The 72,089-nt window shown below is 38.6% G+C and overlaps 3 protein-coding genes and 1 long non-coding RNA gene across 4 annotated transcripts in view; 2 read left to right on the top strand and 2 right to left on the bottom strand.

The window, feature by feature from the left end:
• Positions 1 to 49,466: 49,466 nt before the first annotated feature.
• LOC113463070 lies at positions 49,467 to 52,311 on the bottom strand. The gene is made up of 2 exons (XR_003386728.2): positions 50,519 to 52,311; positions 49,467 to 49,989 (listed from the first exon to the last, which is right to left on the bottom strand). It is a non-coding gene; the product is annotated as an uncharacterized LOC113463070 (long non-coding RNA).
• A 2,614-nt stretch (positions 52,312 to 54,925) lies between these two features.
• Positions 54,926 to 55,465, top strand: LOC120108721. The gene has a single exon (XM_039122408.1). It carries the CDS (start codon positions 54,926 to 54,928, stop codon positions 55,463 to 55,465), a length of 540 nt encoding a protein of 179 aa, XP_038978336.1.
• A 6,473-nt stretch (positions 55,466 to 61,938) lies between these two features.
• On the bottom strand, positions 61,939 to 65,116 carry LOC120108720. The gene is made up of 4 exons (XM_039122406.1): positions 64,859 to 65,116; positions 64,490 to 64,582; positions 64,099 to 64,248; positions 61,939 to 62,321 (listed from the first exon to the last, which is right to left on the bottom strand). Exons 1-4 carry the CDS (start codon positions 65,114 to 65,116, stop codon positions 62,223 to 62,225), a joined length of 600 nt encoding a protein of 199 aa, XP_038978334.1. The 3' UTR covers positions 61,939 to 62,222.
• Positions 65,117 to 69,527: 4,411 nt separating this feature from the next.
• LOC103712766 (uncharacterized protein At1g32220, chloroplastic-like) overlaps positions 69,528 to 72,089 on the top strand; it is a 9,409-nt gene continuing 6,847 nt past the window's right edge. The window contains exons 1-3 of the mRNA XM_039122407.1: positions 69,528 to 69,774; positions 70,804 to 70,921; positions 70,993 to 71,081. Coding sequence (XP_038978335.1) covers positions 69,719 to 69,774; positions 70,804 to 70,921; positions 70,993 to 71,081 — 263 coding nt within the window. The 5' untranslated portion in view covers positions 69,528 to 69,718. The remainder of the gene's footprint in view (positions 69,775 to 70,803; positions 70,922 to 70,992; positions 71,082 to 72,089) is intronic.

Raw genomic sequence — 72,089 nt, 5'->3', positions numbered from 1 at the left:
TTGAATTCAAAATTCAAAACCCCACAAAATTCTCCACAAATATGGGATGGTTGGCATGAAGTTAGGTAGGAGAGCAACATTAAAAGGACCTCCATCAGATGGTGGTCGAATTCAAGGAAAAAGGAGAGAAAAAGAAGAAGAAAAAAGGGAAAAGAAAAGAGAGGAACCCTAGTTCATGCATGGAAAAATTCTGCATTCAATCTAGCTGACTTCTTCCTCCTCTAAGTCCATCGCGCCATTAGTGTTAGGGGTCCCTGATAAGAGTCTTTAGATCAGATCTAAGTCCTCTTCAATCCCTTTAAACCTTTCCTCCAAGTTCTTCCAAGAAGGCGGATCAAAAGTTGATAGCGTTGGGAAGATCAAATTTCAGCCTCAAGAAATTCTGCGCAAGCTAGCACTTCCGCAGGATTGGATCTCTTCAGGAACTTTGCGTGGACTTCTCGTAGAGGCCATTCGTGTGCGTGGCAGTGAAGTCGAGGATCAGATCCACAAGTTTCATCCATCATAAAAGGTATTAATCCTACATTAATCTTTTATTTGGTGTCAAGATCTAGATCCGATTTTCCGAGATTTTACCCTCTTTTGGGACTCCTCACGGAGATATCTCCAAAATTCATTCGATGGATATTCGGAGATTAATTGAAATAGAGTTCTTAAGTTTCAGATCTGATAGTTAATCATGCATAAAAGTTTTAGCATAATTGTTTAAACGATTCCGGCATAATCCTATGTGTTCTTAATGTGCTGATTTCTAGATTTGATCTTGTAAGCATGCATGAATTAAATTGTTTGATTCATTTTTCCGCTGCATTTTTGAAACTTAAAAAGAACTACGTATGGCTTGATCCCCCTTATGAAGGGGTACGTAGGCAACCCGATCAGGTTCAGCCATGATTTCAAAAAAAAAAAAATCAACATGCTTAACACCGAAGAACCTAGGATTCACTTTTAGTGGTATCAGAGCAAAGGTCCAAGAGTTGTGACCGATCTCCGGGAACTCTTACGTGTGATCGTGTGATGAAGCGTGGCTCTCCGTCCGGGGGCGTATAGAGATGCGTGCTCTGACAGGTATACATGGGTGTCACCCTATTTTTAATAGGACCGAACCCATGTAGGAGTGGAGACTCCCCCTCCTATCAGTGGTATCAGAGCCAGGTTTATGTTTAAACTTTTATGTTTTAATTTTTGCAATTAAATCTGAAATCATGAGCATGCTTAGATTAGATCTAAAGTAATTTTTTATGATTGATTTAATTGCTGATTATACATGATTAACTAGATCTGAAATTTTGAATGCATATGATGCATGTTTGTGTTAAGATTTGTAACATAAATAAATCTGAAATCATAATATTGTTTAGATTAGATCTAAATAAAATTTATGATTCATATGATCTCTGATTTTAATGAACAAATCAGATCTGAAAATAAAAGTGAAAAAACAAATACATAAGATGTATGTTGTTTGTATTAATTCATGTTGTTATGTATATGTGATGCATGAACATTAAATATAATGACTTAAAACATGAATTAAATCTGATTACATGTGATTAATTACAAAAACTCAGATCTGAAAATATGTTTTAAGAACTGAAAGATTGTAATTAATATGTAATTAAAAAGAAATATGCAATGATCAAAACTTTCATAAGTCTAAACTTAATTGAGAATTAAGTGTTATGAAATAGAATTGTAACTCAAATAATTGACATTGCATAATTATTTGGGTATATGGGTTAGCTTGAATCAAGTTTCTAGGATTGGGTTAGACCTAAGGTTAGAATCATACATGGACAAATAGAATTAATTGATCAAATCTAATTAAGTAGTAATTAGATTAAGTCAAGGAAATTCTAGGTTAATTTACAATAGTTGTAGATGGATCAAGTCCATGTCTTTGATTAGACCAAGATGGAACTTGATTTAGGCTCAGAGGTGTAGCCCGAGGCCCCGAGTCATTTGAGTAATCAAATCGAAATTGATTAACCAGTCGGTGTCTAAGGTAAGTTTGGCAGTTTTGACCGGTGGTTTTTAATTGGGAGCTACTCGCACTAATTCGTCTTTGTCGAGTTAATGGCATATCCCTTCCACCGATCTCACTTACCTGGCCGACATGGTCAATCACATTTTGATTGGATCACTTAATGATTCGAGTTAGCCCATGCCTATAAGAAAAATAGGTTTGACTGATTTAGGTGCTTCCTTAACCGGTTTGAGTCTAATCTGATTTGATGAAGTGAGTGGGAGAAATTAGACTAACCGGATCTTCTTATCTATCCTAATTAAGAAATTCTCTAAAATTATTAGGTCCTTAAAATGAAATGGTTATGGGGATAACTGGGTCATAGCCTCTCATTAAGTTGGATGATAATGGGTCCAATGTTTTGATAATTATTGGAGGCGCGACACGCCTGATACTTATCAAGCATTGGAATTGTCATTCAATATATGATGAGTTAAGTGTACCTTCAATAGGCGGTCAGGTGAGCCGAGCCACACTCGGGCTTGGTCGTCTATTAGTTAATTAGACTTAACCCTATCATTTAATGGTTGGACCTGACTAGGGTATTCGGTGGAGGCGCCACACGCCTGCCGAAGAACCTAGGGCAAAATTATCACAAAAAGTTGCTTGGTGAAGCAACTGGTTTAGAACCTACCAATAGGTGCATATGGGTTAGCCGAGCCACACTCGGGCCTATATGCGGTCTATTGGGTTATAGTGCCTACTAAAGAATTAGGAGTAATTTTTCGAATTGGAGGTAGAGGCTACCAATTTGTATAAAATAGTGGGAGTATCTTTAGACTAAAGTCCAAGTCTACTGTGTTTAGTCAATTCATATACTAATAGCCAAATTTTCTTTTATGTAGAAATGGCCACAAGTTTGTCACTTCGCTCATTATGGGATAATGACAAGTTGACTGGTCCCAACTTCAATAATTGGTATAGAAAGCTGAAAACTCAGCATAGTCAGACCAAAAGGATTAAGGATGACCAAAGTCAGGTAGAATGCTTCTATTGTAAGAAACAGGGGCATTGGAAGAGGAATTGTCCTCAGTACCTTACCTCACTTGATCCAAACAGGCTAAGCAAGAGAAAAGGGCAATCAGTTGCTGATCAAGGTATTTATATGATAACACCTTGTAATTTCTCTATATTTGATAATTCGACCTGGGTATTAGATACTGAAAGTCCGTTTAATATATACAATTCGTTGCAAGGACTTCAGGTCAACGAGAGATTTGAAAACAACGAGAGATTCCTGAATGTTGGAGATGGAAGATCTGTTCTAGATCTAGCTTTAGGAAATCTCAAACTTGTTTTCAATTCTCATGTAGTTGTCTTGAGTGATTGTCACTATTGTCCTACGTTCTTATTGAATGTAATTTCCGTAGGCCTTTTGGCCATGAACGGTTATGAAATTTCAATAAAGAAATGTTCTTGTGATATCATTATGAATGGTGTTACTGTAATGAATGGACGATTGAGCAATGGCATCTACTTGTTATCACAACATGTTAATGTAATGTACACGTCAAGTAAGCGTCCTAGAATAGATAATGTCACGGATGTCTACCTTTGGCATCATAGGCTAGGTCATATTAACAAGAACAGGATGAACAGGTTAAGTAAAGAGGGAATCCTCAATGTTAATGATTGTGAATCATTGACAACCTGTGAATCATGTCTTCTTGGTAAAATGACCAAATCATTTTTTATCGGAAAAGGTGAACGAGCCAGTGATTTATTGATCCTTGTACATTCTGATGTATGTGGGCCAATGAGCACAGATGCTAGAGGTGGGTATTCATATTTCGTTACGTTTACAGACGACCTTTCTAGGTATGGTTATGTCTATTTAATGAGACATAAGTCTGAATCATTTGAAATGTTCAAATTATATCTAATGAAGTAGAAAAACAAACTGGAAAGAGTATTAAAACTCTTCGATCAGATCGAGGAGGTGAATACCTCTCCAGTAAGTTTTTGACATATCTAGGAGAGAATGGGATTCTTTCCCAATGGACTCCTCCTGGTACACCATAGTATAACGGTGTATCAGAAAGAAGAAATCGAACTCTGTTAGACATGGTTCGATCCATGATGGGGTTTGCGAGTCTGCCCATATCCTTTTGGGGATATGCACTTGAGTCAGCCTGCTACATTCTAAATAAGGTTCCAAGTAAGTCTGTAAATAAAACACCACATGAGATGTGGACTGGACGTAAGCTAATGCTCTCTCACCTTAGGGTTTGGGGGTATCCGGCATATGTCAAACGTTTGAAAACAGACAAACTTGAACCCAAGTCTGACAGATGTTTCTTTGTTGGTTATCCTAAAGAAACTAAAGGATATTACTTCTACTTTGCTGAAGAACAAAAGTTGTTCGTAAGCAATAGAGCTGTTTTCTTAGAGAAAGAATTCCTTAGTGAAGGAACTAAAAGATCTAATGTTGAGCTTAGGAAAGTTCAACATGTGGAAGATCCGACACCATCCACTGAACCAATTGAGTCGGATTTGATTAGATCAGATCCAGAACCCATCTTAGATGCACCATTAAGGCGATCAGGTAGAGTACCACATCAGCCGGACAGATACCACGGTTTCTTGGTCCGGAACGGGGATCCTGTCGAACTTGATGAAAATGATGAGGATCCGATCACCTATATGGATGCTATGCAGAGGCATGACTCTGATGCATGACTTGGAGCCATGCAATCCGAAATGGAATCCATGAAGGTCAATGATGTATGGACATTAGTTGACCCACCCGAAGGGATTAAATCCATAGGGTGTAAGTAGATTTTCAAAAGGAAACGGGGTGCAGACGGAAAAGTAGAGACCTATAAAGCCCGTCTGGTTGCCAAGGGATATCGTCAACGTTATGGTATTGACTATGACGAGACGTTTTCTCCTGTGGCAATGCTCAAATCCATTCGGATTATGCTTGCGATAGCAGCACACTTAGATTATGAGATCTGGCAGATGGATGTTAAAATCACTTTTCTAAATGGAGATTTAGAAGAGAAGGTGTATATGATGCAACCTGAAGTTTTTATATCTGCAGATGAGTTTAAGGTGTGCAAGCTTCAAAAATCCATTTATGGATTGAAGCAAGCTTCACGGAGTTGGAACATACGATTTGATAAGGTGATCAAATCATATGGCTTCATTAAGAATGAAGAGGAACCTTGCATTTATAAATAGGCAAATGGTTCAGTTATCATATTTCTTGTTTTGTATGTGGATGACATTCTTTTAATCAGGAATGACATTCCTGCATTACAAGGAATAAAGGTTTGGCTATCATCTCAATTTGCCATGAAGGATTTGGGAGAAGCATCTTACATCCTAGGGATGAAGATCTATAGAGATAGATCTAGAAGATTGCTTGGATTATCCCAATCCATATACATTGATACTATACTGAAGAGGTTCAGTATGATTAATTCCAAGAAAGGCTATCTTCCGATGGGCCATGGAATTAACCTCTCTAAGAGGGATTGTTCGACAACCCCTCAAGAAAGAGAGAGTATGGATAGAATTTCATATGCTTCGGCAGTGGGATCTATAATGTATGCCATGACATGTACTAGACCAGACGTGGCATACTCACTAGGAGTAGTGAGCAGATACCAGTCTGATCCAGGTAGCAACCACTGGAAGGTTGTAAAAACCATCCTTAAGTATTTGAGAAATACTAAAGATCAGTGGCTGGTCTACGATGATTCTGACTTAAAACTTGAAGGATATACCGATTCAAATTTTCAGTCAGATCAAGATGATAGCAAGAGTGTGTCGGAATATATCTTTACTCTTAAGGGTGGGGCCATCTGCTGGAAGAGTTCCAAGCAGCATACAGTGGCAGATTCTACATGTGAAGCAGAATACATCGCAGCATCTGATGCAGCCAAGGAAGCCGTATGGTTGCGCAAGTTCATCACCGAGCTGGGAGTGACACCTTCCATTGATGGTCCAGTTCCTATATTTTGTGATAACACTGGAGCCATAGCTCAGGCAAAGGAACCTAAAGCACATCAGCGGACCAAGCATATTCTGCGACGCTATCACCTAGTTCGAGAGATTATAGAACGAGATGATATTGATCTTCAGAAGATTGACACAAAAGAAAATCTGGCTGATCCATTTATCAAAGTCCTCGGCATCAAAGAGTTCAACGAACACAAGTCGAAGATGGGTATTAGATACTGTGCCGATTGGCTTTAGGCTAAGTGGGAGTTGTTGGAAATTGTATCCTAAATGTCAATCGTCAGCATATTGATGATTGAATTTTGTACATGAATTGACAAGTCAATAAAGTATTTTTTGGCATTATTCATCATTTTACATCTTCAAATGAACTCTTATATAATGAAGTCCTTAGGACTTATTAATGATAAAGGAGGATTTATCTTCGAGTCCTTAAACTAGTTCGCGACCAAATGATATGTTGTTACAAGGACGACAGTATTATCGAGATTAGGTCGTTGTGTGACATATACGTTGGTTGTCCTCTTAACCAAGGAGTGTGGAGACACTGGTATGCCACACACGTGAAGTGTAGGAGTACATTTCACTGAACGTGACCAATTCAGGAATGCTCTACTGTCAAGAGATGTTCCGAGTGGATATGGGTATAAGTTTGGCCCTCTGACCTGAGACCGCAATCTGTGACTAGCAAGCAACTCATTGTACTTTGGTACCGAACTATCTGGATTTCTAATTCAGTGACGGAAGGTCACTGGGTGCAGTCAAGTACTTGCGTAGTCAGTTGTGAGTCGAGATGGAATTGACCCCTTCTGGAAATAGGAGATAATGTCTTGTGATTAATTTAGCAAAACCTTGGCCAGGGTAATCCCAGTGAGGAGTCACGGGATATCTAAAGTTAATCACATAATGGATGTACTAATTATAGGGTTGACAGTGAGCTCTAAGTCATCCTGGCATTAGGAGTCAAAGGGATTGAATTATACAGTAACCATAGTTCAGGGTTCCAGAATATTTGCTTCGCATATATTCGGCCTATCCGGACGTCGGGTACCATTGCTAGATGGTCACATCGATTAGTGTAGGAAGTCGTTCCTATACTACCGGCTTAGGTTCGAACCTACGAGGTCACACGTATAGAAGATTCCTGATTGATCAAGAAGGCTGATGAATGATTAAGAATCATTCAGGGATAATTTGGTCAATTCGATTGGCAAATTATCTTTTAAAATAATTAAAATAATTATCGGAGGATTAATTAGTAATTAGATTGCTAATGAACTCAATTGGATTGAGTAATTAGACTAAGGATGAGCCAAATTGAATTAGATTCAATTCTGGGCTCAATCAGAGTTTTTGACCTGATTGGATTAGGTCTGAATCAAGAGGACTTAGGTTGACCAAATTAAATTAGATTAAATTTGTGTTTAATTAGGGATTGACCTAATTGGATTAGGTTCAACCCATGGTAATTTAATCATTCTAATTGTTAGGATTTAATTAAATTAAATGGGTTTGATCTGAATCTGTTCGGATCTTGAAATCCACTTGTCATATATCCATGCATGGCGCCATAAATTAATTTTTAATATGATTAAAAATTAATTTAATTTATTTAATGGTGCCATGGGACACTTGGCAACATCAGGAACCTCTTTCATCATTAGATGGGTCGAAATGGAGAGATAAATTCATGAAAAGAATTGGATAAGATCAAATTCTCTCTCTTCATGGCATATGTCATCCTTATCTTTATCTCACTTCTAATTAAGGTTGAATTTCGAATTTAATCACCACAAAATCACCACGTGACCCTCTAATCTGATTGGGGGCATGGGAATTTCGAAATTAAAAGAGGGAAGTGGCAACATGATGAATGGTTTAGATTAGATCAAGCTTCATCATGTAATGGCACATGAACTTGAATTTTGAATTCAAAATTCAAAATCCCACAAAATCCTCCACAAATATGGGATGGTTGGCATGAAGTTAGGTAGGAGAGCAACATTAAAGGGACCTCCATTAGCTGGTGGTCGAATTCAAGGAAAAAGAGAGAAAAAAGAAGAAGAAAAAAGGGAAAAGAAAAGAGAGGAACCCTAGTTCATGCATGGAAAAATTCTGCATTCAATCTAGCTGACTTCTTCCTTCTCTAAGTCCATCGCGCCATTAGTGTTAGGGGTCCCTGATAAGAGTCTTTAGATCAGATCTAAGTCCTCTTCAATCCCTTTAAAGTTAGGGGTCAGGCGGATAGAGTTCTTTCAGGCAGCATATGTGTTTCAGAAGACAAACAGAACTGCAGATTAGATTGTGTCTTTCATTGCTCGGCACTCGGGAGAATTTTTTTGGACTGGGGCTGCTGATATTTTTTTTTCTTATATTTTTTTTTTCTTTTAACTTGGCTGGCTGTATGAAATCCTGGCTTTACCGCAAATAAAAAAAAAAAAATATCCTCTTCTCCAAAAGAGCGAGACATCTCTCTCCCTCTCCCTCTCCCTCTCCCTCCCCCTCTCCCTCTCGACCATGGAGGAGCCAACGGACAGCGGCCACGGTAGCCCCTCCTGGTGGCTACGACGGCGATAACCCCGACCATGAGCCATCACCGGTGGTGGTCGGCAAACCAAGGAAAAAGAAGAGGAAACCGGAACAGCCCTGTTTCACTCTTTTCTAGTTGCTCGCCGACCAGCAGCCTTGGCAGCAGCAGCCATTGAACCGAGAGACCAAAAGGTGGAAGAAGTCCGACTCCCTTACCTCACTCCGGCGAAGTTTCGACGACCTTTTCCCACTGAAATCGAAGGACAAATCTGGCGAAAAGGCTGTAAAATTGGCGGTGATTCTCGTGATTTCCGATGGTGGAGTTCATAGGAGGGGATGCATGCTTATTCATTGATGGAAATCCTATCTCTTGGCGGCCTTTGGAACACCCTAAAACCCCCCCGTTTCCGGCACGATCAGGGAGGAAGAAGACTCGCGGTCGGAGTCTTCCTCCCCGCGTCCCTCACGTGCGAAGCACGCTCGCTGACCCCAAGGGCTGAGGCCTCTTCAGGCCAGCCCGCTAGCCCAAGTAATTCTGGGTTATCACACATAGTAAAAGTATAACTAATTTTTTTAACTAAACCCTTTTATTATAACCCTTATTGGGTTGTTATAAAAGACCATGTGCTAAGCCATTGCTGTCACGTCCTTTTGGAACAAAATAAAGAAACATTTGGTGTTGAGCGAGTACAAGTTTAAGGTAATTAAACACCCCTTTTGTACCAATCAAATCACATGCAAATACCTTTACTGAAAATCTCTCTTTTGAGAGGATATTGACTCATCCACGTAATATAGGACTCGATCATTGGCACTTCCTGTTCTACTAGTCGCAAGGTGACAACTTGTCCAGATTCCGTACTTGTGCTGCAGGGCATCTCACAGCCCACAAAGATAAACCTCACCTAACCATGATGATCAATATTCTACCTGTATAAATTTAGTAAGCAACGTGATTACAGCAATCAACAATTAGAATAGTTACTAAAGGCTAAAGTGGGAGATTTTATAGAATTAGGTTAAAATTAGGTTAAAATTCTTATAATATTCGTAGATTGGGCTAGCCTAACTAAAAAGATCACAAACTATTTGCTAGGCTAGGTATGTGTTCATAAAATATTTAAAAATAACTTTGGAGTGGCTCGATTCAAATCTCAAAAGGAGAACAAAAAAATCTGCTGAGATAGTTTTTTTCTCCCAATGGTATTGAGGCCGGCCCAGTCCAAAGCTATTCTTTAATATTATATATAGCACAGTTTGTAGTATGTGATTTTACTGGTTGTACAAGCCTAATTCACAAATCATATAAAATTTTTAGCCCAATCATATAGAAAATTTCAAATGGGTCCTAAGTGGGTGTGCCAAACCATGGCAAAAAGATAAATGAAAGGGGATAGCGTATATTGTATTCAAGGGAAAGTGGACCTTGCAGCTACTCTAACGCTAACCATTTTGCTACTAACCAGTGATCAAAAGCACAAATCCAAAGTAGACAAGAATTATCTTCTTTTGACCAATCCTACTTATTCGCTAAAGTTCTAACACCGAGATAATAAATTTTACGGTGGAAGTCCAACATTTTATTAATTCCCACCATCTTGACTGAACACGAGGTATGCTACGAGCAGCATTACATTAATAGGATTCCCTAGCTTTATGGAGGCTTCTCAGTCAATGTAATTGATTGCTAGCGAAGCAATCTTGTAACTCTTCTAATCCACCAACTTGGTGGCCAGCAAATGTTGCGTAAGGTATTTGTTCTAGCCTGCATGATGAATATCAGTGCTGAATGAAAAGGCGTTGTAAGGCTAGACTTCCGGAGGTTTTCAGTGCTCAATGAAAACATAATAAGCTTTGTTAGACACAGTTCCTAGCTGAAGTTTTCGGTTCACTCTTGCTTTTCTGCACCGACATAAGATATTATAGCACTATTACATTCCTCACATTGCTGTCGAACATAATCGATCAAAGCATCGGATGCATTTGTATATGCCATCCCTGCAATTTAGCTGAAATTATCGAACTTGTATCCTTTACACCGGAGAGAGCTGTGCATGCTCAAATTGCTGCTACATTGCTCATCTCGGAAACGAAGGGCTCTCACTCATCTAAAAAATAAAGAGCATGAATTGGCATGCCGAGATGGGTGGTACGGCGGTGATCCGAGCACGCAATATGGCGCAAGAGTTTGCACCACAGGAATCCTGAACCGAAATGATTGGTCTAATCCATAATGTGCGCAGCTAATTAGTTCTAAGGGTATCGGTCCTTGTGTTCTTTGAAAGGAGAGGTGTGGGCCATCGTAGCGTTTTAACTCTCACCAGTCCTCTAGAAAAGAGTTTATGATTGCAAAGCTTGTCGAAAAGATAAATGTACCGTGCGGAGAAATTATTCCAACTTCCCGGTCAAGTTCAAAAGCAGTGGACTGAAAAGCATTTTGAATGATTTCACTCGGGTGTATCTGGACCACCCGTTATCTGCGATTCGAATGGCTTGCTCTTCACCCCCACCCGTCATCGGGACCACCAGGGTGTACAGAATCTTGTTAGGTTCCTCCACGCCCATTAGCTCAAGGAAAAGCTAATTTCTATAAATTGGGGAGGCTAAGCTCTTCTTAGAAGCAGCGAGGCTTCCCTGACTCAAACCAAAGAGTGAGCTTAGGAGAGAGGCGGTAGGGAGCAATGGGAGGGTCCTCTTCCAAATCCCCGTTTTGCAACTGCTTTTCAGCTCAGTATGAAGAAGCTGACTCTGAGCCGAGGTGCACCTCAAGTAAAGTCAGGCCCAGTGATGAGGACCGAGAGGGATATGTTGGCGAGCCGGACGTCGACAACAGAGCCTCTGCCTTCATAGCTAAATTCCATGAGAGCCGCTTCATGGACCCTGATAAGCTAGTAGTGGCTTAGCTTCTGATTTCATATCCCTAGTTTATATGTTTATTACCACTTATGAGAGCCGCAGTTTATTACCACTTATGTTTATATGTTTCCTCCTTCGATCTGTAGTAGGTTGATGTGCTTCTTGTATTCTCGTATCACCATCGAGGGAAATAATATGGATATCATGAGATTTAATCGTGAGATATCGTTCTGTTGGTATATTGTGCGTTTGCTTTTAGATTCTGCAATAAGGAACGTTTGGAATCAAAGTTAGCTCTTTACTCAAGACTGTTAATCCGTTCAAGATACAAGTTGTTAATTGATAGGAATTGTATTGCGATGCGAAGCGCCATGGTTACAGTTTACCAGAGCGATGCCATTTTCAGTGCTCTCTTTGTCGAGTAGCATCCAGATGGTGATCGCCTGTTGGAGTTTTTTGGTTGTTGATAGCTTGATATAATTTTTTTCATTATGTTGCTATCATAAAAGATGCAGTTTTTTTTTCCATTAAGTTTGAACCATTTTGGCGAAGGAAGAAAAGGCAACTCAGCTTACCATCATGCACGGATGTTTCCACTAAATAAATCAGGTGCGGTTGTTAAATAAACAATAAAATGATGGTATCATAACAAGGACATGGAGAGGCCTTATTTTCCATTTCGAATTTCCTTCAATACGGGTATTGACAAAACTAAAGTTAATCGTTGAGTTCAAGAAGATGATAGTGGTATGAATCAAGGATATAGAAATGACTGCATTCTTAGTTGAAAAATCCAACATGTCAACTTCAAACAAAATTCTGATAACTCGGTCTTCGCTGGATTTGTGTTCTCAACATGAAAACAAAGCAGAAGATCTCTTAGTTCGCGACCGAGTCCAAGGTTCCATCAACTCGATGTCCGAGATGAAAGATTTGGTGAATCTTTTCTGGCGTAAAACAAATGATAGTTTCATTATGGGTTTTCTTCATGCTTATTTATTCCAAAAATATCTTTAGTCTTAAGTTATCAAGGCTCAAGTGAAGCTCGTCTAGTGTTTATGCTGGCTCAGCCAATTGCGGGACTCTAATCAAGTTTACATAAAATTAATTGTGATAGGATATATTACAGGCTGTATAGCTGTGAGGGTGATCTTCATATCAAAAGAAATGGATTATTTGTCTCTAAGCTTCAGATGCTTTCCTGATTATCATTTTAAATTCTTCTATTCAACCGGTTTGGGCATTTTATTCTTTCTACCAACTTCTGTCATCTTCTGTCGCTTTTCATCATTGCTCGACAACCTTTAATGGCTGAGAAAGAACCAATGACTTAAAGCTACTCCGAAAGAATCAAATAAAAGATTGAACTTTACGTTTGCAGTATGGCTTTGATCTTAAAATTTAACTGCTTGTGCTGATTACGAGAACGCATGTCACGGCAACTTTTTTTATTTATTTGAAGTACTGGATGATACTAAAAGAATTTCTGGAATAACTGGTTGAAAACTTGGAGTGGTGGGGATGAAATCCCCACTTCTAATCCATGGAATTTTGAAAACCAGAGGCTAGCGTATCTCAGATGTTCTTAAAGAGCCGGCCGGGTTGTATTTTTTCGACTCTTTACCGCAACACCAGATGCAACATTGTTGAATGATAAAATATTTTTAATAACAGACACATTTACATTTATTTCAAATTCGTTGGAGCTTATATTTTTATGAAGATATGATGCATCATCCAACATTGCGACCTGGATTGGTTTAACGGAATCCAAACTTGACCAAACTAGTTGTCCGGTTCAGCTTCAGCCTTTATATTCCTAAGCTGAGTTGGTTTTGGAAGAACGTTACGTTCTAATCCACACCCCAATCCAATCAAACCTAACTTGAATTTTGCCAGCATATCTCCCAAACCAGCACAATCTAAGGCCGTAATGAATCATAATTTAGATCTACAAGACTTATGAGCAAATACTTCTCAAGAAAAAACCCTACACAGATTAACCTATGTGACCTATGCCAACCAAACTTCAATATTGTTCCAATTAAGAACATTGAAGCCAGGCTATGTCAGATTAGGCCGGTATTGGATGGTTTATTTATTTGATGCGAACTATTAAAAATAGAAGAATGAGAAAAGAGAATTGTATTTATGTGTATGTATTACAATGTACAGGAACAATCTTTATATAGTACTAGAAGGCTGACTAAGTTTGGTAATACAATCAGCCTTTATAGAGGCCGACTAAATTTGGCACAATCAGCCTTTAGGAGTCCGACTAAATTTGGTAATACAATCAGCCTTTATATAGCACTAGGAGGTCGACAACTATGTTTGGCACAATCAACCTTTAGGAGACTGACTAAGTTTGGTAATACAATCAGCCTTTATGGAGGCCGGCTAAGTTTGGCACAATTAGCCTTTAGGAGGCTGACTAAGTTTAACACAATCAATCACAAATCAATTAAGATCCTAACCAAGGATATACATGAAATGATCTAGAATGATTCTGACATCCTCCCTCAAACTCAAGGTGGTAAAATGGACACCAACTTGAGTTTGGAAACAAGAGATCGAAAGATACCAGGAGCATGCGCTTTGGTGAAGACGTTCGCAAGTTGATCAGCCAAAGTCATCGGACAAAGATGAAGAGTGCCCTCCTGTAAATGTTGACACACAAAATGGCAATCGATATCAATATATTTGGTGCGCTAATGGAAGACATTATTATGAGTAATCTGAATAGCACTATGACTGTCGCAATAAATAGGAGTGCTCGATTGCTGAGGAGCACCCATATCTTGTAGAAGCCAACAAAGCCAAAGAAGTTTGAAAGTAGTATCAGTAAGGGCTCGATACTTAGCCTCAGTGCTAGAGCGAGCAACAACCGTCTGTTTGTTGCTTTTCCATCCTATCAAGATGTCATCTGAATAACCAACAAAAGCAAGATGGGCCCACTCATCAATCTTGTTGCCACCTAATGCTCTGAGGAATGCTTGTGACAGCAAAGACATTTTCGTCTCCTAAAGCATAAAGATATCACAATTTGAGAACACAATGAGGTCCCTGATCGCACTATGTTTTTCAGCAGCCGCAACTCCTCTGATATTCCAAGATACGACAATCATTGTGAATAAGCAATCCTCAACTCACTAAGGAAGTGAGAGTTCCTACCCCCATCACAATTTACGAACAATATAGAGAGATGAAATAGAGACCACTGATTTTAGCAGCAAGTAAAAAAGCAATCCACTCGAAGCAACAACCAAGTGTGATCATCAGAAGCAAGAGACAATCGCAGTCATTTGAGCGATCAGTAGATTCATGAAGCTCCCAAAGAGAAGGCCAGCAATCAGCGGGGATAGCATTGGCAGAGCTACAATATCTAAGAAAGAGATAGCCTGAGTAACTACAACTACAAAGCAGCAGTCCAACATCAAATTGCCACAACAACAGAAAGGAAGAACAAAGAACAAAAGGAAGAGGAATCAATGGATTTTGAGTATCATCGTTACCTTTCAGTCAATAGCTTCAGCAACTCCTTTTAAGTAGCGGCAATTGCAACCTTCTCTTTCTCCAGTTTAATCGATGTGTTCACCACCTCCTTAGCTACTTCTTCAGAGAAAGTAAATCTCCAAGCCTTCCCCTATTCTAAAAGAAGATGGTGAGGAACAAAGCTCAATGGGCGTGTAGCATGGAGAAACTTGGGTTCAGCGTCACGAGTGAAGACTTTCTTTTTTTACCTTGTTGAGATGAGTTTGGAGGTGGCTGCCTTCACAGTCCTCGCAGCCTTCAGCCAGGAGGATTTATGGATTGTGGGTGCTTCAGAGATTTGAGCCTAGTATGAGACTTTAGATCTCAATTTAATGGTATAGAGAACTAAATAACACACAGCGAGCGAGCGAGCGAGCGAGAGAGAGAGAGAGAGAGAGAGAGAGAGAGAGAGAGAGTATTTGATCCCAAATGCGTTTTTTCCCTTTCTGAGAAGAAAGGTGTTTGGTCCTGAATGTTTATCATAAATCAATGATAGCCCTCTTAAAATTAAAATCATATTTTTTTAATTATATTCTACAGTCTAAAATACCTATAAATTACGAATTACTTGTTTGAAGATCTTTTACCTCAATCTCAATTTTATCATCAGTCAATATGTATTTCAAGATGTACAAATCCACATTAATAGTTTGGATTGCCAATACTTTATTATTTATTTATTTATTTCGGGAGAAGAGAGGGAATCCTATTTATAATTTAGTTACCCAAGTTTTAATTCTTGAGACTGCACCACCCATGACTCAGAAGTTAAATCTTTGATTATTTTTTTTTGTTTTCAAAGTTTATGATTTACAATATAGTTTTGCTCAGTATCTATGATTCACTAATCATTATATATCCATTTGATTTGTCAGCAACATTGCAGACTTTTACTTTCAGAGGGCACCGATTATTTTTAGTGTAAGATGTTTAAGATTAAATATTCTTACAAACATTTTAGCTTCATTCTCAAGAAAATGTGTTCAGGAAGGCGCAGATAGAGACAAACTCACACACATAGAAAGAGAGAGAGAGAGAGAGATGAACACAAGGCAGGTCAGGCGTAGCTTGTGATTGGCTTGTCCATATTTTCAGTGTCTTAAGTTCAACTAATTTATCGCATAACCAAGCCTCCATATATTATGATCCTATATAGAGGGATTCTCTTTATTCATTCGGCTACAAATTGGCGATGCATATGTCTTGAGTGTTAGACTTAGGGCTTGCTTGATCCACACAAAAAATGTTCTCTAATTGAAATATTTTTCTGAAAAAGTTGATGCTTAGATATGTGATATCTGAAAAAATAATTTTTGCATTTTGGTTGACTATGAAAAAATGACAGATTTTAGATAGCTTATTTTGGTCGAGCCTCTACATTTCTATGAAGTCGTATAAAATATATGCTATATTCTTAAAATAAAAAAAAAATTATCTCATTCTATCTGAATGCTCGAAGAATTTTGTGTTTTTTGAAAGGAAAGGTATGGGTATGCCTTTTTAGCTCTCGCCAGTTCTTACAAAACAGAGTTTATGATACCGAATGAAAAGCAAAGGATGTCGAAAAGATAAATGTACCGTGTGCGGAGATATTATTCCAACATCCCGGTCAAGTTCGAAAGCAGAGGACTGAAAAGCATTTTGAATAATTTCGCTTGGGTGTATCTGGACCACCCGATATCTGCGATTCGAATGGCCTGCATTTGTACAGAATCTTGTTAGGTTCCCTCCACCCCCATTAGCTCAAAGAAAATCTAATTTCTATAAATTGGGGAGGCTAAGCTCTTCTTTGAAGCTGCGAGGCATCCCTGACTCAAACCAAAGAGTGAAATTGGGAGAGAGACGGTAGGGAGCAATGGGAGGGTCCTCTTCCAAATCCTCGTTTTGCAACTGCTTTTCAGCTCAGTATGAAGAAGCTGACTCTGAGCCGAGGTGCACCACAACTAAAGTCAGGCCCAGTGATGAGGACAGAGAGGGATTTGTTGGCGAGCCGGACGTCGACCACAAAGCCTCTGCCTTCATAGCTAAATTCCATGAGAGCCGCTTCATGGACCCTGATAAGATAGTAGTGGCTTAGCTTCTGAAATCATATCCCTAGTTATCCTTGACGCAGTTTGTTACCATTTATATTTATATGTTTCCTCCTTCGATCTGTAGTAGGTTGATGAGCTCCTTGTATTCTGTTATCACCATCGAGGGAAATAAGAAGGATATCATGAGATTTAATTGTGAGATACTGTTCTGTTGGCATATTGTGCGTTTGCTTATAGATTCTGCAATGAGGAAGGTTTGGGAATAAAGTTAGCTCTTTGCTCAAGACTGTTAATCCGTTCAAGATACGAGTTGTTAATTGATAGAAATTGTAGTGCGATGCGAAGCGCCATGGTTACAGTTTAGCAGAGCGATGCCATTTTCAGTGTTCTCTGTCGAGTAGCATCCAGATGGTAATCGCCTGTTGGAGTTTTTTTGTTGTTGATAACTTGATATAATTTTTTTTGTTATGTTGCTATCATAGAAGATGCATTTTTTTTTCATCAAGTTTGAACCATTTTGGCGAAGGAAGAAAAGGCAACTCAGCTTACCATCTTGCATGGTTGTTTCCCCAAAAAAAATCAGGTACGGTTGTTAAATAAACAATAAAATGATGGTATCTTAACGATGACATGGAGATGCCATATTTTCCATTTCGAATTTCCTTCTATTCGGGTATCGGCAAAACCAAAGTTAATCGTTGCGTTCAAGAAGATGATAGTGGTATTAATCAAGGATATAGAAATGACTGCATTCATGGTTGAAAATCCAACATGCCAACTTCAAACAAAATTCTGATAACTCGATCTTCGCTGGATTTGTGGGTTCAACATGAAAACAAAGCAGAAGATCTCTTAGTTCGCGACCGAGTCCAAGGATGTCCGAGCTGAATAATTTGGTGAATCTTTTCTGGTGTGAAACAAATGATAGTTTCATTATGGGTTTTCTTCATGCTTATTTATTCCAAAAATATCTTTAGTCTTAAGTTATCAAGACTCGGGTGAAGCTCGTCTAGTGTTTATGCTGGCTCAGCCTATTGTTAGACTCTAATCAAGTTTACATAAAATTAATTGTGATAGGATATTTTATAGGCTGTATGGCTGTGAGGGAGATCTTCATATCAAAAGAAATGGATTATTTGTCTCTAAGCTTCAGATGCTTTCCTGCTTTGTCATTTTAAATTCTTCGATTGAGCCTGTTTGGGCATTTTATTCTTTTTATCAACGTCTGTCCCCTTTTGTCGCTTTTCATCATGCTTGACAACATTTATGGCTGAGAAAGAGCGAATGACTTACAGCTACTCAGGAAGAATCAATTAAAAGATTGAACTTCGCACTGCTTGCGCTGATTACACGAGTGCATGTCATATCAACTTTTTTTAATTTGTAGTACTGGATGATACTAAAAAGCCTTTTGGAATAACTGGTTGAAGACTTGGAGTGGTGGGGATGAAATCCCCACTTCTAGTCCATGGTATTTTGAAAACCAGAGGCTAGTGCATCCCAGGTGTTCCTGAAGAACGAGGTTGTATTTTTTTTTTCTTTACTGCACCACCAGTCACCAGATGCAACACTAATGAACGATAAAATATTTTTAATAACAGACATTTATATATATTTCAAATTGGTTGGAGCTTATATTTTCACAAAGATACGATGCATCATCCAACGTTGTGACTTGGATTGGTTTAATCCAATCCAAACTTAGGCCAAACTAGTTGTCTGGTTCAGCTTTGGCCTTTATATTTCAAAGCTGAGTTGGAATTGGAAGACCGTTACGTTCTAATCCCGAGAGTAAGCAACCCAATCCAATCCAAACCTAACTTGAATTTTGCTGGCAGATCTCCCAAACCAGCACTATCTATGGCGGACCTACATGACCAATGGCACAAATACTTCTCAAGAAAAATCCCTACCGAGATTAACCTATTCGACCTATGCCAACGAAACTTCAATATTGTTGGAGTTGAGAACTTGGAAGCCAGGTTGGGTCAGATTAGGTCGATATTGGATTGTTTATTTATTAGATGTGGGTCCATGTGGTCTAGGTTGATATTGCACCTGTACGTTTCCACAATTCAAGCAAGTAATCTTTTGTACATTAGAAAATAGTAGATTCAAGGAACCGGGTTTTTGTTCTAATTGGTGGTCATATACCTATACTAATAGTGAAAGTTTAGCAGTAATTTTTTTATTGCTCCAAAAATAGCAGAAGTCGCTCTCAGAACAAGGAATCAAGTCTATGATACCAAGGTGCATGCATGTACCTGACACATATGACTATGCATGTATATTATAATATTTTAATGATCACAAAATTATTTAGTTCAAATATTGCATATTATGTATGTAATATATTTAACTCGGTCTTATAAAAAAATGTTTAAGTTTCTTGAGCTTAATGATCTTATAATTTTGGACTAATCCATAATATTAGTCAGCCTACCCACTAATGAGATTTAGCCAGCCCATTAAGGTAAAGTAAGCTCCAACATGCTATGCCACTATGTTATAATGTGTTTGCCAAAAAGTGTACTTGCATTTGATTGATTTGATATATGCGCTTAGATTCAAGAGATTAATCAAAAGATCAATGGTTGTGATTAAAGTAGGATTGTCTCTACTAATTTTCGTCCAACATGAAATATGGCAACAAATTATGTAAATATTTGAGCATATATGAGACACATGTGCAATTTTATTTTTGGTAAGTTTCTTAAAAATTAATCTCTATATTTTAGACATTTGACCAATTAAATAATTTCAAAAAATTACAAACTTTTTATATCACTGGAGAGCTCTTGAAATAACCTTTCTAAAGGTACCAATATTGATAGGGTTTAAATAAAATTCAAATATGAAATAATATGATCTCTGCACACTACCAAATTTTAAATATGATTTTTGTAAACTTTAAAATTATGCTGTCATATCTTATTTTTATGTCATTATATTATAATAAAAAATGTTAATTAATGTTTATTGGTCAAGGGTGTATGTGTTCTCCCATTTACAGACCCACTTATAGGTAATTTGGGATTAATATCCCAAATAGTCTACTAGTTAAACCCAATTTTATCATATGTGCAAAATCTAAGTGATTTTGATTTTATTTGTCAAACCTCTCTAAATGGAGTGGAAGAGAATTTTAAGAAAGTGTATTTACTAATTGAAGAGAAAGAAATTTTGTCCATTCCATCAAGAGCAAGAATAACACAACAAATCAACCAAATCAAGCTCGAATAGTCTAGATGATGCCATGTGTTATCCTAGTCATGTTGAGAAATCATCTTGCCATAAGAAAGAGATGTCTAATCCACATGCTGAAGCATGTTAACCACAATTAGACATGTGCAAAATTTAAATCATGTCAACTTATGAAAAACAAGATCGATTTGAGCTTATGTTGATTGAAGAATTCAAGCCAATCAATCCAATCATGCCTTATCGTTGAAGATTGATGGAAATCAAGCCTTATATACCCTCCAACATTTCATGCCCTCTCAAGCCTATAAATAGAGACATTTGGTGAAGTCTCAAAGAAGACCACTCGGCTAAAGCATCCCTCTCTCAGTCGAGTTCTTATCTCCTCTCATAGTGCTCTCATATTGTTCCTATTATGCACTTATTTCACTATTGTAAGAGAATTGTATAGTGAGCTTATTTGTATATTAAATTTGTGAGAATTAAAGTTTGTAATTGTGAGAACAAGCTTGTAAGATATCGAGTTTGTGAGCTTTGTATTTAATCTAGTAGAGTACTAGATTGGGGAGTGCAACTTGGTGGTTTTCAAGTTGTGGTGTTGTTGCAAGTTGGGGATCTCCATGATTTGGATGTTGTAAAGAGTTTTACAACTAGTAGAACCTCAAGGCGGGGCTGTCTTCAGGAGAAAATGGATGTAGGTAAGCGTTTGGTCGAACCACTGCACCTCATAATATTGGCTTCGTCTCTCTATCCCTATCTCTCTTTACTTGTGTTCACTATAGCAACAACTATAATTGCTGACTATATATTATCGATGCTAGATAGAAGTGCCGGCAAATTTTTTTTAGCAACAAAGAACGTTGACACTTTTAAAAAGAGTCGAAAAAAAATAGGTTCCGCCGACGTTTTGCTTAGCGTCGTCGGAAGTCACCCATTACCAATGCTAGTAAGCGTCGGCGGAAGCCAAAATCCGACGATGCTTATAAGCATCGTCGGACTCCATTCCTTCCTCAAACAAAATCCGACCTCCTCCATCAGCACCAAATTCGTAACCCATGCCGACCAACCCCCTCCTCAGCCCCTTTCACCGATCTCAGCCCTTCTCCTCCGCCGACCGACCCTTAATTGGCCTCCTCTCCTCGGCCAACTTCCTCCTCCCATTCTCCTTCTCCTCCTCCTAAACTTCTTATTCTACACTCACATGGCGTTTGAATTTTGGAGCTGGCAAGGATAAGGACAAGACTACGTTTGGGATCTTCTTCTCTTGCTTCGATCTTTAAATTCTAGATTTTTTGAATTTTCTTTTGATTTTATAATCGGATTGTTTAGGGATTTGTTCTAGTTTCTCTTGTTTCATGTTTTAGCATTTTTATCATTTTTATCTGATTATGCAATCAAATTTTGTTTGTTTTCACTCATTATTGGAACTCTTCCCTTTATAAAGCACTGATATGATTATTGTTCTAGTTAAATTACTACTGTGCAAATCTAATAGATATATTTGGTCAAAATCTTCTCAGAAAACCTAATGTTGAGCTTGACATCAATGTACATTTGCTTCAAGTAGGGACACATCGATATGTTACCACTCCACAAAGATGTATTTCTAGGAGAGTCTGTGTTCTTGAAAGCTTGTACACTCTTGGTCAGCAACCTCTTTCATGACATGCTACTGATACAATTTTAATAATGTTCAAGGCATCATGACATCGTGATCTTAATTGTATCAACAATAGTTATTGACCTAAGGCAAAATTATTCTGTTAATCTATATTATCTTCAATTGTATCAGTCATATTTATGTACTCAAAAGGTAAGTTATTTTGTTAACTTGCGAAGCTTTCTTGCCCTAACAATTTGATTGCATCTTCCCATCTGCACCGTGTGCATGTATTCAAATTTAGGAGGTGCACATCTCTTTTTTTCTCCTACCCCAAAAGTGGCAAACACAACATCTGCTTAATATTAATAATATTGGGCCGGGCCTAAGCATGTCCGATGAGAACCAAATATATGATTATTGGAGCTCTGCCCTTTATAAATCCAAGATCAGTCTAGTTTCTTTTGCTAAATTTAAGTGTTGGAGGTAAAGAAAACTCCTTTCTTTGCTAAATTTTAGTGTTGGCCATTAATACTCAAACAGATCATGAATCATATCATTGTAGTGTAGATACAACCAAAGATATCCATAAGGGTCACAATGATGGAGTTTCAGATACCACTATAAGAATGATGGGTGATATGAGAAGTAACCCAATTAACTGAACTGTCAACCTCCCTGTATATGTGAGCTGGTTCGAAAGCCGAAAATGTTGTATTCATCATGTAATAACCGGCCCAAAATGGGCCAATCGGGCCGAAGCCGGCGGGCCCAACCGGTTTCAGCTCATGGCTGAAGAAGAGACCGAGACAAGGGATCGCGACGCGATCCTCTAGTCTTCTTCCTCGGGGAAACGGTGGCAAGACTGGAGCGGAAATGTCGTGGCCTCTTGAATGGCCTCCGATTCTGCTCAACCACCGCGAGCATCACGGTGGTGAACGAGCGACAGCCATTTTCTTTCTTCCCCGGAGAGGGCTATAAAAGCCCCCGATAGCTCACCCGATCCAAGACCCCCCTCGTCCCTATTTTCTCCTTGGCCTCGGACCAGGATGTTGCTAAATCTGGGCACTCCGGTGGCCTGATGTTCCCCACCATCCTCGCTCATGCTGGGTTCTACCTCCGGTATCCTCCACCGGTGCCTCTTCTTGTCGGACTTCACCACCTGCGCCCCTACTCTCATTAGTGAGGTAAGATCCGTCCATTCCTCATTTTCTTTACTGCCTTTCCTCCTCTCGATCCACTCGGGAGGATAGATCAAATAGAAGAAGAAAGGAAGAAAGAAAGGGAAGGGGGGACTCACCGTGGGCGCCGGCTGCAGGCGCCGGCCCACCGGCCGCATGTCATGGCCACGGGCCGCGAGCACGGCCCCAGGAGCGGCTGCGACCACGGGCGCCGCAGGCACTGCGGGTGCCGTTGGCCTGCTGGGGGCACCGCCGGCCGCTGCCCGTTCCTCCCGAGCATTATGACGAGCTCGCCCTCCTCCCTTCACGAGCGAAGAAAGAACAAGAAAGGGGGGGAGGAGAAGAAGTCGGAAGAAGAGAAGAGGAGGAGAAGAAAAGGAAAGAAGAAAGAAGGAGAAGAAGTTTCGGGAAGGAAAAAAAAAAGAAGAAGAGAAGAAAAGAAAAAAAAGAAGAAGAGAAGGAAAAAAAAGAAGGAAAAAGAAAAGAAAAGGAAAGAAAAAAAAAGAAAATACGTAAATAAATAGTGAATAAGTAGAATTTTAGTCCAAATTATCCCGTTGGGACTTGAGATTTATTCAGGTTCATATTAGAGTTTTAATTTAATAATGCATCTGGAACTGTTTGATAGGTACAGAGAATTTGACGGACGAGATTAGGGTTGTGTCGGCGCATTGAGGTAAGTAACCCTAGTACTAATCTTATTAATTAAAAAAATATTGTTTAATTGTAAGAATAAAATAATAAAAAATATATTTGTTATGATGTATTTTCTTAAAAGTAAGATCAAGCATATGATTGCATGTGATTCATGAGTTTAATTAAATTGCATCCTTCATGAATATTTGAGTATAATTTATGGTTATGATAAATTGCATGAAAATGAGACTTGTAGCATGATCATGAATTTTATACATTACGATGAATTATGGTTATAATAAATTGCATGAAAATGAGATTTGTGGCATGATCATGAATTTTATATATTATGATGCCATTTGTTATTTTCCAACCTATGTATGAAAGTATGATTTATGAAAAAGAATAATGATTTATGAACTCTCAGATAGATATGCCCACCTCTAGAAATAGAGGTCAGTCGCCCCCCTGGAGCTAGCATCGAACGAATATGGCCCTTTGCCAACAGGTTAAAGTTGGTAACAAATATGAATGAGTTATAAAACTCGTCGACTACGAATACGAGCCCTGTCACGGGATTATAGTGACCATAGCAGCACATTCGTCTGAGAGAAAGATTTATAAAGTATGGATGAATGGCAGCATTTTTATATGACTTGCATTATCATATTTATGAACTTGCATGGTTGGAGCATACATTGCTTTATGACCCGATTTGAATATATCATCTCTGAAATGCTTTATTTTGCTATAATTGTTATATTCTTCAAATGATGCATTAGCATGAGAAAGATTATGCTTGATCTAATAAGATAGTACATGGTTACTTACTGAGTCGCAAGCTCATACCCCTCCTATTGTTTTTTTTATATCAGATAATTAAGGCGATTAGGAGTGGGAAAGAGTAAATGAAAATTGGAGTTGAAGCATAGTTATAGAGATTCTTAGAAGTATCTATGTTAATAAGTTTGGGTTGTAATATTGCAAACTCAAGTATTTGATTTAGATTCTCCGTACTTGCTTCTTTATGATTAGTAAATAAATTTGATCAGATTTGGTCTTATTTCATGAAATAAAATTGTTATCATAGGCTTCATGCTATTGTGGGCCAACCTACAATAGCACGACCGTGTCATGAATCAAATCTGGAGTGCGAAAAATCATATCCGGATCTGGGGCGTGACACATCCTCCGTAAATTAGCCAATAAAAGATAAAAGATAAAGTAATCAGAGTTCAGAGAACATAATGGAAAGAAGATCTTTAATTGAATAAAACCTCCTTTCTAGATACATAAACCAATGTATTCTAATGTTAAGCCCTAAGATACCCTATGTAATCCCTTTTATGCCACCCTTCTTCATATCCTAAATTTGTTTATCTTTTTTAGATAACTTGCAGTTTAAGCAGTATTTTAATACAATAAAATAAAAGTTAGATAAATAAGTCGAGATCCGGTGCCGAATATTTGAATGGAGTTCAGAATTTTATTAAATTTGCTTTTGAGAAATCTAATGTGAATGGAAAGATTTTATATCCATGACGAAAATGTGTAAATTCTTCTTCTCTCGCTCTAAAAACTGTTGAAGAACATTTAATATGAAATGGTTTTATGAGGGGTTATACTGAATGGGTATTTCATGGAGAGTTCATATTATCGTATCCATGTAACCAACCCTCATATATAGAACAAACATCTACTTTTGGATCCAATAATACGAAAAAAAAAATCCTATAAGAGAAGATGATATAAGGGGCTTACTTAGAGATTTTCTTGGACATAGCATTGAAAATTTAACAGATTTCAATGAAGGACAAGAAGCAGCTGCAATCAGTGATGAGCGTACAGTTACTGATTTTATGCATGTTGAAGAACCGATACACTCTGATGATGACACAGCTCGGTATCATAACTTGCTGAAAGCTTGTGATGAAGAACTATATCTGAGTTGTAAAAATTTTATGAAGATTTTTTTTCTTGTGCATTTATTTTATTTGAAATATTTGAATGGGTGGTCTAGCAAGTCTTTTAGTATGTTTCTTCAATTATTAAAGGTTGCACTTTTGGAAGGTTATTACTTTGCCACATCTTCTTATGAAGCCAAAAAACTAGTAAAAGACTTAGATCTTGGATACGAGAAGATACACAGTTATTCGAATGACTGTATTTTATATCATGGTGAAAATATTAACGAAAAGTCGTGCCGAATATGTGGATCTTCACGATGGAAAAAATATAAAGAAGACGAGCATGATTTGTTGAATAAAGTCGATGCTGCACAGACTAAAAAAATAAGTTTTAAGGTATTTTTCTCTCATACCTAGATTGAAAAAGATGTATGCATCATCGAAGATGGCTTCCTCAATAAGATGGCATGACGAAGGTCGTACAAAGAATGGAATGTTAAGACACCTAATGGATAGTTTAGCATGAAAATCATTTAATGATAAGCTTCATGAATTTGCTTCTGATGTTCACAATGTTAGGCTGGGTTTAGCTACTAATGGGTTTAATCCATTCCGAACGATGAGTTCTACATACAGCACTTGGCCAGTTGTTTTGGTTCCATATAATTTGCCACAATGGATGTGTATAAAATAGTCTTCACACATTCTGTCAATAATTATTCCAGGTGATAAGGGCCCAGGTAATGATATTGATATTTTTTTGCAATCTTTAATAGAAGAATTGAAACCATTATGGGAGGGTATTGATGCATCTGATGCTTTCACTGGCCAAACATTCAAATTGTGTGCAGCTCTTATCTAGACTATCAATAATTTATTTGGTTGGAGCACTAAGGGGCGTATTGCATGTCCTTCTAATGGAGATTCAACCTATTCGTATTGGTTAAAATATGGAAGAAAGTTCTGTTATATGGGTCATTGTCGATTTTTAGAAGCACACTATCCATTTCGATTTTAGAATGATCTATTTGATGGTACCATAGAGTTACGATCTGCCCTATTCCACCAACTGAAACTGAAGTTCTTAGACAAATGCATGGCACCAATTATATACCCGGTAAGGTCTTCAAATATTCAAAGAAGAGGGAAAGGGAGGATGTTGGTAGCTCAATGAAGGAAGGGTTAAAATAAGAGGTTTTTGAGATGTTGATAAGTTTTTCGAGAATGATGTATATGGTTAGAAAAGTAACGGTGACACAATTGTAGCATCTACACAGAAACAGTTATGAAAAAAAGGAGCATTTTTTTTATTTACCTTATTGGGTGTATAATCTTCTTCGACATCTTGATGTCATGCATATAGAGAGAAATGTTTGTGATAACTTGATTAGAACATTGTTAAATCTTGATGGAAAGACCAAAAACAACTTGGAAGCTTGTCTTGATTTAAAAAACATGGGCATAGGATAGGAGCTTCATCCGAAAAAGCTTGCCAATAATAAATTTTTTACACCTCCTGCATGTTACACAATGTCTACTCAAGAAAAAAATGCTTCGTAAAAGTCACGATAGTCACATTTTGATACAAAATATCTTTTTATTAGCTTTAAAATCATCAATGCCGAAATAAGTTCTTGCAATTGTTTCTTAATTGTCATCATTGTTTAAGGCATTATGTTCAAAAGATCTTGATCCTAGGGAGCTTGATCAATTGGAGTACATTATGCCATATGGAAAAGAACTTTTCTCATTGGTTTTTTACTATTATGGCTCATCTGCTTATTCACTTAGCGGCAGAAGCTAAACTTGGTAGACCGATTCACTACCGATAGATGTATCCTATTGAGAGGTGATTTTGTTAAACTCTAATGTTCATATTTATAAATCATATCGGCGTTGATATTGATCTCAAAATTTTTTTGTTGAAGGTTTCTTATATGCTTAAAGGATTATATATGCAATCAAGACTATCCTGAGGGCTCGATTGCTAAAGAATATATAGGTTGAGGAGTGTTTGACATTTTGCTCAATATATCTTGAAAGTGTTGAAACTACTTTCAATCGTCCTCAAAGAAATTGTGATATTGTAGAGAATGCAGAAGTTTACAAGTCCTCATCTACTGGAAGAGTTTTGGGGACAGTCAAAAATATTGTTCTTGACAAAAAATCATTGCCATAAGCACATTGCTATATTTTACTTCACAGTGACTTAATATCCGAGTATCGCGGGTCAGTATGGTTACAATATTCTTAGTTATCATATGAGATATAATATTCTTAACTAAAGAATTTTTGATCATGTAGAAAATTTTTAGTAACTCAGCGAAGTATTAACAATAACATTCATCCTACCCCAAGGATTAAGCAAAGATGGTTGGTTGAGTTATTTCCTACATGGCTATTCAAATAGGTTAGACATTTAATACATTAGGTTTTTTTTTAATTTTTATGGACATTGTCATTGAATAATTAATCATTACTTTTTTTTTAGGTACCCATGATGATAGAGAGAAATTGTTCTGATAAATTAATAGTCATTGCTCGAGGTCCGAATAATATTATCAATATATATGATGGGTTTATTATAAATGGTTTTAAAATTCAAATTAAAGAGCGTGAGAAATTTACAAAAATCCAAAATAGTGGGATTATGGTTGAGGCAGACCGAAAAACTTATTATAGTGCCCTAACAGATATTTATGAGCTGAATTATTATGAAAATTTTAAGATAATATTATTTCGATATGATTGGATGGATAAAAACTCATCTAGAGATTTGAGGCAAGACATAAATGGCTTTACACTTATAATTTTTTTAAGGTTGATACATACTGTTGTGTTATTGAAAGATGATCTATTTATTTTTCATCTCAAACTCGACAAGTGTTTTTTGTACAAGACTTAAAAGATAAAGATTGGTCTATTGTTATTAAGACTAAATCTAGAAACTTGTATGATATGGAAAAAGGGTTGGAAGAGGAGGATAATGAGACTTATACTCAGTGTATGCCTTTTAATGTTGTGCCAACTGATGAACTAATTGCTACGAGTTAGTTAGGATGGATGTTCAATGAGAGAGTATAGTTTCTTAATGGTAAGAAAAATTTATGATGTATCCATTGAATGAATTATTTTTTATTAGCAATTCATTTAGTATTTAATTATTATTTAACTGATATTGATTCTTTTTCGTACATACTAGGTAACAACATGTCACGAGAAAAGCGATTCAGAGATGTAGAATTCCAGCAGTCTTAGGTGGGATCTTCTTCGGCTCAATCTTATGGTCCCAACAACCCTATGAGTCCGACTCTCAACACAAGTTCCAGTTACAGCACGAGCCTCCTACTGATTAACCAGGAAAGGAGGTGGTTATAGATGACTTGCAGATCCAAGATAATTTGATTTAAAGTTCATGTATTAAGTTCTGTTACAATCTAATTATTTTAATTAATTTGCCCTCAATACTTTAATGGATATTTTATTATACTTTTTAGATGAATAGGGAAGAGTGAGGACGACATCGGGATCCTCTCGAGCAAGAGATGTGTGGCAGCTTAGTGAGGATGAGAAAATCGTCATCTGATACAATAAACTAGAGCAACCCATCAAGAAGGCTGGAAGCCTTTTATTAAGTTTTGTAGGATCGGTTGCACGTAAGTGTCAGTTATGTCCACTCAATTATCCAAAGTACAATGATATACTTACTTCGTATAAAGTTGAGCTTCTTAAAGTTGTACAGATAAAGAATTGAATTTAATATTGTTAATTTGATACCTACTGTACGTTAATTTGCTTACTATCACAATTTTAATTTTTTGATTTAACATTGTTATAACATTCTTTACTTTGGTGTAAAGAAAGTTTGTGCTCTCTCTAGAAAGCCATTATTAGGTGCTAAAGTCCCTCAACCACAAATAAAAAGAATATAAGGCGAAGTTGAAGGCAGACTGGAAGTACGAGAGTATGACAGAGGAGGAGGTTGCATGTGTTTGTCCTTCTGATGTATACCCTCATTAGTGGAGGAAACTTTTTCACTACTGGTTTTCCAAAAGAGGACACATTGTGTATACTCTTAATACCTTCTATTATATTTAATACATTTAATATATTATATTATTTACTTCTTTTAGCAAATATATTCCGACATTGGTAGAACTGCATGAATACCTCAGATAGTTTCTCACACTTTAGGGTCAAAAATTTATGCGAGGTGCAGAGCTGAATTCATAAGTTTCTTTAAAACTTTTTGAAACTTTTGTATCGTACAGTATGTTTCATGATATGTAGTTTGCCAATGTACCTTTTGTTGCAGATAGAATAGCATGGGAGGGAGGTTGGTGAGGTGGAGTTCTATAGGATGACTCACACCTACCGAGATGACAGTTTTGTCCGAAAGGAGTCAAGAGATATAATTGTATGTATTCATCTTTGATTTGTGTATTAGTTTTATTTTTTCAAAAATTAATATGTGAATTATTTTAAGAGGTATAGGATAGGGCTACATCCCTTATTTCAAAGCGTACCATAGAGTCATCTTCAACCGGTGATACTAGTCATATCAAAGCTCAGGTTTTTATCGAATCGATGGGCTTAGAGCATTATGGTCGAGTGAGGGGCTATGGCATTTGAGTTACCCCCACTCAGTTGTTTGCAATGGGAAGATATACTCAAGATGCCAGACAGAGTAGTCGCACTGCAAAGGTTAATATTTTGAAGGCAGAGATATGGAAGATGAAGTAGAACCATCAGACAAAAATCCAATATTTGAGGGCTCAGCTTGACCAGATTACATCTTTGTTGCATAAGTTTGTCCCTCCTCAGGTAAATAACTATATCTACTTGAATATTTTACATAAGTATCATGTTTTTTTTAATGAGCTTAATAATTTTTGTATTTTTAGCGTCTTAATTTTTTATTATAAGTTCCTAATACTTCATCTGCTCGTAGAGATGATGATGCTATCGATCCCTGATAGCTTTTATTTAGAAGTTTTTATATATATATATTTTATATTTTTTGAAGTACATTGTCAACGTAAATTGACAATATGAATGTAATCATGTTTGATTGTGACATGTGTATATGACTTTTGTTGTGTATGTGTTTGGATTATTATGCAAAATTTTTAAAAAAATTAAATAATTTTTTCCAAAAAAATTACTCTAATGAAGCTTTAAAGCGTCGTTAAAATTAGGATTACGGTGCAATTATCGACGCTTTAAAGCATTGGTAAATTGTAATTAACGATGCATTAAAGTGTTGCTAATTCACCTCTAATTAGCGACGCTTTTAAGCGTTGCTACATCGTCGCTAATCAACGATGCTTAAAAGCGTCGGCAAAGCATCGTTAATTGCCAACGCTTTTAAAAGCGTCAGTAATTATTTTTTCTACTCTTACATAGGCGATGCTTTGGTAACGCTTTAGAAAGCGTCGGAAAGTTCTTTACCGATACTTATAAGCGTCGGTAAAGACCTTAAAAAGCATTACTAATGCCTCTTTTTCTTGTAGAGGTTTATCATAAATCAATGATAGCCCTCGTAAAATTAAAATCATATTTTTTAAATTATATTCTACCGTCTAAAATGCCTAGAAATTAAGAATTACTTGTTCGAAATCTTTTACCACAATATCAATTTTATCATCAGTCAATGTGTATTTCAAGATGTACAAATCCAAATTAATAGTTTGGATTGTCAATACTTTATTATTTATTTATTTATTTTGGGAGATGGGAGGGAGTCTAATTTGCCCAAGTTTAAATTCTTGAGACTGCACCACCCATGACTCAGATTTTAAATCTTTGATTTTCTTGTTTTCAATTTTTATGATGTACAATATAGTTTCTCTTAGTATGTATGATTCACTATTCACAATATATCCATTTGATTTTTCAGCAACATTGCAAATTTTTACTTTGAGAGGGTACCTATTATCTTTATTGTAAGATGTTTAAGATTAAATATTCTTAAGAACATTTTAGCTTCATTCTCAAGAAAATGTGTTCAAGAATTGGTAGATAGAGACGCGCGCGCGCGCGCAGAGAGAGAGAGAGAGAGAGAGAGAGAGAGAGAGAGAGAGATGAACCTAAGGCAGATCAAGCATATGGCTTGCCTATATTTTGAATGTAAAATTTCTGGCTTAATCAACTAATTTATCGCATAACCAAGCCTCTATATAGTTTTATCCTATATAGAGGTATTCTCTTTATTCATTCAGCTAAAAAATGGCTATGCATGTGTCTAGAGTGTGAGACTTTTGGCTCGTTTGATCCACGGGAAGAATGTCCTCTTATAGCTCCGCATAGGGTATTTTTTACCTAGAAGCTCCCACCCCAGAGTTTCTTCAAGGTAATTTTGATGGCTCTGTCTTGGATGGTGGCAGGAGGGGAGGGGCAGGATTCGTTGTTAGGGGCCCGAGTTCTGATGTGGTGGCAGTAGGGGGCCGTCAGATTTTTGATATTTCTGTTCCAGGGGCAGAGTTGCGAGCGGCCTGGATGGGCCTGTCTTATGCGAGGTGGGTACTTCGGGCGAGCTCGGTTTTTTGGAGGGTGACTCGGCCACGGTGATTAGCTGGATCCGTAGGGGCCTGGGTAGTCATGGATGTGATCATCCCTTGCTTCGCGACATTTGGATGATGGTGAGAGAGGGGGTTACACTACAGGCCATGCATGTATATCGTGAGGCCAATGGGGCGGCCGATTGGGTGACTGCATATGTAGCGAGCCACTCAGGAGGCACCCTATGGGCTGGGGAGATAGAGATGTCCGGAGCACTTCGGGACATTTTGTATTCCGACTCTTTAGGGTGTATTCGTACCCGTGATGTATGAAATGCCCGCTTTAGCACAAAAAAAAAAAGAAGAATATCCTCTTATTCGAATGTTGTTATGAAGAAGTTGATGTCTAAATATATGATATCTAGAAAAAGTGACCACAAAAAAGTGACAAGTTACCGAGTATAAAACTTCATGATATGTTTGGTTGAGCGTCTACTTCTTCCGAAAGTGATATAAAATACATGTTATATTTTTGAAATAATAAAAAATTTTATCTCATTCTATCTGAATGCTTGTAGATTTTTGTGTTTTTTTGAAAGGGAAGGTATGGGTATACCTTTTTAGCTTTCACCGGTTCTTAGAAAACAGAGTTTATCTTATTACATCTAAAAGCTCGTGGATCTTTAGGGTTTTTTTTTGAAAGGAATGGTGTGGGCATACCCTTTTAACTCTCGCCAGTTTTCAAGAAAACAGAGTTTATGATACCGAATGAAAAGCAAAGTTTATCTTTTACTTTCCCGCGATTTAGCAGGTTGTACTCACGTTAGAGTTATATGAAATGAGTAGCCGTTTTACCAAAAAAAAAAAAAAAAAAAAAAAAAAAAAAAAAGAAAAAAAAAAAAAAAAGAAAAGAAAAGAAAAGAAAAGAAAGAGGAGAAGAAGAAGAAGAAGCAAAGTTTGTCGTAAAGATAAATGTACCGTGTGGGAGATATTATTCCAGACTTCCCGGTCAAGTTCAAAAGCAGAGGACCGAAAAGCATTTTGAATGATTTCACTTGGGTCTATCTGGACCACCCGTTTTCTGCGATTCGACTGGCTTGCAAATGTACAGAATCTTGTTAGGTTCCCTCCACCCCCATTAGCTCAAGGAAAAGCTAATTTCTATAAATTGGGGAGGCTAAGCTCTTCTTAGAAGCTGCGAGGCTTCCCTGACTCAAAACCAAAGAGTGTGAGCTTAGGAGAGAGGCGGTAGGGAGCAATGGGAGGGTCCTCTTCCAAATCCTCGTTCTGCAACTGCTTTTCAGCTCAGTATGAAGAAGCTGACTCTGAGCCGAGGTGCACCACAAGAAAAGTCAGGCCCAGTGATGAGGACAGAGAGGGATTTGTTGGTGAGCCAGACGTCGACCACAAAGCCTCTGCCTTCATAACTAAATTCCATGAGAGCCGCTTCATGGACCCTGATAAGCTTGTAGTGGCTTAGCTTCTGATATCATATCCCTAGTTATCCTTGCCGCAGTTTATTACCATTTATATTTATATGTTTCCTCCTTCGATTCGATCTGTAGTAGGTTGCTCCTTGTATGTTATCACCATCGAGGGAAATAATGAGGATATCATGAGATTTAATTGTGAGATATTGTTCTGTTGGCATATTGTGCGTTTGCTTTTAGATTCTGCAATGAGGAAGGTTTGGAAATAAAGTTAGCTCTTTGCTCAAGACTGTTAATCCGTTCAAGATACGAGTTGTTAATTGATAGAAATTGTAGTGCGATGCGAAGCGCCATGGTTACAGTTTAGCAGAGCGATGCCATTTTCAGTGTTCGCTTTGTCGAGTAGCAGCCAGATGGTAATCGCCTGTTGGAGTTTTTTTGTTGTTGATAACTTGATAAATTTTTTTTTTCGTTATGCTGCTATCATAGAAGATGCATTTTTCTTTCATTAAGTTTGAACCATTTTGGCGAAGGAAGAAAAGGCAACTCAGCTTACCATCATGCATGGTTGGTTCCACAAAAGAAATCAGGTGCGGTTGTTAAATAAACAATAAAATGATGGTATCTTAACGAGGACATGGAGAGGCCATATTTTCCATTTTGAATTTCCTTCTATACGGGTATTGGCAACATAGTTGAACATACATGTCAACTTCAAACAAAATTCTGATAACTCGATCTTCGCTGGATTTGTGGGTTCAACATGAAAACAAATCAGAAGATCCCTTAGTTCGAGACCGAGCTAGTCCAAAGTTCCATCAACTCGATGTCCGAGCTGAAACATTTGGTGCATCTTTTCTGTCGTGAATCAAATGATAGTTTCATTATGGTTTTCTTCATGCTTATTTATTCCAAAAATATCTTTAGTCTTAAGTCATCAAGACTCAGGTGAAGCTCGTCTAGTGTTTATGCTGGCTCAGCCTATTGTTAGACTCTAATCAAGTTTACATAAAATTAATTGTGATAGGATATTTTATAGGCTGTATAAGAGAGATCTTCATGTCAAAAGAAAGGGATTATTTGTCTCTAAGCTTCAGATGCTTTCCTGCTTTGTCATTTTAAATTCTTCGATTCAGCCTGTTTTGGCATTTTATTCTTTCTACCAACGTCTGTCCCCTTTTGTCGCTTTCCATCATGCTTCATAACATTTATGGCTGAGAAAGAACCAATGATTTACAGCTACTCAGGAAGAATCAATTAAAAGATTGAACTTTACACTGCCTGCGCTGATTACAAGAGTGCATGTCAAATCAACTTTTTTTTTATTTGGCTGAAGACTTGGAGTGGTGGGGATGAAATCCCCACTTCTTGTCCATGGTATTTTGGACACCAGAGGCTAGTGGGTCCCAGACGTTCTGAAGAACAGGGCTGTACTTTTTGATTCTTTACTGCAACACCAGATGCAGCACTGATGAAATATAAAATATTTTTAATAACAGACATATTTATATATATTTCAAATTGGTTGGAGCTTATATTTTTACAAAGATGCGATGCATCATCCAACGTTACGACTTGGATTGGTTTAACCCAATCCCAACTTGACCAAACTAGTTGTCTGGTTCAGCTTTGGCCTTTATATTTCAAGGCTGAGTTGGAATTGGAAGACCGTTACGTTCTAATCCCGAGAGTAAGCAACCTAATCCAACCCAAACCTAACTTGAATTTTGCTAGCAGAACTCCCAAACCAGCACAATCTAAGGCCGTAATGAATCATAATTTAGACCTACAAGACCTACGATCAAATACTTCTCAAGAAAAAACCCTAACCAGATTAACCTATTCGGCCTATGCCAACGGAACTTCAATATTGTCCGAGTTGAGAACTTGGAAGCCAGTTTGGGTCAGATTAGGTCAATATTGGATAGTTTATTTATTAGATGTGTGTCCATGCGGTCTAAGTTGATATTGCAACTGAACGTACTTTTCCACAATGCAAGCAAGTAATTTTTTGTACGTACATTAGAAACTAGTAGATTCAAGAAACCGGGTTTTGTTCTAATCTGTGGTCATATACCAATACTAATAGTGAAAGTTTAGCAGTATTTTCATTCCTCCAGAAATAGCAGAAGTCGCTCTCAGAATAAAGAATCAAGTCAGTGACGTGCATGCATGTACTTGATGCATATACATTACTCCTACTCTGATGCATTAATTTCTATGTTGGAGAAAGCATCAAGGTTATTGCTAGCGAAACGGACTAGAAGTAGCGGCACATGCAATCTCACGAAAGGGGCTGCACAAGAATCAAGATGCCTCCTTCTCATAGTCTACCATGGTGTGGCCACGACCAACTTCTTTCTGGGCGAGCAATTGCAGGCACAGTGTCACCCACTGGCCGTGGGAATCTACTTGCACAATCTTTCTTCAGATACTAGAGTTTGATGTTTCTTATCTTTGACAAGCTTTAGATCTTTTCTTTGATGTTTGGAGGTTTCTAAGGTCCTCTATCTTTGGTCGTCGACATTTCTTCTACGTGCAGCTGTATATTTCCTTTCGGACGTTCCTCTTGGTCTCCCTTTCTGAACAATATGGACGGAGGAGAGCCAAGCCACGAAATGTTTAAATTTAGAAAGAGAGGAGACTCTTTCTCCTTTCTCTTTCTCTTTCTTTACGCGGCTTCTTTCCTCGCGTGGGATGCACCTTGACAGACACGTTTCTCTTCACAGTTCTTCGGCAGCTGGCCTCCATATCAGCCTTTTTGTTTGTTCTTTACTTCTTCTTTTCTTCCCCTCTCTTTTTTCCTTTTTATCCTCAAAAGGAATCATGATATGTCTAGAAATAATCTTCTTTAGAGCTCCTAATTGTCTACAGTGGAATAAATCATATATCAAAACTTTTTTCTTCTTTTTTTCTTTCTTTTGGTTTAAAAAAAAAAAAGGGGGGGGGGGGGGGGGGGGGGGGGGAGGAAATCTCTCCCACGTAACAGCTTCTATTGGGCCCTCCTTCCACTAGAAAATGTTGGGAGGAGGAAATCTCTCCCACGTAACAGCTTCTATATATTGGGCCCTCCTTCCACTAGAAAATGTTCGATACGAATAGAAATTTTGCTTATACCCTCTCCGACCCGTGAATCGCTCCACGTGTAAATACGTTATTCCAGCGCCACCTCAGTACCAACTGGACCAAATAGCGTTTCAACCGAGCATGTTCAGGCGGAGGCATACGGTCCCCAACATTTAATCGACACCTGTGCATTTCGAATCTATACCGTGCGCGTCGGTGGAAGCAAAGTCTTGTTCTAACTATGCTACCATCTTGGTGGCCATATCAAAACTTTCAAAACATTGGCATAACATAAGCATGAATATATATATATGATTTTAGGGCTTTGCAAGGCCACTATCCATTTACGATGATGAGTACTTGCAAGCATGCGGGTCTTCCATCCATGGTTACTCGTTGCCAAATCTTTAAAAATGCTGCATTAACATGTCAGGCGAGTAGGACAGACGGACGACAAGAGTAGATTATGGGAAGCCATTACGGAAGGCCCTGACAATCTCAAATAAAATAGACGGAAAGATTCTTTAGGAAACATGGATATTGTTAGGGAGTAGGATGTCCTGTTACTACCAACCAAGCCTATCTCAAATAAAATAGCCCCTGACCATTCACCATAGGTTAGGTTGTATTCATTATTAGCACGTGTCAATCTAACTAAAGTTGTCGCAAGTTATTAGCGGAGTGCCAGCTCCATGCAACCCAACGTACGTATCATGTCCCGTTGCTATTTTCCATTCTGAGTAAGTACGCTGGCGTTGCAGTTTTCTTTTAAAAAAAAAAATTCAATCAAAGGATGAACCGATTAATAAATCCACGAGAAAACCAAAGATCAGACCATAGCTTGATTAATAAGACTATTTTAGTCAAATCCAGCTGTCTCAATTTTCGAGCGATCGCATAAAAAAACTCGAGTTCCTTTTCCCATTTGCCATTCGCTTTGTTATTCTTTCAAAGAACTCATTTTTAGCTCTCGCCCCTGCTTCCGAATCATCTCATGCCTTTAACTAATCTCATATAAACGTCTATTCGCAATTAAACTAATAGAAAAAGACAACTAGTTGAGTGCTCCAAGGAACTAGCAATTCAGAATAGCATAATGCACATAAAATAATAGATTAATAAAAAAAATTTAAGCTTTGGGATGATAAAAGAGTTAAAATTAAATACTGGATTAAAAAACAAATTAATGCTTTTGTTTCTTTCTTAATTTTGACAAGAATTCAATTAGTTAGAGATGCCGATGAGGGATGCATAAAGATTTTTTTTCTGAAAAAGAATATAGTTCATTTGGTTTAGGATGTCCAGGGGAATCACGTAAACGGGAGATGAGACAGAAATACACGAGCACATGAGTTATATTGCTAAATTTTAGTTTTAGCTTTTCACAAATATTATTCTAGTCATAGAAATTGATAAATAAATTTAAGAAGAAATACATTTTGATCCTCATGCAAAGTGATATTTTAGTTAGAAATTATTTAACAGCCTTAGAGTATTTACCGAGTTAGATCAGAGTGCGTAGAGGAAGTGTGGCGGTTTGAGTTTGAAACTGGTTAGAAACCATAATACTTTGATCCGAAAGGTCTTATGATGGAGGACTTGAGTTAGTTTTCTAGTAAAAGAGAATGTTGTTGATTTTATGGATAATCTAGAGGTAGCTATATAATTTTTACCAATGAGTTCTTCTATTATTGACAATTCTTGAGAGAATTTGCAGCATATCAAATTTAGCATTAACAGATTGATGACTCCGTGGTTAAGCTTGGATCTAAAATATTTTAACATAGATCTCCTACTCCTAGCTCCGATATTGTTACTTTATCTATTTGAGAAGGTTTAAGGTTGTCCTAGGACAAAGGTTGATCATTAAATCATGGACAAAGTCAAGAGAAGAAAAGATTATTGATTATGAAGAGCATTTAATGCTAAAGCTTTCTCCTATTTATGTTTAGTATCTCCATGTTGAATTAATCAAGAGCAATTAAATTCTTGGGCAATGAATTATGGCATTTTAATCCAAGGTTGGAAGGTTGGCCATCTTTTGAAGGAGATCAAAAGAATCTGCTATATTGTTGATGGAAGGGATCAAGTTTTGAGATGCCATGACTTTGTATATCATAATTCTTTATGTCAAAATCTTGTGAGCACGTATTCTAAGAGGAAGACTATTTAGGAGTTCGAGGATGACATGATGGTTGAGTACTTTTAAAGTCCGAGCCTTAAGTAAGTTAATTTGGAGGACGAAATTATTTTAAGGAGAAAGAATATAGCAGCCTAGCCCAGCCTTTGGGCTTGTGGGTCAGCCTGAAAGAGGCCAGCCCAAGGAAAAACGTGCCCTATGGCACGAAGCAGGGGAGAAGAGACTTCGGTTGGAGTCTTTTTGTCCTCCGACGTTTCTGACTAGGAGGCGGAGTCCTAGAGCCGTCGGGACCCTAGGGCTCCTCTATAAAAGGGGAGCTCTAATCCCTCCAAAGCCTCCACCCTGAGCGATCTTCATTCTTGCTCTCTCGTTCTTATTCTTCTTTCCATTGAGCTTGTGGTTGCCCATTATTTTGTTTACCGATATCATACCACTGAATGCCGCCGAGCCGAGGTATCACCCTGGCCTTCTTCCCCTTTCCATGCCATTCTCCCCTCAAGCCAAAATAACGGCCGCTGTCTGAGAAATCGGATGAAAATCGACTGAAAAAAAGATCCCTTATTTTCCCTATTTCGACTCCTTTCTTTCAAGTTTTGCCGCCAGCCGCTAAGTTTGGCTGGATTTTGCCGCTGTCTAGGAACCCCGAGAAAGTGTACCTGTTAATCTGTAGAATCGACCATGATCTAGGTCGAGATTGATCATGTTTCTTCTTGATCCCTTCCTCTCTTCTTCCTTGCGCCAACCGACCACCGTCACCGGCGATGCGTTGGCAAAGAGACTACCCTCTACCAAAGTCTACCGCCTTGTCACGCCACCCTGATCTGAGAAGAAGAGTGAGAGAGAACAACTCTTCCCTATTTGGGGAAAGAAGAGTCTTCTCTCTCTTCTTTATCTCTCCTCTCTCCTTCTCTCTCCTCTCTCTTGGTTTCTCTTTCTTTGTTTCTCTCTCTTTACATAATTCTATGGACCCAGCAAGAGGGTCCCAGTGTTCTCATTGTAGGCGCGGGTTGAACCCCAGTAGAGGATTTTGGACTAGTATCGTTGCAGCCACCCACCGTGCTAGCCTTACCCCGACTATCGCCGTGCTGTTGAACTCTATAATCATGAATCCCTATTATGTTATTTGAACCATGGTCTTATTCACGTTTCATGACTTGACTGGCTTGATTGGCCAGAGCGGACCGACCCGAATCGCCGGACGCTGACTGTTATCAGCTCCCATTTGGATCCATAATTGATAACCCTTGGTCTGTTACATTGATTTGATATATATTTCTAGATCAGATGAATTGGATTACATTGTACTGACCGATTCAAATAATTGGATGTTGTTATCTAGTTGGCCTCGAATATTTTTCTATATAAATCTATTTTCTATGATCAGTATTGGTTTTGTATGGGCTACAGCCCTTCGAGCAAGAAGAAGCTCAACGAGAATTTACACTCTAGTTTCTCTCTCTTCATGTTGGTAATATCTCTCTCTAGCTTGATCCGGAGAAATAATTAATTAAGAAGGGCTGTTGGATAATCCTAGGTTGCTACATGACGGTGGACATTAATTGTAGTGGACTAGTAGAGGATTCTGGTTTGTCAAATACCTCGGATATTTTTTTATATTGATTTGGTTATGTAGGAGAGCAATCTTTTGGGCAAAAGGTCAAGATCAGGTATGATTTAATGACTCAATGAAGGTTAATGATGACTGAATTCCAAAGAGATCTGACAACACCGAGGTAAAGGGCCGGTCTACCACCCGGGTACCGGGGCAATTCAGGATTTCTAAACTAGGTCAACTTGGATCCGAGCAATAAGGAAAGCAAAGCTTACACTAGGATCCCTATGCCTGTCTAGAGAGGGAAAGAGGGAGAGAAAAGAGATCTCAGCTCGAGTTCAGCCAGGAGTTTGGGTTTGGTCCGTAGATGCCACAAGCCATCTTGGATCATCAATGTATCCGGTTCATGAGTCAAGTAGAGAGAGAAAGTCCAAATAGAGAGAGAAAGTTCTGTAAGGAGAGAAAATCCTATGGAGAGAGAAAGTCCCATAACGAGACAAAAGACGGAGAAGAGAATCTCAATTTGAGTTCAATCAGGGGTCTAGGTTTGGTTGTCAATGGCACGATCAACCCAGATCAATTAACCTGTCTGGCCATAAATAGAGAAACTTACAGAGAGAAATAAGAGAGAGAAAGCTTGGGAAGAGAGAGGAAGAGAGAACAAAGTCTCTCTCTAGCCAAGGGAAGAGAAGGGAGAGAGAGAGGGTGGCTGCAGATCGTTCCCAGGGTAAGGAACCCACAACCGGCAGCAACTGGAGGCCGATAGTGACTGGCAGCCGGTGGCGCCAAGTCCACCAAAACAGATGTTCTGACCCCTTTAACCACTGAAATTAAGCATCCTAATGGTCTAAGCTCCAACCATGGTCTCCTACCACTTCGGGAGATTGGAGGAAGATCCCAACGACAAGCACCGACAGCGGAGGCAGCCGAAAATGGAAGAAAACAGGGTCGGTTTTCTAAAACAGAGACAATAGAGCACTTGTTTTTCTCGACCAAATTTCGGCGATCATCGGCTAGAAACAAACTTCCAAAGGTTGTGAAAGAGGGAGAGAAGGATTATCCAAGGATTTTTAGGTTCTTAAATAACTTTCCGGCAGCAAACGGCAGCGGCGGCGGCAACGAACGACTTCCGGCAATCAGAGAGGATGCTGAAATCTCCGACAGAGAGATCCGATCGAGGTTGGACCTCCGGTGGGAGATGGGGAGGAACTTTTACAGAGCTCGCCCGTGACCAAAATTCAACTTGGAGTCCGATTTCGTCCAAGCAACTTAGGAAGAAAGAAGACTCCCATCAGGAGTACTCTTCTCTCCCAGCATGTGTATGGCGCGTGCTTTTTTTTATCTTCTTTTTATTGGGCCAAAACATATATCTGGACCGGTCAAATGGAGTTCGGTTTCAGGGTTTAAAAGGCCTGAATATGTCAGACCCCTCGCCTGTTATCTCAAAGAACATGGTACTGTTAGGCACTTTAACTCCCAGCGAGGCGTGGAATTACGAGCCTTCAGATCCCAATTTAATGGTATAAAGAACTTAATAAAGGAGGGAGGGAGAGAGAGAGAGAGAGAGAGAGAGAGAGAGAGAGAGAGACTTTGAGAGTATTTGATCCCAAATGCATTTTTTCCCTTTCTGAAAAGAAAGGTGTTTGGTCCTGACTGTTTGTCATAAACCAATGACAGCCCTCTTAAAAATTAAAATCATATTATTTTAATTATATTCTACAGTCTAAAATGCCTAGAAATTACGAAGTACTTGTTTGAAGATTTTTTACCTCAAACTCAATTTTATCATCAGTCAATATGTATTTCAAGATGTACAAATCCACATTAATAGTTTGGATTGCCAATACTTTATTATTTATTTATTTATTTTGGGAGACGAGAGGGAGTACTATTTATAATTCAGTTACCCAAGTTTAAATTCTTGAGACTGCACCACCCATGACTCAGAATTTAAATCTTTGATTTTTTTTTTTCAAAGTTTATTATTTACAATATAGTTTTGCTCGGTATCTTTGATTAACTATTCATTATATATCCATTTGATTTGTCAGCAACATTGCAGATTTTTACTTTGAGAGGGCACTGATTATTTTTATTGTAAGATGTTTAAGATTAAATATTCTTAAAAACATTTTAGCTTCATTCTCAACAAAATGTGTTCAGGAAGAGGCAAGAGAGAGAGAGAGAGATGAACACAAGGCAGGTCACGCACAGCTTGTAATTGGCCTGTCTATATTTTGAGTGTTAAATTTCTAGCTTAAGCTCAACTAATTTATAACATAACTAAGACTCTATATATTTTGATCCTATATGAAGGGATTCTCTTTATTCATCCAGCTACAATTTGGCTATGCATATGCCTTGAGTGTTAAGACTGAGGGCTCGTTTGTTCCACGCAAATAATATCTTTTTAGTGAAATATATTTTTTTTAGAAAAGTTGATGCTTAAATATATAGTATTCAAAAAAATAATTTTTGCATTTTGGTTGACTACAAATTTTAGCGTAGCTTATTTTGGATTGTGCCTCTACTTTTTTTTTTTCTAAAAAATTATATAAAATATATATTGTCTTTAAAATAGTAAAAAAATTTACCTCATTCTACCTGAATGGCAGTGGATCTTTGTGGTCTTTGAAAGGAAAGAGTTCCCTAGAAAACAGAGTTTATGATACCAAATGAAAAGAAAAGGTTGTCGAAAAGATAAATGTACCGTGTGGGGAGATATTATTCCAACTTCCCTGTCAAGTTCGAAAACAGAGGACGGAAAAGCATTTTTGAATGATTTCATATGGGTGTACCTGGACCACTTGTTATCATGGCTTGCAAATGTGCAGAATCCTGTTAGGCTCCCTCCAACCCCATTAGCTCAAGGAAAAGCTAATTTCTATAAATTGGGGAGGCTAAGCTCTTCTTAGAAGCTGCGAGGCTTCCCTGACTCAAAACCAAAGAGTGAGCTTAGGAGAGAGGCGGTAGGGAGCAATGGGAGGGTCCTCTTCCAAATCCTCGTTCTGCAACTGCTTTTCAGCTCAGTATGAAGAAGCTGACTCTGAGCCGAGGTGCACCTCAAGTAAAGTCAGGCCCAGTGATGAGGACCGAGAGGGATTTGTTGGCGAGCCGGACGTCGACCACAAAGCCTCTGCCTTCATAGCTAAATTCCATGAGAGCCGCTTCATGGACCCTGATAAGCTAGTAGTGGCTTAGCTTCTGATATCATATCCCTAGTTATCCTTGCCGCAGTTTATTACCATTTATATTTATATGTTTCCTCCTTCGATTCGATCTGTAGTAGGTTGCTCCTTGTATGTTATCACCATCGAGGGAAATAATGAGGATATCATGAGATTTAATTGTGAGATATTGTTCTGTTGGCATATTGTGCGTTTGCTTTTAGATTCTGCAATGAGGAAGGTTTGGAAATAAAGTTAGCTCTTTGCTCAAGACTGTTAATCCTTTCAAGATACGAGTTGTTAATTGATAGAAATTGTAGTGCGATGCGAAGCGCCATGGTTACATTTAGCAGAGCGATGCCATTTTCAGTGCTCTCTTGGTCGAGTAGCATCCAGATGTTAATCGCCTGTTGGAGTTTTTTGGTTGTTGATAACTTGATATAATTTTTTTTAATTATGTTGCTATCATAAAAAATGCAGTTTTTTTTCATTAAGTTTGAACCATTTTGGCGAAGGAAGAAAAGGCAACTCAGCTTACCATCATGCATGGTTGTTTCCACGAAAAAAAATCAGGTGCGGTTGTTAAATAAACAATAAAATGATGGTATCATAACAAGGACATGGAGAGGCCATATTTTCCATTTCGAATTTCCTTCTCTACGGGTATCGGCAAAACTAAAGTTAATCGTTGCGTTCAAGAAGATGATAGTGGTATTAATCAAGGATATAGAAATGACTGCATTCATGGTTGAAAATCCAACATGTCAACTTCAAACAAAATTCTGATAACTCGATCTTCGCTGGATTTGTGGGTTCAACATGAAAACAAAGCAGAAGATCTCTTAGTTCGCGACCGAGTCCAAGGATGTCCGAGCTGAATAATTTGGTGAATCTTTTCTGGTGTGAAACAAATGATAGTTTCATTATGGGTTTTCTTCATGCTTATTTATTCCAAAAATATCTTTAGTCTTAAGTTATCAAGACTCGGGTGAAGCTCGTCTAGTGTTTATGCTGGCTCAGCCTATTGTTAGACTCTAATCAAGTTTACATAAAATTAATTGTGATAGGATATTTTATAGGCTGTATGGCTGTGAGGGAGATCTTCATATCAAAAGAAATGGATGATTTGTCTCTAAGCTTCAGATGCTTGCCTGCTTTGTCATCTTAAATTCCTCGATTGAGCCTGTTTGGGCATTTTATTCTTTCTATCAACGTCTGTCCCCTTTTGTCGCTTTTCATCATGCTTGATAACATTTATGGCTGAGAAAGAGCGAATGACTTACAGCTACTCAGGAAGAATCAATTACAAGATTGAACTTCACACTGCTTGCGCAGATTACAAGAGTGCATGTCATATCAACTTTTTTTTATTTGTAGTACTGGATGATACTAAAAAGCCTTTTTGGAATAACTGGTTGAAGACTTGGAGTGGTGGGGATTTCATCCCCACCTCTAATCCATGGTATTTTGAAAACCAGAGGCTAGTGCATCCCAGATGTTCCTCAAGAACGAGGTTGTTTTTTTTTATTCTTTACTGCGCCACCAGATGCAACACTGATGAACGATAAAATATTTTTAATAACAGACATATTTATATATATATATTTCAAATTGGTTGGAGCTTATATTTTTACAAAGATACGATGCATCATCCAACGTTGCGACTTGGATTGGTTTAACCCAGTACAAACTTGACCAAACTAGTTGTCTGGTTCAGCTTTGGCCTTTATATTTCAAAGCTGAATTGGAATTGGAAGACCGTTACGTTGTAATCCAGAGAGTAAGCAACCCAATCCAATACAAACCTAACTAGAATTTTGCTAGCAGATCTCCCAAACCAGCACAATCTAAGTCAGTAATGAATCATAATTAAGACCTACAAGACCTATGATCAAATACTTCTCAAGAAAAAACCCTGCCCAGGTTAACCTATTCAATTCGACCTATGCCAACGGAACTTCAATATTGCCCGAGTTGAGAACTTGGAAGCCAGGTTGGGTCGGATTAGGTCGATATTGGATAGTTTATTTATTAGATGTGGGTCCATGTGGTCTAAGTTGATATTGCAACTGTACGTTTCCACAATTCAAGCAAGTAATCGTTTGTACGTACGTTCGAAAGTAGTAGATTCAAGGAACCCGCGGGTTTTTGTTCTAATTGGTGGTCATATACCAATACTAATAGTGAAAGTTTAGCAGTAATTCTTTTATTCCTCCAGAAATAGCAGAAGTCGCTCTCAGAATAAAGAATCAAGTCTATGATAGCAAGGTGCATGCATGTACCTGATGCATATACATTACTCCTACTCTCATGCATTTCTATGTTGGAGAAAGCATCAAGGTTATCATAGACGAGAAGGACCAGCACATACAATCTCACGACAGGGGCTACACATCATGCATCCTTCCTCATAGTCTACCATGATGTGGCCTCGACCAACTTCTTTCTGGCCACACAATTGCAGGCCATTTTCCAAGGAATATCTTCCTCATAGTCTACCATGGTGTGTCACCCACTGGCCGTGGGAGTTTACTTGCTCAACCTTTCTTTTGATACTAGGGTTTGATGCTTCTTATCTCTGACAAGCTTTAGATCTTTTCTTTAATGTTTGGAGGTTTCTGAGGTCCACTTTGGTCGACATTTCTTCAACGGGCAGCTTTTTATTTCCTTTCGTACCTTCTTTTTGATCTGCTTTTCTGAACTGTACGTAGATCTTTAAATTTATAAAGAGAGGGGTTTCTTTTCTTTTAATTCAGTCTCGAGCGTCTTTCTTTTTTTTTTTTTCTTTACGTGGCTTCTTTCCCCGCGTAGGATGGACCTTGACAGACAAGTCACTCTTCATAGTTCTTAGTAGCTGGCCTCCATATCAGCGTTTTTGGTTGTGCTTTTTTTCCTTTTTTTTTTTTCTTCCTTCTCTTTTTTTTTTTCTGTTCATCCTCAAAAGGAATCATGATATGTCTAGAAATAATCTTCTTTAGAACTCCTAATTGTCTAGAAACAACTTCTTTAGAACTCATTTACTAACACGTGTCAATCTAGCTTAAGTTGTCGCAAGTTATTGGGAGCGTCAGCTCTACGCAACCCAACGTAGCATGTCCCGTTGCCGATAACCATGTTTCATAATTCTTTGTTAACTAAAGACTAGCAATTCAAAATTGCATGATGCATATAAAATAATAGATTAATAAAAAAATTCAAGCTTTTGGATGATAAAAGAGTTAAAATAGTGGATTAAAAAAACAAATTAATGCTTTTGTTTCTTTCTTAATTTTGACGATAATTTATTTAGTTAGAGATGTGGACGAGGAATTGATAAAGATTTTTTTTTCTTTCTGAGAAAGAATAGGGTTCATTTGGTTTAGGATGTCCTGGGGAATCATGTAAACGAGAGATAAGACAGAAATACATGAGCACATGGATTATATTGCTAAATTTTAGTTTTAGTTTTTCACAAATATTATTCTGGTCACATAAATTGATAAATGAAATTTAATAAGAAATGCATTTCTCCCTTTTTAATAATAATATACGCATATTTGGCATCTTATATACTGGACGATCAGTTTTATTTATTATGACATGGTTCATTTAGATTCATAATCGTTACAAGAAAATTAGGATTTAGGCGATGATGATGACATCCAAGCCCACTTTTATGGAAACTAGGACATATGGGAATTACAATATGATTCAAGAAGACTGAAAAAGTAAGCAAATTTTTAATTATTGTTAAGTCTGATATAGGTGAATCTCAGCACACTTTAAGATAAGGAACCTAGTTCCAGCAAACTGGCTTCCTTTCAGAGCCTAGACAAGTTAGTGATTAACAGCCGATACGGCAATTCAGATTTGTTTATTATATCCTATGAAAACAATAATCACCTCAAACGCTCTGCATTCAAACCTAGCTAAGAACCTAAAACACTCCATCTCTACTCTAGCAGGATTACCTTGACGGATTTTCAACTCCTCAATAGCTTCCACTTTTCTCTGTTCAATCAGATGGTGGTTCCCACCATATGGAAATGTCTGGTGGTCTAGATTATTGCCCTACCTCATAGTTATTCCCTTGGAGTCTCAATCCATGAAGATATTCATAATCAGCAAATGGAGATTCTGATTACCAGAGGTTAGCATTTTGGACCAAGATATGATGAGATGCTTAGTTATTGGTTTGGAAATGGCTGCTTTTAGTTGGATGTGATAGAGATTTAGGAAGATATGTTGCATGCACTTAATGCTCTGAGTTCATCCACATCTATTATATATCAGGCTGATTTGGCGAGGCTTCCGCACCCTAAATCTAGGGGAGTTTTGTTTTTTATTCTTGTGGGTATCATCTCCACACTTTATACTTCCATACATTTTTGTTCTACATCCGACTTGGAATCCCAATGGATGGTGACAAACAAAGACATACCTAAGCCCAGATCCAAGTCTTTAGTAATGATAAGTATTATTCTTATTTTATCCTTATTCTTTAGCAGTGATAAGTCTTATTTTTTAGTGGGTATTGAATTTGAATAGGGTTCATACACCCCACTCTATTTAAAGGAAACTTTGACGTCTCCTAAGAAAAGAAAAGTGATGTGAAAAAAGAGAGAAGAGAGAGTTGAGAGAGCTTTTTCGTATAGCTTATTTTTTTAATAAAGTATTTTTTTCTTTTTTTAATTATTTTTTTTCAACGTCTTTTTTTTTAGATTTTGAGCTTATTTTTTAATAAAGTATTTTTTTTCTTTTCTATTTTTTTTTCAACATCTCTTTTTTTCTAGATTTTGAGTCAGCACGGTCAATCTACTCTGTGTAACATGCTGTTCCACAATCTTCCCTTAAGCTAGAGCCTTAGTCTTCTCATGACGTAGCAAGAAGCTGGCTACAGACTGAATGCAGCCTTTGTCCAAGTCTAGTTTGTGTGATGCTGGCACAAATCAGGTCTAACACATCTTGATTAAAATTTAAATCCTAGGCCTATCCAATTTTCATCTTCAAATTATCAGGCCAGAGACCCAAGAAAGATGCTTATTACGAAGGCTGACCGAGCGTCTGTTATGATGGACCTTTAGGCCGTTGGAGTTGGCCCAGCTCATTACCAACCTTGCATTTTTCCCTCTTTGCCCCAATTTTTCAAACCATCGATTCATGAGATGGTCAAAGAAGCTGAGTCCAGGAGGACTTTTGTGTTTTATGCAGTCTTTTTATTTCTTCTTATATATATTTAGAAAAATTTACACACAAAAAATATTAATTTAATTTTGTTTATTTTGGTTATTTTAACACTTGGATTAGTCTAATACTTGCTTCTTAATATTTTCTGCAAAATATTTCTTAAACAAATTATAAATTAAATAATTAAACAATAAAAAATATAAAAATTCTTTCATTAATCATAAAATTATTCTACTATATTATTTTTATTTATAATAACTATATATTATTTTATCGAAAACTAGTTTATAATATTTATTATTATAGATGCATATATGAAAGCATCGAAAACTACTATATTATTCAACTTTAGTATTACTGCTATATTGGTGATTGAAAATTCTTTTGCTCTTCTGTTTGCTATAAATGCTCGATTAATTTAGATCTTGTTTAAAATTCTGAAAATTTGGTCCTGTCCTGCTCAACAACTGTATTTAATCATTTTCCCAGAGGCTCTACAGCTGTTTTGATATCCACGGTGGGACAGGAGGTGAGCGTCTTCAGATGGTTGTAATTAACTTGGCATGATTTCAGAATTGTTGATGCATTGAAATAAAATGCCCCCCTTAATGGACGATGGACTTTCTTCATTTAAAATTTGCTCATGATGTTGAAATTACTTCACCGTGCTTTCATACATAGAAATTAAATATTCATATCTGAAGCCCAATGGCATTCTAATTGATTTATGAAGTTAGCCATTCCTGCATGTCCCTGGGACATGAATTCTTGAGAAGTTTGCACCTAATGCTTCACAATGCTTGCAAAGTCTAAAAAACAATAACTTCTGTGCTCTTTATCTATTTAAATACATATATATTTTTTAAATTCAACATTCTCATTTATGTCACCTTGTAAAAACAGGCATGAAGTGCGACTCGTTTGCTTATCTCACATGAAAAAAAGATGCGGATCTTGTCGGGCCTTCCCAACAGCATTTTAACACCAAACAACTTTTTTCTAGTAACAAATACGTTATTGAAAGTAAGCCGACCAAAAAAAAAGTATGGCACCATGGCTAACGCAAACAAAGAATGATACTTTTACTGGGACTACTGTTACACTGCCAAAACAGAGTTTTTTACCCTAAACATTTACTTCCAGAGTAAATATTTTACAGGGAATCTAATGCATACCATGCAATTAATTGCTTTATCATTTTTGCTTGCTATGTCTACATTTGTTGGATTTTATATTTGAAATTTACACAGTTCCTTCTAATATCTATTTTTTTCAGAATATGTCCACATAGATGCACATATTCTGACAAAAAGTATCTCCACAAAACCTCTAGTAATACTGCAAACAATAACAAGAGCAATAATCCGAAATTATCTCGACTATAAATTCAATTAAAAAAAAGTAGTTGATACAATCAAGTTGCTATCAAGTATAGGGCATCCCCTTCATAAAGCTCATATCCGCTAAACATCATCAATCTAAGATGCGAGGCTGGACAACTGTTTAACAAGCATAACATATGACAGGGAAAAGATCAGTAGACAATTAATAAAATTAATAAGTTCTCCTGACTAACAAGGCTATGAAGAAAAAGACAAGCTATATAATCAGAATCATTATCAAATGCAAGAATTGCCTTCATATAAATTATATCTCCGAAGCATTGGCATTCCAATGCTGGCAAATATGATCATGTATCAAACAACAATCAACAAAAAGACAAATGTCAGCAAATAGTGACAATCAGTGCTTATAAAGTCTAAATGCTCATTGATACAATCAAAATGCCTACACCTGTACCAACTCTTGCAAGACAGCAAGAACAACATGAGTTATAATCAAATTCTATCCTGAATGGCACCACTATAAGAAGAAAGGCTACTTAATCTACATCACTATAAAAGATATGAAATCCCTTCACAAAATCATATTTTACAAACATTGACAATATACCGGGCCAAGTTTGAATACTAATTAAAAAGCAAAACATGGAGAGGACAAAGGCCAGTGAAGGGTAACAACACTTACGAGTCAGTAAGTCTTTTACTTGACTCCCTTGAACATAAGACGCTTCCACCAATACCAGCTCTTAAAAATCTGCGATTATAGCACAGGTAAGAGATAAAAGCAATGTTGACTCGTAAGAGTATGAAAAGAAAAAAGGGTAAAAAGACAATCAAAATCATATTCAAGTGTTCTATCAAAAAATAAAATCATAATCAAGGGTTAGATAAATCATACAGGTGAGTCTGATTGCACATTGACAAACAATTCACTAAAACAACCATATCATCTCCTTTGTCTAAGTTACCATCAAAATCAAGAATCAAAAATTAGAAGTACTCTGAAAATCAAAATTCTAAAACAAGAACCCCTCCGGCATTCCATCAGAATTCAAGATGAGCCCACAAATAAAAAGGGAAAAGAAGAAGGAGAAGAAGAAAAGAGAGAGAAGATAGAGGAGGAGGAAAGATGGGGTACTGGAAGCACCGAGACAACCAGTAGAGCATTGACCTCCCGTAAACAAGAAACAGGATTTAGAAGTACATTGAAGATCAAAACCATAAACTTCTCCCTCTGGCATGCAATCAACACCCTAAATGAACCAACATACAGCTAATGAGGAAAAGAGGAAGAAGGAGAAGAAATGAGAGAACGAGAAAAGGAATGTGGGAGGGAGTACTGGCAACACTGAAAGACCCCAAGAGGAGAGGATTCCACTGCTTGGTGTACCACTTGGTGCAGTACCTTCTTCCATTTCCTTCACCCGTGGTTTTGTTAAATCAATTCTTGTACTGGAATCTGCAACTAATCTTGAATAGCATTGACATGGTGCAGGTTGATTACATGTCAAAGTGATATGGAAACAGATGACAAAATTTATAGCAATGAAGAAACAGAACATCATTATGATGCAACCACTTTAAAAATGTCATGCTTTTATTCTACCTTAGGTTATGGCACACAAACACTGCCTAACAAAAAGAGTGTTTGTAGAAGGAAGAACAGAACTTTCTAGCTTTCACATCAATGTGAAAAGCAGATATGTTTCCCGAAAAGAAAGAACCTCACAGTTACCAAAAAAAGGTATTAAACGTCTAATAACTCAAAACTAAAACATGATATCAGATCAGATCTGCTTGGTTTTCTATGGCATGTAAATGCCATAATTTACCAAGGAAAAAAATATGATAATCAATCTTGATCTTGCAGTTGAATTAGTAAAGCCTAGATTAATCAGTGGTGCTGCTTTGCCGAATGAAAATGTTGTAAATAATATAAAATTCAATGCAATTACATTAAAGTGTTTACCCAAAAACACACAATGTTAACAGTCCTTGTAGTTGGAAAAAAAATAGAGAAAGAAAATAGTGACTCAACCACGTTATGCAAAGAGCTCCATTTCAAAAAAGATCGGCACCCTCACAATGAAATCCAGTGACCTACTGCCTACCAGCTAAGGGCTCAGGATACTCACGTGGGAGTCAAGAAGCATTGCATCCATGGGAACTAATAATAATTAAGCATTAGGTCACCTACATGACATACAGAAAAGCATTGATGGTTTACTGCTTCAACAAGAAAGTGCATACCAAGCAGACACTTCTATAAGTCAAGAAATCCACAAAATTATGACCAAGGACAAAAGATTAAGAAGACCTACAGGCATGCCCCACCTTGAGGCAACTTGAAGATCAACAGAGAGACTGTAAAGATCTGAATTTGGGCCCGTTCTTGGGCCCAATAAACTGAAGTCGGCAATGGATGCCGACTTCAGTCTGTTCTTCGTGGTCTCCCCACGATGAACACGCCGGCCGAACGGCCAGCGAAACCTCCGCACCCCCCCCCCTCTTCCCTCTCCCTCTCTCTCTCTCTCTCTCTCTCTCTCTCCCTCCCTTCATGAACTCTCAGAGGAACCCCTCCCCATCCCTCTAAAAATATAATCTTTCCTCCCCTCCTCTTTCCCCTTTCTTGAGAGGATTGCCGGAGCCACCGCCGCCAACGCCGCCGGGGATCCATTCGTCGACGACCGGAGGTGAGAAAGACAATTTTTTTATCATTTTTATAAATTTAAGGGGAGAGGAATGAAGGTATTTTCAATCGATTTCACTTTCCCTGTTTCGGGGAAGTTTCTTTTGTGAGATTCGGCCGGCCGACGGTGGCCGGCCGAGGTCAATCCGGCCGAAACGAGTTCGGCCGGAGGTGGGCGAACGGGGGCCGGGCTTCCCAGCCCCGGTCTCTCTCTTCCTCCCTTTCTTCCTCTCCTTCTTCTCTTCTTCTTTTCTGTACCGCTCGTGACAGCGGTGTGGCCGGCGGCGGCTGGCCGAGCACCGCCGCCGAGAGCCACGGTCGGCTGCCGAAGGCCGACCAGAACCGGCAGCCGACCGGAACCACCAGCCACCCCCCCTTCTTCCTTTCTTCCCCTTCTTCTTCTTCTTCTTCTCTTCCTTCTTCTTCTTCTCTTTCTTCTTCTTCTTTCTTCTTCCTGGGTTTGTTCTTGCTTTGATTTTCGTGCCTCAATTGTGGATCAGAACCTGAACCGGCTGAGGCTATGAACCGGTTCCACCTATTCCGTGAATTGGGTTTGATCTGGGTTTGAGTGAATGAGTTTGGGTTATGGTCTGAATCTGAGTCAGAAATTTGGGTTAGTCTGACTTGAGTGTAATCTGGTTCGTCAAGATTTGATCTAATCTGGTCTGATCAGATCTGGTTTGGGTTGGGCTGGGGACCTTTTTTTGGGCTGAGTTGGACCTAATTGGATCTGTGGGTTGGTTTGGTTTGGGCCCGAAATCTGATCTGGACCTGTTATCCGGTTTGGTTCAATTGGGCCTAATCTGTTTTGGGCCACAATTGGTTTTGGGTTTAAAGGATTCTGATTTTTGGGTTTTGGTTTACTTGTTCTTAGGGTCTATGTTTGATCTTAGGGGCCCATTCTTGGATCTATGAACTTAGGAGTTTAAGGGGTTGGAATTAGTTTAAATTATGTTTCTTAATTAATTAAATAATTAATATTTATGTTTAATCAGGGGTTCGTGATATCTGTGGCAGGGATTTTTAAGCGAGCCCAGGTAGGTGACCTATTGCTTTAAAGTAGAATTTTAACATGTATCTTGCATATGTCGATGTTATGTTTTATTATTGGCAATATGTGTTAGAATTAGAATTAAATATTTAATTTCATAAACTGTTATGTGCTTTATTATTGGGAGTATGATCATGACTTTGATTTGAAAATTTACCATGTGGAAAGTTGATTTATTGATTTTTAAAATCCGCGTGACTATAGTCTAGGCCCCGCCAATGGGATGATACGTTGGCCCTGTCGACTTGTACTGAGGAACTAGTTCCGACACTGCGACCACCGGTGATAGAATAGTGGCGGCACAGGGGTGCGTTTTGCTCTTCGAAGCGGCTCGGTGGAGCGTGAGTTTGGCACCAGGGGGTGCGGCATAGTGGTGCGTTGGCTCAGTGGAGCGGCTCTTCGGAGAGTTGTATTGGCACTTCGGTGTAACCATGCCACTGGGTGATGTGGCCGTAGTCATGCGGTTGAGTTATTTTGAGTCTCGGATCGGATTTACGGATTATCGTGTGGATCTTTGGATTCATGAGTTTTAGCTGCTTTTTTTTTTTAACATACATCATGACATGTTATATGATGACTTTATTGCATGATGTTGCCTCCTGAGCTGTTAGCTCACTCCTATTATTTACATTTTTGCAAGTGGTGACATATGATTATAGGGATTACGGGATGGAGTGATCATGATGTATTTAGCTAGTAGATATTGACTTTTCTTTTGACTTATGTATATATATATGGACATTTGATATGAAAACTGGAATTTATCTTTAATTAGTTATTGATGGTTGATCTGATTTATCTGCCTTACGTGCCTGCGGGGTCCGCCCTGCAGGTGTGCGGCGTCTGCTCGCTCCCCGGGCCCCGGGTTTGGGGCGTGACAGATTTATTGGTATCAGAGCATAGGTTAAAGATCACTAGGGACATTAAAACAGAATCATAATAAATATAATAATAAATAATAATAATTAAAAAAAAACTTAGGAGTATAGGGACACGGGTGAAGAAATGAGAGTGGGGTAAAAATCTTATGGGTGGGTGGATCTAACACTAATGATGTGTTATTTGTGTAAAAAAAAAAAAAACTTAGAAATATAGGGACACGTGAAGAAATGATAGTAGGGTAGAAAATCTTACGGTGGATGGATCTAACCCTAATGTTGTGTTATTTGTGTATGTATCAGCATGCCGCCCCGCCGTGCACGTGTGGCACCTCGCCGCCTGATCGAGACTATCGGGAGTGATCCAGCCACTTCTCATCCGACTGAGAGAGTCCAGGAGGACGAGACGATCAGACAGTACTGGATGGACCAGATCATGGCCAGGAGAGCAGGATGGGAGGACCGACCCAGGTGATGGAGCTGATCAGAGAGGTTGTTGGGTTAGTTCGGCAGCAGAGGGGACCACATCAGCTATTTCCCTCTGCTAGTTCTTCAGATCAGGGGAGGAGTATAACAGAGTTCAGGAAGTTGGCTCCTCCGGCCTTCAAGGGAACTACCGATCCCCAAGAGGCCGAATGTTGGATAGATGAGATGGAGAAGGCCTTCAGGGCCATGGGTTGTACTGAGGAGGAGAAGATCAGATTTGCCACCTATATGCTTCAGGATCGGGCTCATCATTGGTGGGAGTCTATGGAGAGGACCATGATGCAGGATGCAGGATCTGTGACCTGGCCGGGATTTCGCATGGCCTTCTACTCCAAGTATTTCCCTTCCAGTCGTATCAGGGAGCTGGAGAGGGAGTTTCTGAGCCTCTCTCAGGGGAGTATGACTGTGGAGGACTATGAGGCTGAGTTCTATCGGTTGTCCCGTTTTGCACCATCTCTTGTCCAAGACCCTAAATCTAGGATGAGTAGATTTGAGGAAGGACTAAGGCCTCGCCTGCGTCAGGTTTAGCTGCTGTTCACTCGACTGATTATGATGACCTAGTTGACAGAGCTAAAAATATGGAGATCATCTGGAAGGAGACACAGGATGCTCAGAAAGGGAAGTTGAAGAGGACCAGGGACTTTGATTCTGACGGTGAGCGGCATCTGCGCCGACCTATGCAGTTCCGTCCAGGAGCTGGGCAGCGAGTTCCACATGGGAGGTCTGCACCGGATCGCAGGGGGATATCAGGAGTGTGCTTCAGGTGTGGCCAGACTGGACATAGAGCTGTTGAGTGTCTTCAGACACGGCCTGGTGTTGGGGCGTGTTTCAGGTGTGGTCAGCAGGGCCACCGGATAGCTAAGTGCCCTCAGACTCAGACTGTTTCTGGAGTTTGTTTCGGGTGTGGTCAGCCGGGCCACAAGATTTCCAGTTGTCCTCGTACTAGATCTGCGCAGAGGCCACCAAGTTCTGTAGCTCCTCAACGACAAACTTCCTTCACTCCAGTACAGGTTACCCAGTCAGCTGTCCCCGGGCAGCAAAGGGGAGGAGGGCCTCGTACCCAGGGACGAGTTTATGCGCTGACTCAGCAGGATGCTCAGGCATCCAACACTGTAGTGACAGGTACACTGTTGGTATCTTCCACTTATGCTTATGTGTTATTTGATTTTGGTGCTACGCATTCTTTTATCTCATCTTCATATGTGCATAAGTGCGATTTACACTACTCTTCCTTAGAGAGGGAACTATGCATTAGTACTCCAGCTGGGGGTACGATGACAGTTAGTCAGATCTGCATTTCCTGTCCAGTACTAGTGGAGGGTAGAGATTTGAGAGCTAATTTGATTGTTATGAATCTGCATGACTTTGATGTAATCTTGGGTATGGATTGGTTGGCTGCATACCACGCTACCATAGACTGTTTTCTGAAGAGGGTGACTTTCCTGATCCCGGGTACTGATGAGTTCAGTTTCATGGGTGATGACTGGGGTGTCTCTTCTCAGATAGTGTCTGCTATGCAGGGCATAAGATCTCTTAGAAAGAAGTTTCCCATCTTTATGGCCGCAATTGCAGATTCTGAGCAGTCTGAACAGAGAATTGAGGATATACCAGTAGTCAGTGAATACCCTGATGTCTTTCCTGATGATCTGCCTGGCTTACCTCCTGATAGAGATGTTGAGTTTGTTATTGATTTAATCCCTGGTACTGCACCTTTGTCTAAAGCTCCTTATAGAATGGCCCCTGCTGAACTAAAGGAGTTGAAGGACCAATTACAGGAGCTATTGGATCTGGGTTTCATTCGACCTAGTGTCTCTCCTTGGGGTGCCCCAGTATTATTTGTAAGAAAGAAAGATGGTAGCATGAGACTGTGTATTGATTACCGGGAAATCAATAAGGTGACTATTAAGAATAGGTATCCTCTACCCCGGATTGATGATTTATTTGACCAGCTTCAGGGTGCTCAGGTATTTTCCAAGATTGATCTTCGATCTGGATATCATCAGCTGAGGATAAAGGAGTCTGACATAGCCAAGACTGCTTTCCGTACCAGATATGGACACTATGAGTTCCTTGTGATGCCTTTTGGTTTGACTAATGCTCCAGCAGCATTTATGGACCTGATGAACAGAGTGTTTAAGCCTTTTCTGGATAAATTTGTGATAGTATTTATTGATGATATTCTGATATATTCAAGGAGTCAGGCAGAGCATGAGCATCACTTGAAGATTATTTTGGAGACTCTGAGGCAGAATCAGTTGTATGGTAAATTAAAAAAATGTGAATTTTGGCTAGACCGGGTGATGTTTTTGGGGCATGTTATCTCTAAGGAAGGAATTACGGTTGACCCAAAGAAGATTGAAACTGTGGTTGATTGGAGCAGACCGAGTAATGTGTCTGAGATTCGCAGCTTCCTTGGACTAGCCGGTTATTACAGAAGGTTTGTGGAAGGCTTCTCTAGTATTGCTGGACCCTTGACTCGACTCACTCGCAAAGGAGTGAAGTTTGAATGGTCGGATCAGTGTGAGAAAAGCTTCAAGGAATTGAAACACCGTCTAGTATCAGCACCTATTCTGGCCCTACCAGTTACCGGTACTGATTTTACCATTTACAGTGATGCTTCCAAGAAGGGTTTGGGTTGTGTGCTAATGCAAAATGGGAAAGTTATTGCTTATGCCTCCCGACAGCTCAAGCCCTATGAAGAAAATTATCCCACTCATGATCTTGAACTTGCAGCTGTGATTTTTGCCTTAAAGATCTGGAGACATTATCTGCATGGAGAGACATGCCAGGTATTCACTGATCATAAAAGTCTGAAATATCTTTTCACTCAGAAGGAGCTGAACATGAGACAGAGAAGGTGGCTGGAATTGCTGAAGGATTATGATTTATCTATACATTATCATCCTGGGAAGGCAAATGTGGTAGCAGATGCTCTAAGTAGAAAATCTTCAGAAAATGTTGCAGCCTTGATTACTACTCAGAGAAATATCCTGGAGGATCTGAGGAGGGCAGAAATAGAGGTATATCTGCAGGATGCTACTCTGAAGTTGGCAAACTTGCGGGTCCAACCTACACTCATTGACAGAATTAAGGCAGCGCAAGTGGATGACTCTCGGCTCCAGAAGATCAAGAAAGATGTTGAGTCTGGATCTCAGTCTGATTTTCATATACATGAGGATGGCTCATTGAGGTTCATTGGCAGAGTTTGTGTTCCAGATGATCCTAGTCTGAAGAAGGAAATTATGGAGGAGGCTCACAGTGCTGGATATACAGTGCATCCTGGTAGTACAAAAATGTATAGGGATCTGAAAGTTGTGTTTTGGTGAAACAATATGAAGAGAGAGATTGTCCAGTTTGTATCTCAATGCTTAACTTGTCAGCAAGTTAAGATTGAGCATCAGAGACCAGCTGGTATGCTTCAGCCCCTTCCGATCCCAGAGTGGAAGTGGGAGCATATTACTATGGATTTTGTGTCAGGGCTACCTCGTACCCTCAGAGGTAATGATTCAGTCTGGATGATCGTAGACAGATTGACCAAATCAGCACATTTCCTAGCATTTAAGACTGCGATGACACTAGAGAGATTTGCAGAGTTGCACATTGAACAGATCGTACGGCTGCATGGAGTTCCAGTATCTATAGTGTCTGACAGAGACTCCCGATTTGTGGCTCATTTCTGGGGCAGTTTGCACAAAGCTTTGGGGACCACTCTTAGCTTCAGTACAGCTTTTCATCCACAGACAGATGGGCAGTCCGAGAGGACCATTCAGATTCTAGAGGATATGCTGAGAGCCTGTTCTATTGATATGAGGGGTTCTTGGGATCATCATTTGTCGTTGGTAGAGTTTGCTTATAACAATAGCTACCAGGCAAGCATTCAGATGGCTCCTTATGAGGCGTTGTATGGTAGGAAGTGTAGATCACCTATCTGTTGGGATGATGTGGGGGAGAGGAAGATTCTGGGTCCAGAGATTATTCAGCAGACAGTGGAGAAGGTTCAGCTGATCAGAGAGCGACTTCGGGCAGCTCAAAGCAGACAGAAGAGTTATGCTGATATCAGGAGACGGGATCTGGAATTTCAAATCGGAGATCATGTTTTTCTCAGAGTGTCCCCTTCCAAAGGAGTAATGTGATTTGGAGTTCGGGGTAAGCTCAGCCCGAGATATGTGGGACCATTCGAGATTCTCGAGAGAGTTGGAGCTGTTGCTTATAAGCTGGCACTTCCACCTGCTTTATCAGGGGTCCATTCTGTTTTTCATGTCTCTATGTTGAGGAGGTATATTGCTATCCCAGTCATGTGATTGAAGTGGCACCTTTGCAGCTTCGTGCAGATCTTTCTTATGTTGAGCAGCCTATCCGTATAGTGGATAGGAAGGACCAAGTTTTGAGGAGGCGCACGATTCCTTATGTAAAAATGCAGTAGAGCAATCACAGTGAGAGAGAAGCTACCTGGGAACTGGAGGAGGAGATGCGAGAGAAGTTTCCTGCCTTGTTCTCGGATTGAGGTATGTTTTAATTTCGAGGACGAAATTTTTGTTTAGTTGGTTAGAGTGTAAAGATCTGAATTTGGGCCCGTCCTTGGGCCCAATAAACTGAAGTCGGCAATGGATGCCGACTTCAGTCTGTTCTTCGTGGTCTCCCCACGATGAACACGCCGGCCGAACGGCCAGCGAAACCTCCGCACCCCCCCTCTTCCCTCTTCCCTCTCCCTCTCTCTCTCTCCCTTCGTGAACTCTCAGAGGAACCCCTCCCCATCCCTCTAAAAATATAATCTTTCCTCCCCTCCTCTTTCCCCTTTCTTGAGAGGATTGCCGGAGCCACCGCCGCTGTCGGAGCCGCCAACGCCGCCGGGGATCCATTCGTCGACGACCGGAGGTGAGAAAGACAATTTTTTTATTATTATTATGGATTTAAGGGGAGAGGAATGAAGGTATTTTCAATCGATTTCACTTCCCCTGTTTCGGGGAAGTTTCTTTTGTGAGATTCGGCCGGCCGACGGTGGCCGGCCGAGGTCAATCCGGCCGAAACGAGTTCGGTCGGAGGTGGGCGAACGGGGGCCGGGCTTCCCAGCCCCGGTCTCTCTCTTCCTCCCTTTCTTCCTCTCCTTCTTCTCTTCTTCTTTTCTGCACCGCTCGTGATAGCGGTGTGGCCGGCGGCGGCTGGCCGAGCGCCGCCGCCGAGAGCCACGGTCGGCTGCCGAAGGCCGACCGGAACCACCAGCCACCCCCCCTTCTTCCTTTCTTCCCCTTCTTCTTCTTCTTCTTCTCTTCCTTCTTCTTCTCTTTCTTCTTCTTCTTCTCTCTTCTTCCTGGGTTTGTTCTTGCTTTGATTTCCGTACCTCAATTGTGGATCAGAACCTGAACCGGTTGAGGCTATGAACCGGTTCCACCTATTCCGTGAATTGGGTTTGATCTGGGTTTGAGTGAATGGGTTTGGGTTATGGTCTGAATCTGAGTCAGAAATTTGGGTTAGTCTGACTTGAGTGTAATCTGGTTCGTCAAGATTTGATCTAATCTGGTCTGATCAGATCTGGTTTGGGTTGGGCTGGGGACCTGTTTTTGGGCTGAGTTGGACCTAATTGGATCTGTGGGCTAGTTTGGTTTGGGCCCGAAATCTGATCTGGACTTGTTATCTGGTTTGGTTCAATTGGGCCTAATCTGTTTTGGGCCACAATTGGTTTTGGATTTAAAGGATTCTGATTTTTGGGTTTTGGTTTACTTGTTCTTAGGGTCTATGTTTGATCTTGGGGGCCCATTCTTGGATCTATGAACTTAGGAGTTTAAGGGGTTGGAATTAGTTTAAATTATGTTTCTTAATTAATTAAATAATTAATATTTATGTTTAATCAGGGGTTCGTGATATCTGTGGCAGGGATTTTTAAGCGAGCCCAGGTAGGTGACCTATTGCTTTAAAGTAGAATTTTAACATGTATATTGCATATGTCGATGTTATGTTTTATTATTGGCAATATGTGTTAGAATTAGAATTAAATATTTAATTTCATAAACTGTTATGTGCTTTATTATTGGGAGTATGATCATGACTTTGATTTGGAAATTTACCATGTGGAAAGTTGATTTATTGATTTTTAAAATCCACGTGACTATAGTCTAGGCCCCGCTAATGGGATGATACGTTGGCCCTGTCGACTTGTACTGAGGAACTAGTTCCGACACCGCGACCACCGGTGATAGAATAGTGGCGGCACAGGGGTGCGTTTTGCTCTTCGGAGCGGCTCGGTGGAGCGTGAGTTTGGCACCAGGGGGTGCGGCACAGTGGTGCGTTGGCTCAGTGGAGCGGCTCTTCGGAGAGTTGTATTGGCACTTCGGTGTAACCATGCCACTGGGTGATGTGGCCGTAGTCATGCGGTTGAGTTATTTTGAGTCTCGAATCGGGTTTACGGATTATCGTGTGGATCTTTGGATTCATGAGTTTTAGCTGTTTTTTTTTTTACATACATCAGGACATGTTATATGATGACTTTATTGCATGATGTTGCCTACTGAGCTGTTAGCTCACTCCTATTATTTACATTTTTGCAGGTGATGACATATGATTATAGGGATTACGGGATGGAGTGATCATGATGTATTTAGCTAGTAGATATTGACTTTTCTTTTGACTTATGTATATATATATATGGACATTTGATATGAAAACTAGAATTTATCTTTAATTAGTTATTGATGGTTGATCTGATTTATCTGTCTTGCGTGCCTGCGGGGTCCGCCCTGCAGGTGCGCGGCGTCTGCTCGCGCCCCAGACCCCGGGTTTGGGGCGTGACAGAGAAAAAATAAAACCAATAATATTGTGATGCAATCATAAGAATTCTCAAATTTCTGCATCATTTTACAGACAAGTCACAAAACAAACAATCTCAACAAGATTCTCATCTTTTTTTTCATGCGAGATAACCATATAATGATATAACTCATACTTTATGCCTGTTTTTTACAAGGTGACATAAATGAGATTGCCGAATTTAAAATAAATTGTTTAAAAGATAGAAAACATAGAAGTTTTTGTTATTTCAAACTCTGCAAGTCTCCTAAAGTGCTATCTGCAAACTCACAGGAACTCATCTCCCAGGGACATACAGGAAAGGCTAACTTCATAAATCCAACTAGAATACCACTTGGCCTCAGGAACCAACTACTTAATTTTTAAGTATGAAAGCATACAGAAGTAATTTTAACATGACAATCAAAATTTAAATGCAGAAAGTACATTGTCCAAGGAGACTAGGAGAGCAGCATTTTAGGTTGATGCAGCAACAGTTCCAAAATCATGGTAAGTTAAATACAACCATCTGCAAGAAGTTCACCCTGCACCCGCTGTAGATATCAGAAATACCTTTGGTCATCTCGGAATAGGTATACGGCCACTGTGGAAATGAATAAACACAGATGATAAGCAGGACACAATAAAATTTTCAGAATTTTTAAGCAAGAACTAAATTGATCAAGAATGTATATCAAATAGAAGAAAAGGAGAATTCACAGTAGCCAAAATAACAGCAATACTGAAGTTGACTTGCCCAATCAAAAAGGTAGAATATAGACATTCAAATCCTTGTCTGTTGCTTGCACTAGTAACGATATTATTGAAAGGTAAGGAGGTTAAAAAAAAATCATGGTATTATTGCTAATGCAAATAAAAAATGATGATTTTACTGGCACTACCGTTAAACCATCAAAACAGAGTTTTCCCCATAATAAAGTTTTTTCCCTGGAACCTTTCCTTCCAGAGTAAATATTTTACTGGGACTCTAATGCTTGCCATGACATTAATTTCTTCATCTGTCTTGCATGCCATGTCTCCATGTGCTGTGATTGTTGGATTCCGCACTTTAGATAACTCCTAATATATATATATTTTTAGAATACATCCCCATAGATTTACATAATCTGAAACAACACCTTAAATTGTAGAATTTATCAAAAGAAACAACTACCATCAAGACAGGAACTCAGGAAGAATATGCCTCTACACCATCAAGTATTACGATTTATGACACTGCCAAAATACTCCTCCAGTGCCAAAGTCATTCACCATCCAGATTATAAGTTTTATCTCACAATACTTTAGAATCCCCTTGAACAAAAAGTATCTCCACCAAAACCTCTTGCAATACTGCAAATAATAACAAGAATAATAAACAACAATTATCTTAAATACAATTAATACAACCAAGTCACAAACGAGTGTAGATAACCCTTCATAAAGCTCTTATAATCCAAACATCATCAATCTACTACATGAGGCTGGACAACTAATTAGCTAGAAGACCATATGACAGGAAAAAGGTCAGTATACAATTAATAAAATATATAAGCTATCCTGACTATTAAGAGTATAAAAAGGCCAAGCTATATAATCAGAATTGCTATCAAGAGCAAGAATCACTTCCATATAAATGATATCTCCAAAGTATCAACATTCCAATGCTGGCAGATCCGATCGTGTAGCAACAGACAATCCATGAAAAGACAAATGTCAACAAATAGTGAAATCAGTACTTATAAAGTCTAAAGATGCTCATTGATACCATCTAAATGCCTCCACCTATGCAAAATCTTGCAAAACCGCAACAAGAAGAAGAAGAACAGGAACGTAATCAAATTTAGCCCGAAAGATACAACAAGAGGAAGAAAATGCTACTTAATATGCATCACTATAAAAGGCATGAATTCCGTTCATAAAAATCCCATCTTACAAACACCAACAATATATTGGACCAAGTTTGATCACTAATTAACAAGAAAAGCATGGAGAGAACAAAGGTCAGTAAACAGTGCCAACGCTTATGTAATCAATAAGCTGTTTCTTTTATTATAAAAAAATAAAAAAAAATAAATAAATAAACGTAACTTGACGACTCCCTTGAATACAAAACGCTTCCACCATTACCAAGAGATCAGTAAAACAACCATATCATCTCCTTTTCATTCAAAAAGTGAATTCAGGAACCTCGCCTCCTTTTCTTGCTACTTTACTTAAAGTTACCATCAAAATCAAAATCAAGAATAATGAATACGTCGAAAATCAAAGCTCTAAAACAAGAAACCCTCCAGCATTCGATCAGAATTCTAGATAAACTAACAAATAAAGAGAAACAAGCCGGAGAAGAAGAGGGAGAGGAAGGAGGAGAGATAGAGTACCGGAAGCACTGAAACGACCACCAGAGCATTGACCTCCCGGTCATACGCCTTCTCCTTTCCTAAGTCTCCCTCGCTCTCTCTTCCTTCACTCCCCTCTCCGCTCTCTTGATCGCAGCTCCCTCCATCAGCATTCTCTTGGGGGAGGGGCTTCCATATTTATTGAGAATTCAAACAACCCAACGCTATATCATCTTCTTTTCTTGCAAAGTAACCCGAATTGAGAATTGTAAGTACGTTAAAATCAAGACCCTAAAAAGCAAAATCCTAAAAAAATCCGGCATTCGATCAAAACTATAGATGAACCAAGAAAGAGAAAACGCGGAAGAAGGCGAAAGGTAGCGAAAATGAGAAAGGGAAGGAGAGCACTAAGAGAAGGACCACCAAGAGGTACCTCTCGGTGCAGGGCCTTCTTCCTTTCCCTTCTGTTCCCCCCTCGCCGTCTTTTCCCTCGCTCCACGCTCCCTTTCTCCTCGCCCTCTGCATCCTGTCAATGTATAGAGGCGTCATGGCGGTGGGCCCTCTAGCTTTTTTTTTTTTTCCCCTACTGGCATCACTATCAAGAAACTACAAAGTGCAAAAAAAAAAAAAAAAAAAAAAAAAAAAAAAAAAAAAAAAAAAAAAAAAAAAAGCTGAGAACTATTGAGTCCATTGATCCGGAATGCTGGACAGTAAAGAAGACGACCCAATCAGCTGCTTGGTTCGCCTCCCGAAGGATATGCCTGACCTAGATAGCCCGACACTCCTATAGCATCCGACGCACGTCAGACAGAAGCGGGTGCTCCACCTCCTCCCGTCTCTCTGTCTGGAGGCGATCAATCAAGACAGCAGAGTCCCCCTCCAATATAATCCTATCAGCCTCCAACACATATTTTGCATAAGATAGCCCCTCCCATGCAGCTCTGCTCTCTACCCTAAGTGTCGAGGCCTCACTAGACCGACAACCCTCTGCCGCAAGCAACCTGGTACCATGGTCTCTAATCACAAATGCCACACCTGCCCACTCTCTAATGGAGGGCATGCTTCCATCAAAATTCACCTTAAGATAGCCAAGGGGTGGAGGCTCCCGGGAGACAAAAGTAAATCTGGGCGTTATAGAAGCGGAGGGGGGTCCCAGATGTCCCTAACCAGCATCGGTGAATCCAGCTCAAACGACTCAATGACCTCCACTACCTAATGAAGAGCTCGTTCAACAACCGCCCTCAGGGGGCCCTTCTACCCTCAAAGACTCCTGGTGTTCTTATCCAGCAAATATGGTAAGTCAAGTAGACAGCAGCAATACTCCACCCAACTGTGTTCGGTGATTGTACGGCGAACCTCACCTGCTGGAGGAAGTTCCCTATCGCAAAACTAGAACCCGGAAGGGGAAACGAAGCCCTCCTCCAAATCTGGGCTGCCTGTGGGCAGTCAAACAGGACATGATTGACGGTTTCCACCCGAGTCATGGCAATCCATACACAATGGAGAGATCCTGGCCCTCTCCTGGCCAACAAGGCCCTCTAGCATTCAGCGTGACTTCAATGCGGCTGCCGACTTAATTACTCGGGACTTGCATGTAATTTAAGTTTTCGAGCGGTAGCTTAATAAGTTATACTTAGGTTTTCTCCCAGATTTCCGTTCGTGGAGTCAACTTTGCCGACTTCTTGTGAAGCTTTAGCTTACAAGTTACGAACTTATAATTTAGAAATAACTTAAGCTTTAAATAGGGATCCATTATTAGTTTCCCGTCAACACATTTTATATGAAACTTTTAATCAAGGGACTTATAATTATTTTATGATTGTAACTTGGGAATCTGCCTGTAATTTATGATTAAAAGATGGCTTTATAACTCAATATATTGGCATATAAACATGAAGCTGGCAAGATTTGCCAACTTATATGAACTACGAAGCATGTGCCTTCCAAGTAATTTAAGGCTAACAGAGGGATGCTTAAATAGTTTTAGAAGTTATTTATAAGTACATTGAAAATGAAACCCTGAAACAAGAAACCTTCTGGTACCGATCAAAATCCTAGATAAACCAACAAACAGGTAACGTGGAAAGAAAAAAAAGGAAGAAGGAGAAGACACGTGAGAAAGAGGAAGGAAATGAGAGCTGGAGTACTGGCAACACTGAGAGGAGGACCACAAGAGAAGACCGCGGATCATTTCTTTTCCCAGCATCTATGCAAGAGCGGCCTAATGCATTTGAGGGCCTAAGGCGAATGCACTAAGAGGAGTGTTTTTTCTTTCTATTTTGTCTTTGAGATCTTCTCTGTAGTGGGTTGGCCTAAGGCGAACTCACTAAAAGGAGTCTTTTTTTTTCTATTTTGTCTTTGAGGCCTTCTCTATGGTGGTCCTTCTTTGAGCCGGAGCCTTAAGCAACCGCCTCAATCGCCTAAAGATTAGGCCGGCCCTGCATCTATGATTAATCTTGAGCAGCGCCGACATAGTGCAGGCTGATTACATCTCTAAGTGATATGGAACAGATAATAAAATTTACAGCAATTAAGAAACAAAAAATCATTATGATGCAACCACTTTATATGTCATGTTTCATTCAACCTTACACAGGTTACTGTACACAAGCACTGCCTGACAGAAAGGTGGGTTTGGAGGTGGGGGAAGGGAACTTTCCAGCTTTCACCATGACAAGTAGATACTTTCTCCAAAGAAAAAGGAGCGTCAGTTAGCAAAAGAGGAATTAAATTTCTAGTAACCCAAAAAGGTAAAACATGATCTTAGACTAGAACAGCTTGGCTTTCTATGGCATGCAAATATCCTAATTTTCCATGCAAAAAAAAAAAGAAGATAATCAGTCTTGATCTTGCAGTTGAACGAACTTAGTTTACATTAAACAGTGGTGCTGCTTAGCCGAATTAACATGCTATAAATAATATGAAAATAAATGCAATTACATGCAAAGTGTTTCCTCAAGCACATAAGATAATAATTCTTGTGGTTGAATAAAAGAAAAGGGTAACACACCAGCATTACGCAGAGTGCTACTTCAAAAAAGACCGTCACCCTTACAATGAAACAAACGACTTACTGCCTTCAGGGGGTGAACAAATCCACATATCCATGACCAAACACAAAAGATTAGGATTTACTGCTACAGTAAGAAAGTGCGTGATTAGGATAACCATGACCAAACACAAAAGATAAAGAAAAGCTATAGTTGTGTCCCACCTCGTGGAAACTTGAAGATCGAGAAAGAAAATATAGTGTTACAATCACAAGAATTTTCAAATTTCTGCACCATTTTATAGACAAGTCAGGAAACTAAGAATCTCAACAATATCCTCATCTTTTCATGTGATATAAGCATACAACTCACACTTGAAGACCGTTTTTACAAGGTGACAGAAATCAGAGTGTTGGAAAAAAAAATTAAAAGATACAGAACATAGAAGTTACTGTCATTTTAAACTTTGCAAGCATTCTAAAGAATTAGATGCAAACTTCACAATTCATGGACCAGGGACATGCAGGGAAGACTGACTTCATAAATCAAATAGAATGTCATTGGGCTTCAGATACCAACTACTTAATTTCTATGTACGAAAGCATGTTTTCAACATCACAATCAAATTTTAGTTGAAGTCCATGGTTCATAAAAGGTGGCATTTAAATCAATGCATCAACAATTCCACAATCATGCCAACTTAAATTCAACCACCTGGAGGAAGTTCACCCCCTGCCCCACCGTGGATGTCAGAAATACCTTTAGTCATATCAGAACAGGTGTAAAGCCTCTGTGTAAACGACAAAATACAGGTGTTGAGAAGGGCATAACCAAATTTTCAGAATTTTAAACAAGATATACATTGATCAAGAATTTATATCAAACAGAAGAACGAAAATTTTTTCAATAACCAAAATATAAGTGATACAAAAGTTGACTTGCCCAATCAAAAAGGTAGAATATAGACATTGACAATTCTTGCTCGTTGCTTGCTCTAGCACAAAGATAACATTGAAAGTAAGAAGGTCACAAAAAAGTATGGTATTATTGCTTATGCAAACAAAGAATGGTGATTTTACTGGGACTACCGTTGCACCATGAAAACAGGGTTTTTTACCCAGAACTTTTCCATCCAGAGTAAATATTTTACTGGGATTCTAATGCTTACCATGCAATTAATTTCTTCATCCTTCTTGCTTGCCATGTCTCCATGTGCTACATTTGTTTGATTTTATATTTGAGATTTACAATGCTCCTTCTAATGTCAATTTTTTCAGAATATGTCCACAGATACAGACACCTGTTGTTGTTGTTGTTTTTTTTTTGAAAATTTATTTACAAGCATCTGTTTCTGGAGCAACTTCATGTGCTACAAACTATAAGCTAATGTCAGCCGCGATTGCAACAAACAAAAGAACCATTTGAGTCTACGTTTCCTTGGTCGTAGTAGAAGTTCTTTCTAAATACTTGATGCGCAGGAAAAAAAATATCTTTAAAAGTTAATTTTTAAAAATATAATAATTAAAAAAATATTTTAATATATTTAATTGATTATAGAAAAGTAATACATTTTAAAGTGGCTTATGTTTGCTTGAGTATTTATTTTCATAAGAAAGAAATATGAAATATTTGCTATATTCTTAATAAAAAAAATAAAATTCATAGATTTTGATGGCTTAAGAATAGTTTAAAAAAAATCAATTTCTTATCAGTAAAAAAATAGTTTTCTCATATTTCTTTTTTTATGAAATATAAAAATTTATTTCTATAAGAATGCTACTTTTCTATTTTTTTCTTTGAAAACTCCAACCAAATAATTTTTTTTTGTTCTGTTGACCATATTTTTTTTTAGTCTTTTTTCGTGAACTAAACATGTCTTACATGGTGCCCTGATAGGCACTTTGCACTAGATTGTGGAAGACAATCAATGGTGACATGGTGTACTTTGATTTTTAAGTATTACCATGTTGTGCAATTAGGCTTTCGTTGGGATGGCAAAAGCATCTTGAATCTCTATCTAACTGACATCTATTTTTCATTTAAATTTGTGTTAGTTGGATTGTCAAACATGTGTAACTCTCGTATTTGCTCATGGTTCCTTCTCATCATGATATAAAATTCATTACCATCCAAACTAACACAAATTATTTATTCAAAAAATATTATTAGAAATTTTTTATATAAAATTATTTGTAATAATATAGTACTTTTTAATGCTATTTTTAAAATTTATTTTTTTACTAATCAAATATAGGGAAATTTATTTTTTCTACAATTACTTTTCAGAAAAATAATTTGTAGAAATCATGACATGCCCAATCAAACCGAGCTAAAGGCAAAAAAAAAGAGAGGAGATTCTTTGACTATTTTTATTTTGAAGTATCGGTGGACTTGGTACGTGCCACGTGTTCCTAAACTCTGGGTTCTCTCAGAGCCAACGCTTAGACCAAGAGCCGAAACCAACCGCCTCGTGCTAAAATCTTGATGAAGAATCTCTCGCAGGTCGCCGCGTAAGGTTTCCTTTTAAAAGTGAGTGACCAAGTCCCTTCTCACTCGATCCCATTCTCTATCTCTCTCTCTCTTTGCGTTCCAGAACAAGAGAAGGTATCCGCAATTAGTCCGAGAAAAACAAGAGAAGATATCCACAAAAAAAAGACGAGAGGAATTCCCAGATGAGGTCGATCGTCTCGTGTTTGATCCCCTCAAAGTCCTCCCTCTCTCGATTATAGTAAGTCCACCGTTCCTCTGTTTTTTTTTTTTTTTCTATACCAGTTCTTGAAATTCTGATAGCTTGATTAATGCATTATTTTGTATAAGAAAAATTATCAATACCATCAGATTATATCGAATAGTTTGTGCCAGAAGAGAAGAAGAAGAGAAGCAAATAAAGGAGGAAAAAAAATAATGGTGAGGGAACCATTTATCTTTTCTATAGGGCGGGCGTGTCTTTAGTCCCGCATCAATTATTCGCCGAGGAACCTTTCGGCTAGCCATTTTGGGTGAGATTCTGCATTGTAACAAATGGTATCAGAGCAAACTCGGCCCATAATCTATGTAGATTAGGAAAAACTGCAGCACAAGTTTATAAAGGTTGACCACGGGCTGATTATGGTACTTATGGTTAGATTTGAATAAATTTGAACTCTTAGCCCGACGAGGATATCGGAGCTTGAATGGAGAGAGTATGTGAGGACCCGTGCGAACATATATTTAATCCTACATCGGGATTATTTGTCAAGAAGATTTTGGGTACTTATACAGGACTAAGGAACTCAAAAATTATATTCCGGCTAACCTTTGGGTGAGGTCTTGGGTTATGACAATTTTCCATACCAAACAGTTGGAAAAATGCCTCCCATGATTTGTACGTGTAACCTCCTCTCGATGGATTCTATATGGTGGTTATTCAGAGTTGCAGTAGTAAGACAGCTTGTAGAGCTGGCTATATGCATAAAATTGATCGAAAATTTTCCTGCACTTTCCAGTAATTACTGATCAAAATAGTTTAGTATACATGTTGCAAGCTAGCAGCTTTACCATCTGAACAGTTATGTACATGTTACTTCTCCAGTCATTTCAATATTAATAATTTTGGCAATTGTTTCACTTCCTGTTTCAACCTTGTGTCATGCTTTCTAGCCCGGCAGTGTAGCCTTCATAGTCTCATAATTAATATAGATAGATAGATAGATAGATACATATGCATATGTACATATCTCTGATGCTCTTATTTAGATGTCTCTGTCATCAATTCCAGCACATCAGGTCTATTAAGATATGGAAGGCTACTGTCTACTGATTCTAATCACATAGATGAACCTTTCAAAGTAGAGGAAGCAAAGACAGTCAAAGTGCCACCTTCTCCATCAGATAAGGTAGTCTAGTGTGTGCTGGGTTTGTTCCGATAACCCTTGTCTAATTGTTCCTTCTTGGTGTGTTGTTACAGTTGTTGGTATTGGGTGGCAACGGCTTTGTTGGTTCACATGTTTGCAGAGAGGCTTTAAAGCAAGGCTTGTCTGTTTCTAGTCTTAGCAGGTACTGTATTTTTTGGGAAGCACTTAATTCATTTTAGGGCTTGGCATCTTTAATGCTGATTAGGGTTGCATGTATTATCTTTTTTTTCTTTTAGGTAAAGTAAAAATCCCATAGCATGCTCCTGTATACATATTTCAATTGTGAGAATTCAGTTAGGTGCTATAATTTATGAAGATGCTTTGCTCATCAAATTGCTTACCACAATGGAGATGGAAAAGAGTAGCAGGGCTGATCAACTGGGAACTTCTAGCTTGGAGTAGAACTTGCAAAACCTGAAGAACTGGTGAAAAAGGAATGGGCATGGAAAAAATGGAACCCCTTTTTCTGTAAAACAACTAGAGGAAATGCACCGAACAACTTTCTGGGAAATTATTATTAGCTGTAAGTGGATCTATTTAATATGTCAAAATTGGGTGGGAACTGGGAAGAACAAGGAGGTTCCATGCATGTGTCTGATAAGCAGATTGTTGAGAGTTCAAGATTCTAATATAATGACTTTTAGGTACTATAAGATACTTTAAATTCTGTTGGAGTTGGTAAAGGACCTTTCCCTTCAAATTACCCTTCGTAAGCATGAATGGCAGAAAATAAATAAACTATTCTGACTAAAATATCACACATGGAAACATTGAAGGAATAGAAAACATATGGAAACATTGAAGGAATTGAAAACTAGGCTGCTGAAGCCTATTGGATTTTAATTATTTTTTCTTGTTAACCCTGGATATAGGATATGGATTTTCTCTGAATTTGATACTTCTGATTCCTGATGGTCTCAAAATTATCCCCCCCCCCCCCCCCCCCCCCCCCAAAAAAGAAAACAAATATAGTTGGTTTCTTTTGTTCGATAGTATTTTATATTTTCTTCTGTTGACTACTACTTCACTATTTTGCTTGTTTTATTTCGGCTGTCCCTGGAAAACATATGTTTATATCTAATTTTAAATGCATTCACATTTCAAACTAAAATAACTTAATTGTTTTCTTTTTCCCCTTTGTTTCGGGGGT

Source organism: Phoenix dactylifera, unplaced genomic scaffold (genome assembly GCF_009389715.1).
Source record: "Phoenix dactylifera cultivar Barhee BC4 unplaced genomic scaffold, palm_55x_up_171113_PBpolish2nd_filt_p 001514F, whole genome shotgun sequence".
NCBI lineage: Eukaryota > Viridiplantae > Streptophyta > Magnoliopsida > Arecales > Arecaceae > Phoenix > Phoenix dactylifera.
This window is presented reverse-complemented; position numbering and strand designations above follow the sequence as displayed.

What these genes read in the sequence shown, in the direction of transcription:
- LOC120108720 (XM_039122406.1), bottom strand. Translation starts at nt 65,116, where the DNA reads ATGCCCTCCATTAGAGAGTGGGCAGGTGTGGCATTTGTGATTAGAGAC. An exon ending in AGCACCCGCTTCTGTCTGAC is followed by an intron (nt 64,583 to 64,858) that starts GTGCGTCGGATG and finishes ATACATTGACAG; the next exon opens with GATGCAGAGGGCGAGGAGAA. An exon ending in TGGTCGTTTCAGTGCTTCCG is followed by an intron (nt 62,322 to 64,098) that starts GTACTCTATCTC and finishes TCATTTCCACAG; the next exon opens with TGGCCGTATACCTATTCCGA.
- LOC120108721 (XM_039122408.1), top strand. Translation starts at nt 54,926, where the DNA reads ATGGAGCTGATCAGAGAGGTTGTTGGGTTAGTTCGGCAGCAGAGGGGA.